Here is a 72,089-nt window from a genome sequence, read left to right on the forward strand (position 1 = left end):
GCTCTTTCAAGTTTCCCTCGCCCATTACTATGAAGGTGTACATTAAATTTATTTTCTTCCCTTGACTGAGATTTATTTATGTTTATTACGGAAATCGATCCCACTGTACTAATTACATAGGTTAAATACAGTTATATAATGTCAATACAGAGTGAGAAGTGAGAACAAAGAATTGATGGACCCGGTACTCATTTTCTAATAGCGTGGGAACTTCTGTAGGTTGTAGCGTACATGTGGTATATTCTACTTTATATTTGCTGATGACCATATAGAAAGAATATGTATTCTTATAGGCTTACCATGAAATTTTGCTTATAGATTTCCTCATGGTATGATTTTTCTGCAAGTGTTCAACCAATTTCTGACAATATGGTTTAAGGTCATCTGCGATTTATTTTTATATGCAAAAGCACTGTAAGTTTCGTATTTATGTGGAGCATGAATCTGCTAGAGCCAAAAATTCCTCCATAAATAAACTAGTATTTGTGTTGGAAAAATGGAATTTTTTATCTACACTTGCTTGCTTTTTCCTTCCTTTTTCATTTTTGATTCTTGTTTTGGTTAGGAAATTTTGAATGCGTCTTTCGTGTTTATGTCATTTTTCTATTTTGTTATTACTGAAAATGCAAAGCTCTCTCTGTTTGTGCAGATAGCATATGGCCTTCTATTCTCTCTTGTCATCACTTTCATATCAGATGCTTTGGGCACAGTACCGAACAAAGCGTCTGTCTTGTCGCAGGATGCTTCTTTTAGGCGTGAATTTCATGAGATTGTAAGATAAAACCTTACCTATTTGTTTGACACTGTACCTCTGTCTATGACATTTTGAACCTTAGTGGATCCTATGCTTCTTCCAGGTGATGGTTGCTGGAAATGATACTGTAGTTGAAGGCTTTGTTGATTGTGTAAGGCTTGCATGGGTTGTACAATTGATTATGGTACAGGATGGAAATGACGCAAACGAGGCACTGACAAGTACTTTGTCTAATGATATGAAAAGTGTTTGCTCATGTTTGGACATCATTTTTGCCAATAATGTTTTCCAGTTTTGGCTGGATTAGATCTTTCATACAGCAGCATATCAGGTTGGTGATTAAACTTTCTGCAAGCTAATTTGACACCAGCCGTGGTATTGCAAGCTCCTTTATTTAATTTTAATCAGGCTCTTGACTGGAATGCAAACTTCCTGGTTTCCTGAATCATGACTAGTCCTAAACTGATGTTGTGTCAAAACCCCATTTGTTCTCTGTGGATGAATTCTTTATTTATTGAGTGATTATAAGATTGTGTCCTTCCTTAATGCTCTATCAAATCCGTGCAGTATGTAATATTGTTTTGGGCTTCTACTTCTTTTCTTTTGGGTTTAGCCATCTTTACTTCAGAGCATGTCATTTTCTGTTCTTGCTGCTTCACTAATTTCTTAAAGGAACTGAAAAGAAAGCATGCTTGCCTTGATATACCACCAAACAGAATCACCCGTACAGAGATAGTTATTGTGAAAATTTTAATCCAATCTAAATAAATACATTCGTCTTGGTTTGCTGCCTGTGATTTGTCATGAGCAGCTGGATGATTTCTCTCTCATGCTTGAATGTGATAAATGAAGTGATTCTAAAAGTGCTTGGATAGGAGGGGTGCTCAACGTATTTCTGGGCTTCTCTTTGTAGGAACTGACGTAAATGATCTGATAGCATTTGCTTCCTGCAGGCTCTAAAGACATCAAAGACATATTTTCTACTTTGAAACAGAGTGCTGCGGAACTCATTGGGGGTTTGGACTGCTTGATGCATCAGGTCCGTATCTTCTTATCTTGTTATGTATTTTATAGTGCACCTTAGTTGCACTAAGGCATTTCAGAGTTTGGTTATACATTAGGTGCATGCAGTTCAAATGTACTCACATAACATTTATTTCAGTTGTCTATGTATCTCGGAGAGATTATCCTTTTCTTAATCTATACTGATTTAGTGCTCTTTCAAGTTTTCCTCGCCCATTACTATGAAGGTGTACATTAAATTTATTTTCTTACCTTGACTGAGATTTATTTATGTTTATTACACAAATCGATCCCACTGTACTAATTACATAGGTTAAATACAGTTATATAATGTCAATACAGAGTGAGAAGTGAGAACAAAGAATTGATGGACCCGGTACTCATTTTCTAATAGCGTGGGAACTTCTGTAGGTTCTAGCGTACATGTGGTATATACTATTTTATATTTGCTGATGACCATATAGAAAGAATATGTATTCTTATAGGCTTACCATGAAATTTTGCTTATAGATTTCCTCATGGTATGATTTTTCTGCAAGTGTTCAACCAATTTCTGACAATATGGTTTAAGGTCATCTGCGATTTATTTTTATATGCAAAAGCACTGTAAGTTTCGTATTTACGTGGAGCATGAATCTGCTAGAGCCAAAAATTCCTCCATAAATAAACTAGTATCTGTGTTGGAAAAATGGAATTTTTTATCTACACTTGCTTGCTTTTTCCTTCCTTTTTCTTTTTTGATTCTTGTTTTGGTTAGGAAATTTTGAATGCGTCTTTCGTGTTTATGTCATTTTTCTATTTTGTTATTACTGAAAATGCAAAGCTCTCTCTGTTTGTGCAGATAGCATATGGCCTTCTATTCTCTCTTGTCATCACTTTCATATCAGATGCTTTGGGCACAGTACCGAACAAAGCGTTTGTCTTGTCGCAGGATGCTTCTTTTAGGCGTGAATTTCATGAGATTGTAAGATAAAACCTTACCTATTTGTTTGACACTGTACCTCTGTCTATGACATTTTGAACCTTACTGGATCCTGTGCTTCTTCCAGGTGATGGTTGCTGGAAATGATGCTGTAGTTGAAGGCTTTGTTGATTGTGTAAGCCTTGCATGGTTTGTACAATTGATTGTGGTACAAGACGGAAATGACGCAAATGAGGCACTGACAAGTACTTTGTCTAATGATATGAAAAGTGTTTGCTCATGTTTGGACATCGTTTTTGCCAATAACGTTTTCCAGTTTTGGCTGGATAAGATCTTTCATACAGCAGCATATCAGGTTGGTGATTAATCTTTGTGCAAGCTAATTTGACACCAGCGGTGGTATTGCAACCTCCTTTATTTAATTTTAATCAGGCTCTTGACTGGAATGCAAACTTCCTGGTTTCCTGAATCATGACTAGCCCTAAACTGATGTTGTGTCAAAACCCCATTTGTTCTCTGTGGCTGAATTCTTTAGTTATTGAGTGATTATAAGATTGTGTTCCTTCCTTAATGCTCTATCAAATCCGTGCAGTATGTAATATTGTTTTGGGCTTCTACGTCTTTTCTTTTGGGTTTAGCCATCTTTACTTAAGAACATGTCATTTTCTGTTCTTGCTGCTTCACTAATTTCTTAAAGGAACTGAACAGAAGGCATGCTTGCCTTGATATACCACCAAACAGAACCACCCGTACAGAGATAGTTATTGTGAAAATTTTAATCCAAACTAAATAAATACATTCGTCTTGGTTTGCTGATTGTGATTTGTGATGAACAGCTGGATGATTTCTCTCTCATGCTTGAATGTGATAAATGAAGTGATTCTAAAAGAGCTAGGATAGGAGGGGTGCTCAACGTATTTCTGGGCTTCTCTTTGTAGGAACTGACGTAAATGATCTGATAGTGAGTCGAGGATTATGTTGATGGATATGCGAGGGTGGGGTACAGCATTTCCGACTTCTGTTAAAAGAGTTCTAAATTTTGCTTGTACGTATATCTGGTACAAGTTGGTTCAAAAGAATTATGAAGGGCTGTTCATTTTGTTTTTCCCTTCCCTCAATCTTTACTCACTTCAACGAGCAGGCCATTCTTTCACGTACATAAAGCACTGGGCCCCTTTAAGTATTCCTTTGGTTATGAGCTTGGTTACATAAAAGATTGATGTGTGGCACATAGAGTAAAATAGGATCAGAGCTTTATCCTACAATAAACCGGTTGCCATGCAAGCCATTTAAAATGGGAGTTAGTTATCCGGTATTTGTGCTTATCATCACATGAGATGCACATTGGAGACTGATTGAGCAAACAACTGTAGAAGGGTCACTGGAACTATTGCACCTCCTTAAACTAAGATACAGTTTCCGTGTAATATGCACTTAGGATATCCACGTGTACTAGTATCCTTAAACTCCTGGTGTTTTAAAGATGCAACTTTTCATATTCTCTTGTGCCTTTTCATGGTAATTATATTATAACACTTTCACTTTGGAAGTGGGGTGTTCCTTTCTTTGCCTTCCAGAGAGGTTTGAGATGTTTTCGTTTTTTTTCTTTTGTTTTTAAGCTGAACTAGGCAGTGGCTGGATGGTGGCTCCATCAATATGCACATTGTTTCTTAATTTCAGAGCTTTGGTTAATGAACCAAACTCTTCCTCTATTTCTTATGTGCAGGGAATGCTTTCTGGTGAACCGACTATTGTTGATGCTGCTGCTGCTCTGCTGAAAGCTACAGTTACTAGGAACCCAAAAGCAATAATCCGATTCTACAGTACAGGCGCATTTTATTTTGCTCTGGCTTACCCTGGATCTAATTCTTTCAATTGCCCAACTCTTCTCAGTGACTCATGTTTATCAAGCTTTTCATGGTGGTGAGGACGCTGCAGTTTCCTCTTCTCTACCTTTGGCGAAACGAAGTGTTTTGGGCGGCCTCTTACCTGAGTCATTGCTTTATGTACTGGAACGTAGCAGCCCAGTTGCTTTTGCCGCAGCAATGGTTTCTGATTCTGACACTCCTGAGATTATTTGGACACACAAGATGCGAGCAGAAAATTTGATCCGTCAGGTAGCCCTGAATCTGCAACTGGAGTTTGCTACTTGTCTTTCATCCCAAGCATCTTTTGTTAACATTTAATATTTACATTCTAAAACATGGTGGTAGTTGAGTCATCCTCAATGCAAATAAGTGCTGCATTTAACTCTCATTTTTATTTGATTTGGTTCTTCAGCATCTTGGTGATTCCCCCAGAAATTGTCACAGCATTGTCATTCCTTATATGACTATGCTCCAATGCCACCAGTGACATATCCAGAGCTGAAAGATAAAATGTGGTGTCATCGTTATTATCTCGAAACTTATGTGATGAAATTAGATTTCCTAATTGGCCTATTGTTGAACATGTTGAGTTTTTGCAATCATTGCTAGTAATGTGGAGAGAAGAGTTAACTCGAAGGCCAATGGACCTTTCTGAAGACTTTGCTTGCAAGGTACTAGAGATTTCCATTGATGAAGTATCCAGAGATGACGCCCCTGAAAAACCAAGTTTTGAGTCAGTTGAGGAGATACCTAATATATCAAAGCAGATTGAGTATATTGAGGGAAAAGCTCAAGAGACAGTATAGGAAACTTGCAATGAAGTATCTCCAAACAAAAATCCTGAAGGGAGGGAGAATTTTCTGGCGGTGCAGAAAGCTTATGAGTGCTTGCAGGTATGCCTAATTCCTTGATCCTGTGTGAGGATCTGTCGTTACTCATAACAAACGGAGACTATATGATTAAGCTTGAGAAAAAAAAAAGATCATATAGACAAGGGATCTTATAAGCTGCCAGATCTTATTTCAAATGAATTAGTCGACTTGTTTAGACACCGTTTTCACAATTAAGCTGTTTATTTGACTGGTAGAAAATGCTCTAAAGGTATTTATGCTGTCAAGATGAGCCAAATGCTTTTTTACACATATAAATGGATATCAGTATTGGTTTTAAATATATCTTGGAACAAGGAAGGACACGGGACTATATATTTATTTAATTCTTAGATATGATACTACCTCATTTTAAGGTTTGGACCAAGAAATAAATTTAAATATATAAATTTAAGTGGCATTTGCGGCAGAGTGAAAATGTAAATCATAGGGCTTTCCTATGAGGTTTGGACTACTTACATATGTTTCCCTTTGGTTTTGTTGCCTCCATCTAATATTTCATTCTGCAATCAATAAACTTCTTGGAATATGATCAGCAAAGTTGGACAAAATTCCTAAGTTGAACCCTACATATGAGGGTTTTTATGAGGCATGTCTTTGGCCGGAATGCAATCCTCTTTAATTGGTTGTATTTCTTCATATTTGAGTTCCATGTTTCATATTTTCTTTTTAGTGATCTACTGCTTTCTTATTCCTCTTCCTTAGGTGACCATGCAAGGATTGCAAGGTCCCCAGACTTGGAGGTTGTTGCTTCTCTTATTGATGCCATTCAAATATGCTGGATATCCTATGCTCCTAAGTGCCATTACAGTGGACAAGGATGATAACAATTTTCTTTCCTCTGATCGAGCACATCTTCTAGTTGCATCCTCGGAGCTTGTTTGGTTGATGTAAATTCATCATCTGCCTTTAATTTCCATATCATTCTTCTTTAGATAAGTACTTGGTAAATGTACTTTTGCTTATGCTATTTCCACATATTTAACTTTCAGATGCGAGTCTTCACCATTCAATGGTGAAGAGCTTGTGAGAGATGGTGGAATACCTCTTCTTGCAACCCTCCTTTCCCATTGCATGTGTGTGGTCCAGCCAACAACTCCTGCCATTGAACCGTCCGCTACTATTGTTGCTAGCATAATGCGAACCTTTTCAGTTTTGAGTCAGTTTGAAAGTGCGAGAACGGAGATGCTCGAATTTTCAGGATTAGTTGATGACATTGTTCATTGCACTGAACTTGAGCTTGTTCCTGCTGCTATTGATGCTGCCCTGCAGACCATTGCTCACTTTTCTATCTCCTCTGAAATTCAAAATTCCCTTCTGAAGGCTGGTGTGCTGTGGTAAGATAGATCATTATATTGTTATGATTATGCTTTCATCAGTTTTCTAGCATGAGATTCTAGTTTCTGGAAGTTTGCAGAACACTACTGTTTCTGTTATGGATTTCTTGACCGTCCTTTATATTTATCGCTTAACCTGGCTCCAAGTGACATATTAATCAGTGACTTAGCTTCTATTCGTTCATTACTTTTCACTCTTTTGCCCATATAATTCTTCGCAGCTCATATATGGATGTTGAATAATGAAATTACCCATGTTGGTCTATTGATAATGCTCTTTGTGCTCATGTGGATGACTTTGTTGCTGGCATTTTCTCTGTGTCTGTCTGAGCTTGTATAGAAAATTTATTTGCTTGTGAAGGTGGTCATATTTTTATTTTTTTAAATTGAACAAAATGTTGGAACTCTAGTGTTGAAGATGCTTTGTGGTGACTATTCTTTGAATGGCAGTAATGTACTTTTTCTACGTGAAGTGTGAAAAATTAAGCTTTATGAACAATATGAATTTTGAAGCCACTGCATCAGCTGGTACATGACTGTTACATCTTACAAAAACCACTCCGATGTTTCTCAAAAAACTGTCGTACCTTGATGTTATTGTTTTCTCTTGTGGTCTGTTACTTGAATCGAGGTCCATTTACAAACTTGAGGGTTCATAGAGTAATGTTTATTTGTTTGGTACCTTTTGTTGAGTCAATTTGCTTGCGAAGAGAGTCGAACTTTTATTTTAAAATTGAACAAAATCTTGGAACTATTGTGTTGAAGGTACTTTATGGTGACTATTCTTTGAAAGACAAAATTTCTTTATTCTACGGCACAGTGGAAGTTTTATGGTTTATGAACATTGTGAACTTGAAGGCCTCTGCATCAGCTGCTATGTGCCTGTTATATCTTAAAAACCACTCCACTGTTGCAAACTGCTTTATCGTGATGTTATGGTCTTTCTCAGGTGGATTATTTTGTTTGAATTCAGGTCCATTTCAGAAACTTGTGGTTCTATAGTCACTTTTTGTTTGTTCAGGTACCTTATACCATTGTTGCTCCAATATGATTCGACGGCAGAGGAATCAGATAAGAGAGATGCACATGGTGTTGGAACTAGCGTTCAAATAGCAAAAAACATACATGCTGTAAAAGCATCTCATGCCTTGTCAAGGCTTAGTGGTTTGGTTAACGAGGCGATCCCGACACCCTACAATCAGGCTGCAGCTGATGCCCTTAGAGCTTTACTAACCCCTAAACTTGCAAGCATGCTGAAAAATAAATTTGCAAAAGACCTCCTATTCACATTAAACTCAAACTTGGAGTCCCCTGAGGTAAATGCTGCAGATTTTGCATTTTGACAAAGAAAAAACATATTGGGTGCTACTTGAGCATTGCCTCATATCTGCATATTTTCTTTGAATGTTGTGAAACTTAGAGCACTATAACAGGGCAGGCTTCTTAACATACCTTTTCTGATATGTAGGCAATACTTGCTTCTTCTTCTTTTGTAAATACTTTGTTGGTTCTATTAGAAGTAGATAACTGAGGAAAAAAAGAGAGGAAAGCAATATGCTCTACATGTTTGTTAAAAGGTTTCAAATTGGCTTTAACTACTTGGTATGTAGTTGTCATGAAGATTCTATAACTGATTCAAGTTTCTTTTTTTTTTTCTTTTCCCGATTTACTTTTTTACTAGCAAATTCGGGTATGGTGGTGGCATGGATGTTTTCTGGACGTTCTGCATTTAAATCTAGAGAACTCAATTTTCCTTTGAACTGTCTTTTGCACTGGACATAGTATTTAATTTAAAGAATCTCTTTCAGGTCAACTATTGGTTCTTTAAGGGAAGAGGTTATTTGTTTGCATCTTATAGAGTATCTTCTTCCGTATATCTATCTTGTCAGATCAAAGAAATTTGGTGTTGGGCCTTAAAATCTATGCCCTTCCTATCTATGACTAGTTGTGAAGTTTCCATACATTTCTTATGTTTGATATGCAAACCTATTTGCACATTTTCCTCTTCCCCACCCCATAAAAAAAAAAACAAAAACACAAAAAAAGAAGCTTTAGCACCAGAAGTTCTTTTCACGAGCCTGAAGGTTTTATTTTTTGCATAATGATTAAGAAAAGGGTATCTGTTATGTGCAAGCTATAATTCTAATCTATATATAGGTTGTCTTTCTGATAATAATTGGGGTGTGGGTGCTACTTTCCATAACTATCTAGATTGAAAATGTTTTAAACACATATACTGTAGTTCCAAGTGATGGCCATTTGTAGTGCTCTATGCCATAGTTGATGACCTTGTGGGACTATCAGATATCATGACATAGTTTCACTTGATCTTTCATTTACAGATAATCTGGAATTCCTCCACTCGAGTAGAACTTTTGAAATTTGTGGAAGAGCAGCATGCAAGCCTTAGTCATCATGGTTCATATGACCTTAAAGATTCGCATTCCTTTGTTTATGAAGCATTATCTAAGGAGCTCTATATTGGCAACGTATACTTGAGAGTCTATAATGATCAACCAGATTTTGAAATTACTAAGCCTGAGGACTTCTGTCTTGCCCTTGTTGATTTTATATCACATCTAGTCCATAATGCACCTGCTGCAAGCATGGATACTCATGTTAATAGTGATGTAACCACTGATGGATCTGCCGAGCAGCATTCTTCTGATGATTCTTCAGCATCACTTGATGGGAAAAGCCTGGAGAGGGAGGATTTGGAACTAGTTAAAAATCTTCAATACGGTCTGCTATCCCTTCAGGTAGAGTCTGGTTTTTCGTCTGACACTTTTTTTGTCACCCTTGACACCTTCTTTTCTGTAATTTCTGTAATTTCAGCTCTTGTTGACAAAGAATCTGAATTTAGCTTCAGTGCTCTCCACAAAGGAGAAGCTATTTCCCCTCTTTGAATGCTTTTCTCTTCCTGTTTCTTCATCAAGCAACATTCCTCAGCTATTTCTACTTGTTTTGTCACGGTTGACAACATATGCACCTTGTGTGGAAGCAATAGTCGCAGATAGCTCTGGTCTGCTTATTTTATTACAGTTGCTTCACTCATCTCCCAGCTGCCGTGAAGGAGCTTTGCATGTTCTCTATGCCTTGGCAAGCACGCCGGAGCTAGCTTGTGCAGCTGCAAAGCATGGAGGGGTGGTTTTCATTCTTGAAGTTCTCTTGCCAATACAAGGTTTTTCATTCATAGATAGCGGTTTCTTAAGAATTCTATCTTGCGCTCTAAAATGGAAATTTTGTGTAGAAGAAATTCCGTTGCAGCAAAGAGCCGCAGCAGCTTCGCTATTAGGGAAGCTTGTTGGCCAGACTATGCATGGGCCTAGAGTGGCGATAACTCTGGCAAGATTTCTGCCTGATGGCCTTGTCTTGGTAATCAGGGATGGTCCTGGTGAAGTAGTTGTGACTGCTCTTGAACAAACAACAGAAACTCCTGAACTTGTCTGGACTCCAGCAATGGCTGCATCGTTGTCTGCACAAATAGCAACTATGGCTTCGGATCTGTACCGTGAACAGGTGAAAGGACGTGTTGTTGATTGGGATGTACCTGAGGAGGCCTCTGGCCAACAGGAGATGAGAAATGAACCTCAGGTATAACTGCTGTGTGCTGCAGATGTACTCTTTTGTTTCTGATTGATTACATGGATGTTCTAAAGAACGCTAATTCTGTTTGATGACTTACATCATGTATTGCTGTCTAGGTTGGAGGGATCTATGTTAGGTTATTCCTGAAATATACCAAATTTCCAGAGATTTCTTGAAGGGCTGCTGGATCAGTACCTTACATCCGTTGCCGCCTCACAATATGATGGCCAAGCTGTTGACACTGAACTTCCTCTACTTCTTTCTGCTGCCCCGGTCTCTTTACTTAGGATGTACCCCGCTCTTGCAGATCATGTTGGATATCTTGGTTATGTGCCCAAACTTGTGTCTGCAGTAGCCCATGGAGCAAGCAGAGAAACAATGGCTTCAGAAACCTATGTATCTGAGGATGGTTCGTTGCATGCATTTGCAACAGAAGGGGCCTATTGTACCAAAGTACGCGACATACTGAGTGCCTCTGATGTAAGTCATGACTCCTTAATCTGTGTTGCATTTTATCTGACCTATTATTCTTGAGTGAGTTTTTCCTGAAATTTTTAGAACAACCAGTAGCTAAAACCCTTGAGTTGTGTTTTTTGCATGAATTGGTCAACGGCTGGCAGCTTTATGTGGTTGGTCAGCATGACCCATCCCCTGCTTAATCATGGTTTTGTTTTCCATCAGATTTAGTTGCATCAAATCTTGTTACTTTTAACCTTTCTTTTTTAAAAAATTATAAGCAGTCAGTCTTTCAACAAAGATAACTTCCAGCCGTGGGATCTTCCATGTTTCCTTTAAAAGGACAAGGAAAAACAATATGCACACCAAAATGAAAAGCTCTAAAAGGATTAGTAGTTTACAAGTCCTTGTTAAAAGCTTTTCTTGAGGTATTGTGATTGTTCCGTGAGTTTATTGATTAGCATGCGAGAATACTAAGTGAATAATGATTTATTTAGGCTTAAGAAAATTAAAGCTGCTGAGAAGATATCTTCGTTTCACATGTATCTTTGATCTGCTTTGCACTGTAGATGCAGGCTTATTAAGGAGTCTTCCATACTCTCGCATAGGATGGGCAGGATAAGGTCAGCTAATAGTGGGGTTTAGTTTGGATCTAGGTAATAGAACTGCCACGATAAATAGATCATATGCTCTGAATTTGTGGGTTGATGAGGCATAGTGCATGAGTTTTAATACATTTAGTGGGTAATGTTGTGACACTGCAGATTATCAGGAAACATGGAGTGTAAATGAATTTTTGAAAAGCATGAATTGTTCTGAAATAATTTACATGCCAAATGTATGTGATACATGAATTAAATATTGAAAAGCATATTTTTTTTTAGAAATAATTTGCACACCAAGTATATGTGAAACACAATTGACAGATATGATGGTTTTTAGAATTCAATGGATCTTTTAGTAATTTAATATTCAGAAAAAGATGTCTTATTTTGTTGTAACGAATCTTCCAATAGACGTTATTGGTGATATTCCTTTTTTTCAGTCAGTTTGGGTAAGATTGAAAGTGATGAGCTCCTGCTCAAGTATAGTTTCATTTGGTAATTTATTGTGAAGCTCTGTGAGATTATATGTATCATGAATGATTATGCTACTCAAGATTGGTTTATGATCAGCTACCCTCAAAACCCTTCTATTGTATTTGGTCTCTGAAATATGCGCATGTTAATAGATCTAGATCTGAAACTTTGAAATAATTAGGCAGGCTATTCAATTTGAGAATTGGAGTTCAATGGGTTTAGGTCTTGAATTGGTATCCTTTTGTCTATACCTGTGTATCATCCACGAATGGTACTGTGATGCCAATCAGGATCACCATGAACTCTGTGCTTCCTGTCCCCATCATGTCTTAATTCATATGTACTTTGTGCTGACTTGTATTGAAGTACTCTAGCTCTTTGCGGATATTGGGGATCTGAATTAAATACATTATTCAATTTCTATAGGCAGTTGCTCCTCATCTTGTAATAAAAATTGTTGGAGGTTTTCGCTGGTTTTACTCAATCCAGGCTTAGAACTCGGCTACATATTGCACAGTTGGTGAAGGTGAAGGATACATCAGCTAAACGTAAGCAATATAGTGAAACATAATATCAAGTTGAAGTTAGTGTCATTTTGTCTCTTTGCTTAACAGATGATCCGACAGTTGTGTTTTGTCATATTTCATCTATTCTGTCTATTTTAACAAATTTATGCATCATGATTGCCTGCAAATTGTGGTGTCCTAGAAATCTTGCAATCTCTTGAAACTCAAACAACGCAAATATACTTTGTTTGTAGTTTTTTTGTTTAAAATTATGGGGCAATAAAATGATGTTTGAACTTTTTTTTGCACCAATCTCTGATCCGTGCTAGATGGTCTAATTTCCATACTGTTTCCTGCAGGCAACGAAGAAAATTACACCGCTAAATTTGCGAAAGACTTTCAGGCAGATTTGAAAGTCTGCTTAGAGGGAGACAGCGAATACTCCTTTTGTTCCCCAAGCCATCTTCCTTCTAGGTAATATATTCTATGGGATAGGATGCTATCCAAATGAGTTCAACTCTGGAATTTTCTTCTGTTTGTGGTTTCGGTAATGGCAAAACTATGGACAATATTTTATAGTTTGTGAAATTTGCATTGACTGGTGGACCATTTACGTAACCTCATACCACTTTCTCTGTGAAACTATATTGTTGGGCTTTGGCTTAGATTTTGAAACTACTATTCCCTGCAGCTACTCGGCTGGCGATGCTGATATAAGTGCACATAAGAGTCCGAAACAGTTAGCTCGTCTTGTGAATCTAGGAGGTACACCAATTAAGGAATTTTAACGTTTGTGGTAAATATAATCTGAAAATGTCAAACATATAATACACCATCTTTTCATCAACAGGCTATTGTAAATTTGGTTTAGCATGAAATTGAAATGAGATTCACTATTTGCAGACTATACATAGTGTTTGTAACTTTGTAAAAGTATTCGCATTTGTGGTTTCTCATCCAACATAAGTTATGGTACCCGTCGCATGTGCAACTTCATCAAATTTGTCCTGTTACCCTCTAATTTATAGTTCTTTCTTTTTTGTCTTCATCTTTCTTTTAAATTCTTCCAATGAAGTTTATAACATAATTTTCTTTCAGTTACATTTGCTACACTTAGTGAATGATGTTTCCGGAAGTGCTTAAGTATTGGTGTTTCGTGGTGCAGGTGACTATTCATATGCTATCATATCATTTTTATCATTTGTCCCCCAATGTTTTGTGTTGCTGGATTCTCATTTTCTTGAATTTTTGATTAATTGGAGCATATTTTTTCATTGTTTTTGCTGCTCTGATTTAATTTATAGTAATAATAGTGTGTGTGTTCTACCACCTTGCATATTGGCTTCTTTGCTGCTGAAACTCTGTTCTCTATTTTCAACATTCTTGTTCATAGCATATATAGTCAACTAACATATTGTAGAACTCTCGTAAAGTTAATCTGCTCTTGTGGTAGAGATTGTGTTCTTGGTTGAGTGCTTGGACTCACGTTGAAGTAACTTCCTCCTCGCTTATAAACTCTTTGACAACATAAGAATTGGCGGGTGATTAATACAGTTGTTGAACAAAACCTTCCAGCCAACAAGGTGAGCATCCTCATACACTCTCATTTATTATTTGAACGGGTATCAATAATACATAAGTGGTGTTCACACTTTTATTATAGTATAATATAATAATATATATATATATAACTGTAAATGAAAAGCATACTAAGTTATTGTGTATATTATAAATTTGTGAATGATTTGCTATTTTATTTCTTCATTTATGACTGTCGTTAATATATTCTCATTTATATTGTAGGTATTAATTAATTTTGTCAATTTAATTATTTTATTAGTTAGTTTCTTTGACAACATAAGAATTGGCGAGTGATTAATACAGTTGTTGAACAAAACCTTCCAGCCAAAAAGGTGAGCATCCTCATACACTGTCATTTATTATTTGAACGGGTATAAATAATACATAAGTGGTGTTCACACTTTTATTATAGTATAACATAATAATATATATATATAACTGTAAATGAAAAGCATACTAAGTTATTCTGTATATTATAAATTTGTGAATGATTTGCTATTTTATTTCTTCATTTATGACTGTCGTTAATATATTCTTATTTATATTGTAGGTATTAATTAATTTTGTCAATTTAATTATTTTATTAGTTAGTTATTGTTGCACGTTTTTCTTATGTGCACATAACAAATAATATTTATAGTTCAACAAACGATTAAACTCATTGTTCTTTATCTTTTTTTAATATTTTTTTACTAATTATTTTTTAATATTTACTAAAAATGCCTCTATTAAATATGAAAAATCAGAGAATTTTAATTATATTTATTATTTCTCATCGCTCCTCCTACTATGATAAAAAACCATGGATATAATACTTTTGAATTTTTTACAACCTCAATATTAATAGTATTCTGAATGGGCATTTATGTAAGTCAATATTATTATTTTGGTTTCAAATTTTGATTATAATTTATTTTATTTTGTATTATGTCAAACAAAAATAATAATTTTAAAAATTAACTTATTATTTATATTAAATAAAGCTCTTAAGAAAGATCATTTTTAAAAACTAAAGTTATTTATTATAATTTTGGTCAAGTTTATTAAAAAAATAATGTTAAGTAGATTATATAATTTTATTTTAAAAAGTTACTTATTATTATTTGTTGTACATATCTATTAAATAATTTTATTATTTATGTTTAATAATAATTTATTAAGATATTTTCAAAATAAATAATAATTAAATTAAAAAAAATAATAAGAAGAAGTAATTATGTCTTTGTAGTTTATTGTTACTTTATTATTTATATTAATATTAATAATTTGAAAATGAGATAATTTTATATTGGATGTTTTGTTATTCAGGTAAGTCCTGCCATTAACTTTATTATAGATTTTTTTGTCCTTTTTGTTTTTTGTATAAATGTCTTGAACTCTAAAATAATATTTTGTTTGAATAACTACTAAAATTAAACATTATCTTCATAAATTAAAAAAATTATCTTTTTCACACTGTTAATATTAAATTTATAAATAGATGATTATAAAATATATAATTATATCCACAAATGTGAAATTTAAAATAATGCCTAGTTAACTACTAAACAAAAAATATAGCTTATGAAATTCTTTTGAAAACAAAGTATACCAACAAATGATTATTCAGGACTTTCATCGAGGTATTGATGAATATTATATGGATTTGTTTTAAAATTGATAGTATAGCCAAATTTGGAAGATTTTTCAAATATTTAGGAAAAAAAAAGTATAAAAAACCCATCGGTGGGACTGCATACCTAACTTAATTTCTTTTTTTTTTTCACTTTATGTACTTTAAAAAATAAAATTAATTATTAGAATTAAGAATAATTTGTGTATAAAATTAAACTTAAAATTAAATGATAAGGACTTTTAAAGAATCTACATGCATTTTATAATTATATTTGTTGTATTATTTATGAATTGTCATTATAATCATTTCATATTATTAGATATATATTTATTCGCTTTATTAGGCAATAAAAAAGAAGAAGAAAATTGAATTTATTGTACAAAAAAATAAATAGTCCATGTTTTAGTATTGTGTTTATATATTTTTGTGTAATGCATACCTAACTTAATTTCTTTTTTTTTCCACTTTATGTACTCTAAAAAATAAAATTAATTATTTAGAATTAAGAATAATTTGTGTACAAAATTAAACTGAAAATTAAATGATAATAGGACTTTTAAAGAATCTACATGCATTTTATAATTATACTTGTTGTATTATTTATGAATTGTCATCATAATCATTTCATATTATTAGATATATATTTATTCGCTTTATTAGGCAATAAAAAAGAAGAAGAAAATTGAATTTATTGTACAAAAAAATAAATAGTCCATGTTTTAGTATTGTGTTTATATATTTTTGTGTATATTTATAATTATCATGTAAAATTAGGAGTCTGGACATAAAATGCTGACTTTAGAGCTGATCTTAAAAATTATAATTACATCACTCAGTTGACATTTTTAGTCTTATATGTACTATATATTTTTATTTTTATAAGTGTAAAATTAAAATTTTGTCAATATTGTTGAACAATTCCTAATGGATTAAGTGTGAAATTTTGAATGGTGTGTGTAATTTTAAAATTTTTTGAAAGAAAGTGTAAATTTTAATTTTTAAGTTAATATTGCTTATTATTATGTGATTAATTACTATTTAATTTTTAAGAACTAGTCGTCGTGTACATAGTAAATATTATAAAATTGAATTATTTGAATATCTAAATGTGGTTCTAATAATTAAATATTATAATCATAAACACAGAAATGTAATAATTATTTTGATTATATAAACATAAATCTTCTAATAATTAAATATTATAATCATAAACACAGAAATGTAATAATTATTTTGATTATATAAACATAAATCTATCTGATAAAATTTAGTAATGTCAAAGTGTAAGTGTGAAAAAATATGACCATAAAAACAAATCAATTTATAGTTTATTTTGAATAGAAATAAAGATGAGGGATAGATTAGTTTTATAATTTTATTAATTTTAATTTTTATTATATTTAATGTTATTTGTATTTTATTAAAAGTTTATAAATTAATTTATTATTTATATTAAAAATTATAATATGGTCAAATATGTTAAAATATTTAATGAAAATTAATTTTGTTTTTGATTCATTTGAAGATAAAAGTTCTCTAATTTTTATTTTAGAAAATTGATTTTATTTAGTACTATTTGTGGTAAATATTATTAAAATAATTTCAAGTCAATTAATAATTAAATTTTAAATAGTTAAGATATGTGAATAATTAATTATAACTAAATTTATAAAAGTTCTCTAATTTTTTATTTTGAAAAATTATAATTTTTTAACTATTATATACGATAAAAAATTCATTGAAATATTTTCAAAGAAAATAATAACTCAATTTCAAGTAAAAATTTATCTTGAATTCTTGTAGTTTTTTTTTAAATTTAAAAGTTTCTAAAATAAATAATTTAAAGAATATTTGGTGCTATTTTTTTTTTCTTATGGGTGAAAAGAACATGTTCCTTGGTTAGTCGGTGATCTTATAAATTACATAAATTTTTAGTTTTGTCATTGATTTAATATTTTTATATACATTTTTGTACTTATAAAAATGAAATATAATCTGCATATGTGGAGTCAGATTAATATTATTATATTTTTTTTATAAATAAATTGGAATGATAAAAAAGTAATATCATCGTTGTTTTTTTTTCTAATAATTATTTTTTACATTCACTTGACATTAACTTTACTAAAAATAGCCTCTATCATGGAAGATGGAAAAACTAAAAAAAAAGTCAACGAAATTAAAAGCACTCACCAATTTTGCATTTATTATCTTCTCAACCCCCACTCCCCCATTTATTATAATTTTGGTCAAGTTTTTTTTTGAAAAAAAAAAACTACCTCAGCTAAATTATATGTAAAATTTAGTATTAATTTATATTTATATAAATTAAAATCACTATATCTTTATAAAAGATATAATTATATCTACAAAATACAAAATTTATTAATTCTAAGATTAACTACAAAAGAGAAAAAATCATGACTGAAATCCTTCTAAAAATAAAGTATAAAAGTAAAATAAGTTTATAATTAATATAAAAATAAAGATGAGATGTACAAATTAATTTTCTCTATTTCATATTTTAGTAATGAATTTCTTTATATATCTGTACTTAACTTGTAATTATGTTTTAGATTACAAGTAGCATATTTTAATTTTATATGTACCAACAATAATAATATTCAAAATAAAATTAATTAAGTCAATTATTGTTTTAAATTGAAATTTAATAATATTTTATATTATTTGTATTTGAAAATTTTGTATTACTTCAAATCTTATAAATTTTATATTCACCTCAAGATACTTGGTACTATAAAAATGTGGAAGATATATTTTATATTGCTTCTTTATAAATGTTTACGGATAAGTAATTTTGTAATTAATTTATTTACATATAAAATTGTAATAGAATAATTTATTATATTTCATGTTTTTTTTAACAATTATACCTTTTTTCGTATGATACTAAATTATTATATTATGTGTAGTAATTTAATTAATTTATGTTCAATTTATTAGTTGGATTTCAGCTAGATGTTTTATGAAAATAGGATTCTAACAGTTTATACTTATATTATAATGAAATCATTATTTATTATATTTCAAAAATCATTATTTGTAATGAAAAAGTTATAATTATTTCATTTATCTTATAATCTCATAAATTAAATAATTAAATTTCATTTATCTTGTAGCATCCAAAATATTCACTTTAATGATCCCAACGAGCACTGGCTACATAAGTGTATTGGTTCTAGTAGTTTAACCTCTTCCATCAAGTATTAGACATGTCAAATTATGTTCCTTGTTATTGATCTCCATCAATCAATTCTTCATTTGTAAACAGGTATTGCTCGAGGACAACGTCAAATCATGCACCAAAGATAATCTGAGCAACCTCCTCCATGGGTGTCAAATTATGGGGAAAAAGGTCTCATCAAGGACGAACACATAGCTCAGGACTCTTTGGCTGTCTCCAGTGTTTGAATCCTATTGCTCAGAACTATGCCGTCACAGAAATAAATATGGTTGCTGCTCTATTGTGCTTACTCTTCAAATTAATTAAAAAATACATGTTTTCTTCCGAAACAAGTATTTTATTTTAAATGGTCAAATTATATTAAATTATCACAATTTGCTTTCTAAAATTTTGGAATTTCTCACTTTGTCATTCAACTTAGGGCCGTTTGCTTGGGGTTAGGATAAATAGTCTAATTCAATAAAAATTTGTTTCTTGTTTATTTGAGTGTTGGGGCTTGGGCTTGTGGCCCAAGCGTGGCCACTATTATTATTACTTAAGTCTAGTACGTAAATCTATCAATATGTGGGTATTATCTTATTTGAATTTAGACTCCTTAAATGTTCATTGATATATTTATATGTTTTACTCAAACTCCACCCTTAAAATATTTATTGCATTTTAAGTCATTTTATACCTAAAATAATTGGATCTGATATGACTCTTATGTTACATAGTAGATTTTTCAAAATAAAAAATGAGAATTTTTACAAATTTAGTTATAATTAATTATTAATATATCAGTAACTATTTGAAATTGAATTATTAATTAGCTTGAAATTACTTTAATAAATATTTACCACATTCTACTAAATAAAATCAATTTTTAAAAAATAAAATTAGAGAACTATTATCTTCGATGAATCAAAAATCAAAATTAATTTTCATTAAATATTTCAATATAAATGTAAAAAATATATTTTAATATAAATAATAAATTAATTTATAAATTTTTAATATAATACAAATAACATTAAATATAATAAAAACTAAAATTTATAAAATTAGAAAACTAATCATCCCTTTCTTCTTTATTTCTATTCAAACTAAACTATAAATTTGTTTGTTTTATGGTCATACTTTTTCACACTTACGCTTTGACGTTACTAAAGTTTATCAGATAGAACTATGTTTATATAATCCAAATAATTATTACATTTTTGTGTTTATGATTATAATGTTTAATTATCAGGACCACTATGAATTGTCATCCTTTTCTTAAAAAAATATTAGCAATTTTTATAAATTTTAAGTGACGGATGGGTAAATTTATTAGACAGAAGCAAACCTCATGAGTAGTAAATGTAAATTATCAAACCGCATGAGATCTACGTGTAATTATACCAGATCTCAAAGAAAGAGAGTGTAATTATTTGAGCCAAATTGCATAAAACCTCCATGTAATTTAAAAACTCAGCAAAAGCCCCCCTTCTGATTTGAAAATAGGCAAAACACTCTCTTTTTCTAATAAATTACATAGTAATATAATAATAAGCAATATTAACTTAAAAAGACTTTTTCCAAAAGTTCTAAAATTACACACACCATTCAAACTTTCACACTTAATCCATTAAGAATTGTCCAAAAATATTGATAAAATTTTAATTTTCACTTATAAAATAAAAATATAGCGTTAAATTCATTTTGATCCCTGTGATATAACAAAATATCAAAAAATCCACCCCCCCCCCCCCAATGAAATTTTTAATATAAAAAATTACCTCTATGTTACGAATAAATAATCAGACCCCCCCATGATCAATTTGAGTCTATTTTTTTAGAAATAATAACTAAAACACCCCTTCTAGTCAACTGGTCAAACTAGGCTTATTAATATATAATTATTTTAATTCATAATATATATAATTTATAATTATTAAAATATATTTATAATATATATAATTATAATTTATAAAAAAATTTAAAATAACAATTAACCCCCCCCCCTTCCTCCCGGTGAGACAGTGTAATTATTTGAGCCAAATTACATAAAATCCCCATGTGATTTAAAAACTCAGCAAAAGCCCCCTCTTCTGATTTGAAGTAGGCAAAACACTCCCTATGTCTAATAAATTACATAGTAATATAATAATAAGCAACATTAACTTAAAAATGAGAAATTACACTTTCTTCAGGAAGTCCTAAAATTACACACACCATTCAAACTTTCACACTTAATCCATTAAGAATTGTCCAAAAATATTGATAAAATTTTAATTTTACATTATAAAAATAAAAATATAGTGTTAAATTCATTTTGATCCCTATGATATAACAAAATATCAAAAATCCTCCCCCATGAATTTTTAATATAAAAAATTACCCCTATGTTACGAATAAATAATCAGACCACCCCCCATACCGCCCCCTGATCAATTTGAGTCTATTTTTTTAAAATAATGGCTAAAACACCCCTTCTAGTCAACTGGTCAAATTAGGCTTATTAATATAGAATTATTTTAATTCATAAGATATATAATTTATAATTAATAAAATATATTTATAATATATATATATATTTTATAAAAATTAAAATAACAATTAAACCCCGCCCCCCTCCTCCCGGTGACCTTTCCTCCCCCAACCGTCCATTTGGGCATCATCGGCTGCCCAGATCTGGCCGACCGGCATCATCCTCTTGGGCGACAACTACTGCTTTTTTTTTTAATTATATATATAATTAATTTTAATTTAATCAAAATAATATTTTATTATATAAATATTAACTAATTTTTATATAAAAGAATATTTTATTATTATTAAAAATGAATTAAATAATTATTATATAAATAATTTAATTATTAAATTCATATATATATAATATTATATATATTACAATTGAGAGAATGGAAAAAATATTAAAAAAAAAGATACTTTCACAGAAAAATTGCAGTCTAAGCGCGTGTGACCCAATTTTTGTACGGAGGGATTTTTTTTAACTTTTTATAGCATAGGGGGAGTATTTGATGCTTTAATTTTCATAAGGAGTTCTTTTAACATTCCTATTACAGGGGTGTCTCTGGATTTTTTCCTAAAATTATATAATATAAACCTCATTCTATATATTAGACTAAAAATATTAATTGAGTGATGTAATTCTAATTTTTAAGATCACTTCTAAGGTCAAAATTTTATGTCCAAACTCTTAATTTTACATGAAAATTATAAATATACATAAAAATATATAAACACAAATATGATATATAATTACAGATATACTAAAACATGGACTATTTTTACACAATAAATTCAATTTTGTTCCTTTTTTTATTGCCTAATAAAGCAAATAAATATATATCTAATAATATGAAATGATTATAATGGTAATTCATAAATAATACGACAAATATAATTATAAAATGCATGTAGATTCTTTATAAGTCCTATTATCATTTATTTTTAAGTTTAATTTATTTTATTTTTTAGAGTACATAAAGTGAAAAAAGAAAAGAAAAATTAAGTTAGGTATGTAGTCCCATGGTTGGATTAATAATATGATTATAATTATAAATTTAACAAAATTAATTAATACCTACAATACAAATAGGAATATATAAGCATAATATTAAAGAAATTATGAATAATTAGACTACATTCAAATCTAGTCATGAAAACAACAAATCACCATTAAATCTAAATATAATACAAAATAAGGAACAAATAACTTATCCACCTCAATATTTCAAATAATATAATATAATATGATTCAAGAAGACAATTGAGAAATGATTAATTTAAAGTTCATTATACTTATATCACTTTTAAAAATGAGAATTACACTTGTTTTCAAAAAAAAAAAAATTCTAATTTGACCATCTTTGTTAAGGATTGGATGAAAAATATTGACGATAGCAAAAATGTTACACAAATTTTTAATTTTACCCCCTCAATCACATTTACATGTAATAATGTTTGTACTTATAAAAGAATATATGATAATATTACCTCCATTTCATATACATAATCTATATTCATCCTAAGTACAAAAATATACATAGAAATATTCAATGACTGACGAAATTCAAAATTTATATAATTCTTATTTGCCTTAATAATGTACAAATAAAATTATGTTTTATAAAGTTTAATTTTTAAGACCACTGCGCGACCAGGTAAATATTCTTTTCGCCCATAATTTAATAAAAAACTGAAAACATGGAATATTCTTTCTCCTATTTTCAAATTATTTATTTTAATATGAAATAAATAAACTTTTAAATAGAACTTGAGATAAAACTTTTACTTGAACTAAATTATTATTGAAAATATTTTAATGAACTTTGACAATTAAGAAATAAAAAATTAGAGAACTTGTAATTTTAATAAGTATTTACCGTAAATTCTAATAAATAAAATAATAATTTTGTCTTCAAATAAATTAAAAATTAATTTATTTACTAATTGTATTGTGAAAAATTCAAAGTAAGGATATGTTCGTAATGTTTGGTTATATACATTAATAAGCTGACCATATATTATAATTTTTTAATAAATTGAAGTTTTATTTTAATATAAATAATAAATTAGTTTTTTTTTTGATGTTATTCAAAATCAAAATTTAAAGTAATAGGGGGAGTATTTAAATCAATAAATAATAAATTTAAATCAATATTAGCTTACATATAAAATTAGAAAACTGACATATCCATCTAACTTTTTTTCTATTAAAAATTAACACAAAGATATCATTTAATTATTAAAACCACTACCTAGCAAATTATTATTTTTTAAATTATAAAATTTATTTATTATATACACGTAGAAATACCACAACAACAAGTACAAAAAAATAACTACCCACATAATAAGTTAACAAAATCAATTAAAAGAAAAATAACAAAACAAGGAACAACCCTTAAACAATTTATTTAATTTTGTTTAGCAAATTCGATCTTCATCTAATAAAGTGAATAAATATATAATAATATGAACAGTATGATTATAATAGTAATTCATAAACAATATTAAAATATATAATTATATAATATGTATGTAGACAACTTTAGTATTATTCTTAGTCTAACTAATTACTTTTTTTAGTACAGAAAGTGCATTAAAAAAAAAAAGAAAAAAGTTATTTTGTTATTTCGTTATTTTAGCCTTTAATATAATATGCATGTAAATAATTTTTTTAAAAATCCTATCTTAAATTTAATTTTTTTTAGAGTACAAGAAGTAAAAATAAGTGTCATGGTCACGTGATCCAAATATTTACATATAGAATTATTTTTTACTTTTTTTATTATATATTTTCCACAAGCTACTGTGTTTTATCTAATATGATTTTTTATCTCTAATGTTTACAAATTCTTACGGATTTGGTCAAATTTCAAACCAAATCTATAAAAATTTATAAACATTAATGTTAATGTTAATTATGTACATGAAGACTAGTCCATAAAAATTAACTAGTTATTATTATGAATTAACAAAATTAATTAAAAAAATAGCTAAGTTGCCATTAAAACTTTATTAACAAAATAAGCAACTAACTTGACATAATTAATGAATAAATTTAGGATTAACTTCAAATAAAAAATTACATTTTCCTCCAAAAAGTTCTAAATTACACACTGAAACTTTCATTGTTTTAGGCTTAACTCTTTTTCGTTAGGAATTGGTCCAAAAATATTGATAAAAAATTTTATGCTTATAAAAAATAAAAATATAATATATTAACATCATCCTATATATATATATATGACATATCCCCAAAAATTTAATTAAAAATATAATTAAATGACGTAATTTTAATTTTCTACTATCAGTTATAAGACTATCATTTTATATCCCAACTCCTAACCCTACATGAGAACTATAAATACAATATATTCAATTATAATTACAAATATAATAACCATATGGACTATTTATTTATTTTGTACAATAAATTCAATTTTCTTCTTTTTTTTATTGCCTAATAAAGCGGATAAATATCTATCTAATATAAAGTAATTCATAAATGATATGACAAATATAATTATATAAGGCATGTAGATTTTTTTAAAAGTCCTATTATACGACAACATTAAGAAACCAAAATTATGTAATTTGCCCTATTATAACATTGGTACACAGAAAATAAAACAAAAAGAGACCATAAATATAATGTATCCTATGTATAACAATATAATAATATGAAAATATTATTAATAATATATAATAAATCACAAAATACTAACATAATTATAAATATTTTATGTACAATTAATTCAATTTTCTTATTCTAAGTACGCAAATAAATATTTTTTTTATTTTTATAGTAAATTATACATAATATAAAAAAATATAATTGTATAATATAATATGCGTGTAGACAATTTCTTTAAAAATAATTATTTTAGATCAAAAAGTACAAATAAGTGTCTTGATCACGTGATTCCAAATATTTACATATAAAATTAATTTTGACTTATTTAGCAATTGGTGTCATTTTTAATCTTTAACGTTTACAAATTCTTACGAATTTGGTCAAATTTCAAACCAAACTTGTAAAAATTTATAAACATTAAAATTCAAAATCATTAAACCATAAAAAATGACAACAAATATAATTGTATATGTACATATATATGTGTGTGTGTGTAACAAGCCTATAAATAATTGATGTCTTACTACTTAACATATATACTGCATTAAAATATTTGGTCCACTTAATATCTAAATCATTAAATTCTTAATTAATCTTTAAATTAAATAATTAATTAAAATTTTAATTTATAGCACTCCAATTCGTTCCATCAATTTTAAAACATTTTTTTTCCACAACACACAAATAAAATAAAAAATTTAATTAATAAATGAAACAAATATAAAATAAATAAAATAATGGTGACTTTCTCATTACATATAATTTTTAATATATAATAAATCATAAATAATTCTTATTATGCAATATAATTTGCATATAAACCATTTCCGTTGGAATCCAATTATCATATAACATCCAAGTTAGAATTTAACTATTAACTTGATTTTACATAAATTAACTAATTACAAAGTTACTATACATAATTTAACAATCTATTATTATAAGAAAGAGATATAATTGTCATCACAAAAAAAGAAGAAATATAAAAAATGAGAAATACTATCTCCATTATCCTATGCAAATAAATTAAAAACTAAAAAAAATAATTATAAAATTATTTAACAACAGTCATAAGTGAAGAAATATAATAGCTAATCATTTACAAATTTATAATACACACAATAACTTGATATGCTTTTCATTTACAGTTATATATATTATTATATTATACTATAATAAAAGTGTGAACACCATTTATGTATTATTTCAATTATATACCTTTTTAAATAATAAATGAGAGTGTATGAGGATGGATCTATTCTTACCCTTTTGGTTGGAAGGTTTTGTTCAACAACTGTATTCATCACCCGCCAATTCTTATGCTGTCAAAAAGTTGTACAAGCGAGAAAAAAGTTACTACAACGTGAGTCCAAGCACTCAAGCAAGAACACAATCTCTACCACAGGGGCAGATTAACTTTACAAGAGTTCTACAATATGTTAGTTGACTATATATGCTGTGAAAAAAGAAAATTGAAAATGGAGAACAACAGAGTTTCAACAGCAAAGAAGCAAATAAGCAAGGTGGTAGAACACAAATGCTATTATTACTAAATAAATTAAATCAGAGCAGCAAAAACAATGAAGAAATACGCTCCAATTAGTCAAAAATCCAAGAAAATGAGAACCCAGCAACACAAAACATTGGGGGACAAATAATAAAAATGATATGATAGCATATGAATAGCTACCTGCACCACGGAACACCAATACTAAAGCACTTCCGGGAACATCACTGTGGTCTTCTCACCATGTATAGCAAATGTAACTGAAAGAAAATTATGTGATGAACTTCGTTAGAAGAGTTTAAAAGAAAGATGGAAGACCAAAAAAGAAAGAAAAAGAAAGAAAAAGTAAGAACTATAAATTAGAGGGCTACACGACAAATTTGAAGAAGTTGCACATGCGACGGGTACCATAACATATGTTAGATGAGAAACCACAAGAGATTCTTTGAATTAAATACTATGTCCAGTGCAAAAGACAGTTCAAAGTATAATTAAGTTCTCTAAATTTAAATGCAGAATGTCCAGAAAACATCCATGCTCCACCACCACACCAGGATTTGCTAGTAAAAAAGTAAATCGGGAAAAGAAAAAGAAATGAAACTTGAATCAGTTATAGAATCTTCATGACAACTACATACCAAGTAGTTAAAGCCAAGAAGATCCAAGGACGTAAATTTGAAACCTTTTAATAACAAAAACATGAACATATTGTTTTCCTCTCTTTTTTCCCTCAGTTATCTACATCTAATAGAACCAACAAAGTACTTACAAAAGAAGAAGAAGCAAGTATTGCCTACATATCAGAAAAGGTATGCTAAGAAGCCTGCCCTGTTATAGTGCTCTAGAGTTTCATAACATTCAAAGAAAATATGCAGATACTGATGCAAGAAGATGAGGCAATGCTCAAGTAGCACCCAATATGTTTTTTCTTTGTTAAAATGCAAAATCTGCAGCATTTACCTCAGGGGACTCCAAGTTTGAGTTTAATGTGAATAGGAGGTCTTTTGCTAATTTATTTTTCAGCATGCTTGCAAGTTTATTGGTTAGTAAAGCTCTAAGGGCATCAACTGCAGCCTGAATGTAGGGTGTCGGGATCTCCTCGTCAACCAAACCACTAAGCCTTGACAAGGCATGAGATGCTTTTACAGCATGTGTGTTTTTTGCTATTTGACCGCTAGTTCCAACACCATGTGCATCTGTCTTATCTGATTCCTCCGCCGTCGAATCATATTGGAGCAACAATGGTATAAGGTACCTGAACAAACAAAAAGTGACCCTATAAAACCACAAGTTTCTGAAATGGACCTGGATTCAAACAAAATAATCCACCTGAGAAAGACCATAAAGCAGTTTGCAACAGTGGAGAGTGGTTTTTAAGATATAACAGGCACATGGCAGCTGATGCAGAGGCCTTCAAGTTCACAATGTTCATAAACCATAAACTTCCACAGTGCCATAGAATAAAGAAATTTTGTCTTTCAAAGAATAGTCACCATAAAGTACCTTCAACACAATAGTTCCAAGATTTTGTTCAATTTTAAAATAGAAGTTGGACTCTCTTTGCAAGCAAATTGACTCGACAAAAGGTACCGAACAAATAAACATTAACTCTATGAACCCTCAAGTTTGTAAATGGACCTCGATTCAAGTAACAGACCACAAGAGAAAACTATAACATCAAGGTACGACAGCTTTTTGAGAAACATCGGAGTGGTTTTTGTAAGATGTAACAGTCATGTGCCAGATGATGCAGTGGCTTCAAAATTCATGTTGTTCATAAAGCTTAAGTTTTCACACTTCACGTAGAAAAAGTACATTACTGCCATTCAAAGAATAGTCACCACAAAGCATCTTCAACACTAGAGTTCCAACATTTTGTTCAATTTAAAAAAAGTAAAAATATGACCACCTTCACAAGCAAATAAATTTTCTATACAAGCTCAGACAGACATAGAGAAAATGCCAGCAACAAAGTCATCCACATGAGCACAAAGAGCATTATAAATAGACGAATATGGGTAATTTCATTATTCAATATCCATATATGAGCTACGAAGAATTATATGGGCAAAAGAGTGAAAAGTAATGAACGAATAAAAGCTAAGTCACTGAGCAATATGTCACTTGGAGCTAGGTTAAGCGATAAATATAAAAGGACAGTCAAGAAATCCATAACAGAAACAGTAGTGTTCTGCAAACTTCCAGAAACTAGAATCTCATGCTAGAAAACTGATGAAAGCATAATCATAACAATATAATGATCTATCTTACCACAGTACACCAGCCTTCAAAAGGGAATTTTGAATTTCAGAGGAGCTAGAAAGGTGAGCAATGGTCTGCTGGGCAGCATCAATAGCAGCAGGAACAAGCTCAAGTTCAGTGCAATGAACAATGTCATCAACTAATCCTGAAAATTCAAGCATCTCAGTTCTCGCACTTTCAAACTGACTCAAAACTGAAAAGGTTCGCATTATGCTAGCAACAATAGTAGCGGACGGTTCAGTGGCAGGAGTTGCTGGTTGGACCACACACATGCAACGGGAAAGGAGGGTTGCAAGAAGAGGTATTCCACCATCTCTCACAAGCTCTTCACCATTGAATGGTGAAGACTCGCACCTGAAAGTTAAATATGTGGAAATAGCATAAGCAAAAGTACATCTACAAAGTACTTATCTAAAGAAGAATGATATGGAAATTACAGATGACGAATTTACATCAACCAAACAAGCTCCGAGGATGCAACTAGAAGATGTGCTGATCAGAGGAAAGAAAATTGTTATCATCCTTGTCCATGTAATGGCACTTAAGAGCATAGGATATCCAGCATATTTGAATGGCATCAATAAGAGAAGCAACAACCTCCAAGTCTGGGGACCTTGCAATCCTTGCATGGTCACCTAAGGAAGAGGAATAAGAAAGCAGTAGATCACTAAAAAGAAAATATGAAACATGGAACTCAAATATGAAGAAATACAACCAATTAAAGAGGATTGCATTCCGGCCAAAGACATGCCTCATAAAAACCCTCATATATAGGGTTCAACTTAGGAATTTTGTCCAACTTTGCTGATCATATTCCAAGAAGTTTACTGATTGCAGAATGAAATATTAGATGGAGGCAACAAAACCAAAGGGAAACATATGTAAGTAGTCCAAACCTCATAGGAAAGCCCTATGATTTACATTTTCACTCTTCGGCAAAAGCCACTTAAATTTATATATTTAAATTTATTTCTTGGTCCACACCTTAAATTGAGGTAGTATCATATCTAAGAAGTAAAAATATATATATAGTCACGTGTCCTTCCTATTTCCAAGATATATTTAAAACCAATACTGATATCCATTTATATGTGTAGAAAAGCATTTGGCTCATCTTGACAGCATAAATACCTTTAGAGCACTCTCTACCAGTCAAATAAACAGCTTAATTGTGAAAACGGCGTCTAAACAAGTCGACTAATTCATTTGAAATAAGATCTGGCAGCTTATAAGATCCCTTGTCTATATGATCTTATTTTTTTCTCAAGCTTAATCATATAGTCTCCGTTTTCTATGAGTAACGACAGATCCTCACACAGGATCAAGGAATTTGGGATACCTGCAAGCACTCATAAGCTTTCTGCACTGCTAGAAACTTCTCCCTCCCTTCAGGATTTTTGTTTGGATGATACTTCATTGCAAGTTTCCTATACTGTCTCTTGAGCTTTTCCTCATCAATATACTCAATCTGCTTTAATATATTAGGTATCTCCTCAACTGACTCAAAACTTGGTTTCTTAGGGGCGTCGTCTCTGGATACTTCATCAATGGAAATCTCTAGTATCTTGCAAGCTTCTTCTTCATAAAGGTCCATTGGCCTTCGAGTTAACTCTTCTCTCCACATTACTAGCAATGATTGCAAAAACTCAACATGTTCAACAATAGGCCAATTAGGAAATCTAATTTCATCACATAAGTTTCGAGATAATAACAATGACACCACATTTCATCTTTCAGCTCTGGATATGTCACTGGTGGCATTGGAGCATAGTCATATAAGAAATGACAATGCTGTGACAATTTCTGAGGGAAATCACCAAGATGCTGAAGAACCTAATCAAATAAAACTGAGAGTTAAATGCAGCACTTATTTGCATTGAGGATGACTCAACTACCACCATGTTTTAGAATGTAAATACTAAATGTTAACAAAAGATGCTTGGGGTGAAAGAAAAGTAGCAAACTCCAGTTGCAGATTCAGGGCTACTTGACGGATCAAATTTTCTGCTCGCATCTTGTGTGTCCAAATAATCTCAGGAGTGTCAGAATCAGAAACCATTGCTGCGGCAAAAGCAACTGGGCCGCTACGTTCCAGTACATAAAGCAATGACTCAGGTAAGAGGCCGCCCAAAACACTTCGTTTCGCCAAAGGTAGAGAAGAGGAAACTGCAGCTTCCTCACCACCATGAAAAGCTTGATAAACATGAGTCACTGAGAAGAGTTGGGCAATTGAAAGAAGATTAGATCCAGGGTAAGCCAGAGCAAAATAAAATGCGCCTGTACTGTATAATCGGATCATTGATTTTGGGTTCCTAGTAACTGTAGCTTTCAGCAGAGCAGCAGCAGCATCAACAATAGTCGGTTCACCAGAAAGCATTGCCTGCACATAAGAAATAGAGGAAAGAGTTTGGTTCATTAAACAAAGCTCTGAAATTGAGAAACAATGTGCATATTGATGGAGCCACCATCCAGCCACTGCCTAGTTCAGCTTAAAAACAAAAGAAAAAATAACGAAAACATCTCAAACCTCTGTGGAAGGCAAAGAAAGGAACAAAAGTTACCCCACTTCCAAAGTGAAAGTGTGATAATATAATTACCATGAAAAGGCACAAGAGAATATGAAAAGTTGCATCTTTAAAACACCAGGAGTTTAAGGATACTAGTACACGTGGATATCCTAAGTGCATATTACACGGAAACTGTATCTTAGTTTAAGGAGGTGCAATAGTTCCAAAGACCTTTCTACAGTTGTTTGCTCAATCAGTCTCCAATGTGCATCTCATGTGATGATAAGCATAAATACCGGACAACTAACTCCCATTTTAAATGGCTTGCAAGGAAACCGGTTTATTGTAGGATAAAGCTCTGATCCTATTTTACTCTACGTGCCACACTTCAATCTTTTATGTAACCAAGCTCATAACCAAAGGAATGCTTTAAGGGGCCCAGTGCTTTATGTACGTGAAAGAATGGCCTTCTCGTTGAAGCGAGTAAAGATTGAGGGAAGGGAAAAACAAAATGAACAGCCCTTCATAATTCTTTTGAACCAACTTGTACCAGATCTACGTACAAGCAAAATTTAGAATCTTTTAACAGAAGTCGGAAATGCTGTACCCCACCCTCGCATATCCATCAACATAATCCTCGACATACTATCCCTAAGCAAATACAAATCATAAAACTGCCAGATTGAAATCTCAAATATTTGAGGAAAAAGGTTGATGGAACTTATTTGAAACCACATATCAACCTTTACATTTTTCAGGCTCTCCAGGTAAATAAACTAAAGATACAATAATAAGCATAACTTTCTGCGTTTTTAGCAATTTTTTATTCTAATAAGTCTGAGTAGATTTTTTAGTTGGCCAAATTGGGACAAGAGCACACACAACAATAGAAGGACAGGCACTTAAAAGTATTACTTGTGCAATAAGTGGAAGACAACATGAGCTTGACAAGATCCTCTTTACTCTGGGGGTTGGTGCAACAATCTCTCCAGCATCATCTATATCTGAATGAGCGGCTACCATACTTTGAAATATGGACAATGCTACATCTCCTACCTGAAAAAGAACACGCCCGTTCTGGGAACACTGTAAAACAAGCATACCCAACTATAGGTAGGTGTATCAGGTAAAGACTCCTTCCATGTCATCATTTGTCCCTTTGGAGCAGGAAAAACAGAAATTTCTCTACCATAGATATGCTATTTAAATAACAAAGTAAATAAGAAGAACCTCGTTCAGTAACTAATTTATAATATATTTAGTCTAAGAAATGTAGATGATCATAAGAGCGAAAAAATTGTTCGTTATCACAGTAGAAATTACTTTATTTCATATTCTGTCGCTAAAAACTGCAACAGAAAATCCCTAGCAGAATGCTAAGTCCTCAAAGGTACCTAAAAGATTTTTACAGTACTTATGTTCCATATATTCTTCAAGAGCATAAAAAGATAAATGCAGGAGAGCACTAACACACCTAGCCACTCAAAAGAATAGCTCGCACTACCAATGAACTAATGAATGGGTTTTGCATAAGAGTGTAGGGGACAAATGATAAACATGATATGATAGCATATAAATAGTCACCTGCACCACGGAACACCAGCACTAAGAAGCACATCCAGGGACATCATCTGGTGTTCTCACCAAGTGTAGCAAATGTAACTGAAAGATATTTGATGAACTTCATTAAAGAGTTTAACAGAAAGATGGAACACAAAAAAGGAATTTGATTTTATTTTCAATTATTAGTTAACAATGATTCCCAACCTCACATACCTGGATAAATTCACGGGCCAGTAAAGATTAGTAGTGAAAAATTTATAATACTTGTCTATATGCAGCATGGTAGACTTCTTTAACTCTTACATGTAAGCACATACATTTTCCATTTAAGGGGCGGTCATGTAAGATGCACTACTGCCTATATACTGAACTTGCACCCTCACCCTGCTGAGATGGCAATCTAAAGGGAATAATTCATAAGATTAAAGAAAACTATAATAATATAGAATTTAAATATTGTTACAATAAATACAAGACCAGAATCTATCTCCTCCTTCTCCCAACCAAAAATAGTAGTCACATAAGAAAAGGCATGCCAAAGTAGAGGATTTTACACACAAAAATTTTCAGCACCAAGAAATGTGACAATTTTTTAATAAATCAAGAAAGAAAAGAAAGGTCTGCCGCAATGTCTTTAAAGTTATTGCTTCCAACAGAATGAAATACTATGTGCACATAATCTCAAAACACAAATGCCGCAATACATTATGCAAATGCTAACTTATCATAACGAGGGTAAGAGGCCAATCACATCACAACACTTCGTTTTGCCAAGTATAGAGGAGGACAATCAAGCTTCCACAAAATCGATGGGTTTCAAAATGTTATCATCCTCGATGCTAACACAATACCCTTTTATCTCCTTACATCTACCTAGTCGGGACGGATTTCGCTTTTCTTTCTTTTCTTTGGCCACTAATGAATTTTTTTTCCTTTTTTCTTCCCCTTTTTCTTTAGTCACGGCTTTTATTTTCTTTTTTTTCCTTTTTTTTTGCCCGCGACTTGTGTTCTTTAGGCCGTTTTCCGGTCTTTTGACGCGAATGACAACACTTGTGGTGAAGGCACCCGGTTACTCAACCAAAAAACGTCGCATTCTGGCCTTTTGACGCGAATGACAACACTTGTGGTGAAGGCACCCGGTTACTCAACCAAAACACGTTTTACCTAAAGTGCTTTGCATACTCATAGCTCCGGCCACCGTTTTACGTGAATAACAACATTTGTGATGAAGTTACCCAGTTACTAAGTGACCTAAACCAGCGGAGTAGATGTAATTTCCTTTTCTTTCTTTCTTTTTTTCCGGAAGGGGAAGGGCCTTTGAATTTTTCAAAATGGATGCATGTCCCATGTTAGGGATATAAGGATCAATCGGGTAGAGTTTTAGCAAACAAATATGATCTCACAAGAATCCTAAGATTTAGTAGAAGCAAAGATATTCCAACTCAGTTTCAAAGCAATTCAAAATGCATGAAATTATGCCTCAACGACCCACAGTTAATCAAAGCAACAATCACATAACGCTAGTGCACATTCATGTCTCAATCTTATGACTTCCTATATCACATTTATTTGTCAAATTACTAAAAAATAATATAAACGGAAGTAGCTTGATAGTAACTGGCAAAAGAAAACAAAACAAAAGTAGTTTGATAGGATAACAAAAGATAAATGAAAACTTAAAAGGAAGTTACCCTCTGGTTCCTATGTGTTAATTAACACTACATATATGTCATGGAATTCTTTACTTTCGAAATGGTTTTATCTCAAATCAAAATTAGAATATGAGAAGTTTCATGTAATTTCAATTGAACCAAGAGTCTAATCCTAAAATGCTAAACAATTACAGACATCCCAACAACGAAATATGTCTCACAGAGCTTCATATACCACAAAGAACAATACACATCGTTTACTTGAATGAGATAACATAAAAGCACAACCAAATAAAACAAGATGAGAAACACCCACACCACAGTAGTAAAGTAATTGAAAACCACTAAAAAAGCATCCAACACTATTTATCAAAGGAACAAACTTGCCATAGATAAAAAGAAAATCACAACCCCATAATGTAGATGATAAATATCAAGAACTCAAGATAACAATGCAAACATATAAAGGAATGCTTGATGGATGAAATGAAGAGTGAAAGCCAAGAAAATGATCGACTTTTTACCACCATTATCACTTTGCAAAGACTTTCTAGTTTCTGAGTCATTGTTTTCAAAGACCGTCTTTGCCACCTCATACACCTTCCATTTGCGTCCAGCATGCATTAAGACATAAGACAAACAGATATTTGAAATTCCACAACCAAACTGCATGTTCACAAGAGGAATTAGTGTACTGTGCATCATTCGCCATTGTTGGATAAATAAATTACAAATAGAACTTACTTCTAAAGTCTTCATGACTCCTCAAGCTCTACCGCCTTCTTGGACCATTCCTCCGAACCTTCCTTAAACGAGTGTACAAGCTTGGTTACCTATGTGGTCCAGAAACATTGAAACACAAAGACGTTGACAAATGCATTAGATGTGGCAAATGTCTACACACACACACATATATATATATGAACAACCAATGCATTGCTTAAAAAGATAAGCAGTTGTTAAGACGAAGCCTTAACCAACCATCAATCATGGACTTATAAGGGCATCATACAACTAAGAACAACATGAATCATTACATACACATAAACACAGAAAAAAATGACACTCTTATATACAAGACCGTCGTGCTTTGTTATGTTGATCGCCAGCATGGTAAGTCCTCAAAGGTATCTAAAAGATTTTGACAATACTATGTTCCATTTATTCTCCTCCCAATGTCATTGTGCTACTAGTGCTTAACTTAATACCACCCAATCTCCATGCCCAAATATTGTACTCCTTCAACCCTTGAACAACATTAAAAAGATAAACGTAGGACGAGGACCAGCCCACCCATCCACTCAAAAGAATAGCTAGCACTACCAATGAACTAATGAATTGGTTCGCATAAGTTTCAGATCTATTAACAAGTTCCATATTTTCGAGAACAAATACAATAAAAGTGCTTTGGGGGTAGCTGATCATAAATCAATCTTGAGTAGCATAATCATTCATGATACATGTACTCACAAAGCTCCACAACTCAGTAAATTACCAAATGAGACAATATTTGAGCAAAAGCTCATCAGCTTCAATATTACCCAAACTGACTAAATACAGGAATATCACAAATAAAGTCTACATCAGACCAAACTGTACAGAAAATCCTAATTTGGGATTGTTCAAACAGCAGAAACACCCTCTCACTCACAATATGGTATTAGATGATGAATGTATTCAACTTGGAAAGGAGACTGAACTGATCGTGGTAATAACCAACAATGATCAACTGTAAAGGCCCTTAAAACCATCAGAAATTGAAGCTGGTTCTTGAATTAGAAGATAAAGAGGGATGAAAATTGGATTTGGACAGGTCAAGGGGACCAAACATCATAAAAGAAAAAGTGGCTTCCATTAAAACTTCATGTAATATTGGGCTTCTGCATTCATATTACCTAAGAAAGTAATCAGTGAAATTGAGAAGAGGTTGAGGACTTTCCTATGGAAGGGTACGACGTCCAGTGGGTACGCTAAGGTAGCCTGGAAAGATGTGTGTCGACCGATGGATGAGGGGGGACTTGGGTTCAAGGATATCTCCACCTTGAATCGCGCATTAATGAGCAAGAAACTATGTGATGTTATCCAGTGTGACAGGACATCCATATGGGTTCAGTGGCTCTACCAAGACCGATTACATGAGAGATCGATTTGGACTATCCGTGAACATGGAGGTTCTTGGGGATGGCGGAAAATACTCAGGCTACGTCCTTTCCTTCGCGCTATCGTGGATTACCAGATTGGAAATGGAGACAGATTCTTTGTTTGGCAGGACCCGTGGCATCACTTGGGTCCACTTATCGAGCGATTCCCTCAAGGTCCCCGCCATCTTAGACTTGAAGAATCAGCAAAACTCAGCTTAGTGATTTCAGCAGGAGAATGGCAATGGCCTACCACACTGACTTTGAATGTTTGGAAATCACACATAACCTACCGCTTATTTTCGGAGGAGAGGATCGGGTGGTGTGGAGATGTGACGAAGGGCAACCTACTACTCAGGCCCTCTACCGATTATTCACTCACCCCGAGCCGAAAGTAGGATGGTCTTCACTACTTTTGGGCTCCTTGAAGATTCCTCGCCATTCGTTCATCTTATGGCTAGCAATCCTTGGCAAACTTCCTACCACAGACAAATCATGGCTATCCCACCTGGGGGTGTGCATACTGTGCGATGAGGGAGCTACGGAATCTCATCCACATTTATTCTTCCAATGCAGATTTAGTCGTCAGTGCCTTTATGAGATTCGCAGAAGGATTCGCTTTCACTGGCCCAATAGAGATTGGGCAACAGATATTGAATGGGCGTCATGGAAATGGAGAGGGGAGCACATTATTAATAGAGCTTACCGTACACTACTGGCGGCGTGCGTCTACCACATATGGAAGGAGAGGAACTTGAGGAGATTTGATCATACTGAGCGGACACCGGCCACATTGAGCATACTAATCATCAATGATGTCAGACAGAGGATTCTTAGCGTTGACTTAGCATCGTCAGTCAGTACACGAGCATTGTATAGATTATGGCGTATCCCTTGGGTAGAGGGAGAAACCAGTTGATAATCCCATGTTGTACCATGTTGTACTGTACCATTACTCTTTATTAATGAAATTTACATTTACCGAAAAAAAAAATAAATAAAAAAAAAAAATAAAACTTCATGTAATAGAATTCATCATTCACAAAAAGAACTAGCATGGTTCTGAAAATTAACTGTTACAAGTCATAAGAAAAGCGGAAATCTCTGCTCACCAGATGCATACGAGATTATTTGCCTTTTCAATGGTGAAATATAATGAGCCCCTTGGAATGCAGCAGCGGGCAGTACATTGAGTGGTCTGAAATCAATGGAATATGCCTTCTGAAAGCCATCATTGTCAAGTTTGCAGGTCTCCTGTCTGATTCATATCCTCTTAGCAATGACAGCTGAGCAACCATGGAACACTCATCATTTAGATAAATGTTGACGTCCTACAAATTGTCAAATCTTAAGAGCTGGAATAACAATGGAAGATTACGGGATTATTATACAGACATGTACCCTCAGGTTTGGGTATTACGGATTAAATGAAAAAAAGAAAAAAAAAAAAAAAGAGGGAAAGGCCTGCGTATTGAAAAATTATGTTTCCACTCTTGCTCATATTTTACATTACAGTGAGAGCAAACTTAGGACATCAACAGAGAGTATTCCAGTATTCCTTCTTTATCTATCAATATATGAACAATGAGAAAATATTGGGCCAAGAAGATTGTTCAAACAGCAGTAACATTTCGCAATACCATAATTTGAGGCCTCCTTCGCGCTCTGTCTCTCCCCCCTGCTTTTCTTGGTTTTCTTTACTCTGTCTTTTGGGTGAGAAATGAACGCAAGAAAAAAGAAATGACTCCACCTGCTTTCTTTAACTTTTTTCCTCGGAGAAGTGACCAGAGGAGAAGGGAAATGGTTTGATGGTGGGGTTGGGTGAGGGTATTTTGGCGGTGGGAGGACGGAACTGCGGCGTCTCTCCTTCGCCGGCTTTGGATTTCTTGGAGGGAGAAAATGAGGGGTATTGTTTGAGGTGTGAGAAGAAGAATTGCAAGAGGTGTGACAGCCTTCCTCGTACCTGCAACATCACCCACTTGCCTCATCTGTTTCTCCACATTCAGCAACATCTCAATTTTCGCCTCCAAATCTCCGCCTCCATTTTCCCACAAAATTAAACCAAACCATTCGATAAATCACAGCACGAGATACAAAATGGGGAAGCCAACAATAGCGTATAAGCTAATTGGAAATCAGGAACGCGCATTTGCTTACCATTTCGATCGAATAGATATGAACAATTAGGGAATTTTTCATGCAATCGATGAAAAACAAAACCCTAGAGAGAGAGAAAGAGGATAGAGTTGAAATACGTTTTACCATGCGACTTTACAGCTAATAAACATATTACAAAACTATAAAATTTTTATTATACATTTTGACCCCTAAATTATGTTTATTATAACAAAAGTCCCCCTAAAAAATAATTTAGTGTTGGCTGAGCAAAAACACCCTTTCAACTTACTTTTATATTCTTTGTTTCACTTCCTAAGTATATTTAATTAAAAAATCTCTCTCAAAACTACTTTTAGTAATTTTAAAATTTTTACTCAAAATTTTTATTTAAACAATAATGTTCAAAATGTATAGCTTTATATAAACTGTGTAATACATAAAAAAAAATTTACAAGTTCAATATGAAAATATGTTTTGCAAAGAAAATTATGTACAAGCTCAATTTAATTTTATAAAAAAATATGTTATATAACTTATATATTTTTATATTAAATTACATGCACAAATATTTAAAATATAGCATATCATCACTCATAAAATAATATAATGTTATATAATTTATATATTTTTATATTAAATTACATGCACAAATATTAAAATATAGCATATCATCACTCGTAAAATAATAAAATATTATAGATTAATTATATCAACAGATTTGCATATTTTATAGTACGTATATATAAATGTTCAAAATATTATATATGTGTTCCTGATTGTGCATGTAATAATATTTTATAGTACGTATATATAAATGTTCAGAATATGTATGGTAAATTTGCTAAGAGTAATAATAACTACAAGTTTATATAAAAGGGAAACAAACTTGCTTTAATAAAACCATGCAAAACAGCTAAATTTTGAACGTTCTCAGAATTTGACGAAACTTGACCCAAACGTTGGTCTATACCAAAGAATTTGTATGGTAAATTTGCTAAGCGTAATAATGACTACAAGTTTGTATAAAAGAGAAACAAACGTGCTTTAGTAAAATGGTGCAACACAGCTAAATTTTGAACATTCTCAGAATTCGACAAAGCTAGACCCAAATATTTGTCTAGACCCAAGAATTTGTATGGTAAATTTGCTAAGCGTAATAATAACTACAAGTTTGTATAAAAGGAAAACAAACTCGCTTTAATAAAATCATGCAAAACAGCTAAAATTTGAACGTTTTCAGAATTCGACGAAACTTGACCAAAACGTTGGTCTAGACCCAAGAATTTGTGTGGTAAATTTTCTAAGCGTAATAATAGCTACAAGATTGTATAAAAGGGAAACAAACTTGCTCTAATAAAACCGTACAAAACAGCTAAATTTTGAACGTTCTCAGAATTCGACGAAACTTACCCAAACGTTGGACTAGACCCAAGAATTTGTGTGGTAAATTTGCTAAGCATAATAATAACTACAAGTTTGTATAAAAGGGAAACAAAGTTGCTTTAATAAAACCGTGCAAAACAGCTATATTTTGAACGTTTTCAGAATTCGACAATACATGACCCAAATGTTGGTCTAGAGAAAAGAATTTGTGAGGTAAATTTGCTAAGCGTAATAATAACTACAAGTTTGTAGTTATTATTTTGACCCAAAGGTAAATTTTGAACGTTCTCAAAATTCGACGAAACTTGACCCAAATGTTGGTCTAGAACCAAGAATTTGTGTAGTAAATTTGCTAAGCATAGTAATAACTACAAGTTTGTACAAAAGGGAAACAAACTTCCTTTAATTAAACGGTGCAAAACAGCTAAAATTTGAACGTTCTTAGAATTCGACGAAACTTGACCAAACAATGGTCTAGACGAAAGAATTTGTGAGGTAAATTTGATAAGCGTAATAATAACTACAAGTTTGTATAAAAGAGTAAAAAACTTTTTTTTGAGTAAATGTAATTTTCATTAAGTAAAAAATGGTACAGTATAACAAAGTGATCATCAGGTGGTTTCTCCCTCGACAGGCCAAGGGATACGCCATAGTCCATACAAAGCTCGTGTACTGACAGAACTAGCTAATGAAATACTAATGATCCGCTGTCTGACATCATCAACTATCAATAACTCCATGGTGCTCGGAGTCCTCTCAACATGCTCAAAACGTCTCAAGTTTCTCTCCCTCCAAATGTGGTAAACAGATTCAAAACTCGAAATTCGTGATAAGCGGCCACTGGCATTCTCCTCCACTAATCACCGTGCTGGGTTTTGCTGACTCCTCAAGTCCAAGGAGCCTCGGTCCACGTGGAAATGTCTCAATAAGAGGTCCGAGGTAATGCCACGGGTCCTGCTAAAGGTGAAACTTCCACCCATCTCCAATTTGGTAGTCCACCATAGGATGGAGAAAGATCCGTAGAGGTAGGAGTTTCCTCCAACTCCATGAACCTCCATGCTCTCAGATCGTCCATATGGAAGTGTCTCGTAACCGGTCATGGTATAGCCATTCAACCCAAATAGAGGTTCGATCACACTGAATGATATCACAGAGTTTCTTAGTCATTAAGGCTCAATTCATATTAGTAATGTCCTTGAACCCAAGACCTCCCTCGTCCACCGGTCGGCACAATTCTCTCCATGCTACCTTAGCATAGCCAACTATTTGTTGAGCCCTTCCATAAGAAATTTCGCAGCCTCTTCTCAATTTCGTTCGTAACTCTCTTTGGTAAAATGAACGTTGAAGCCCAATATAAGCTCAATGACATGAGTACAGATTTAATAATTTGTACCCTACAGGCATATGAAAGCGCCATACCCTCCCAACCAGCAATACGTTTATCGATTTTCACCAATAATGGTTGACAATCAGCAATAGTTAATTTGGAGGATAATAGAGATAGACCTAAATACCTCAGTGGCAGGAGTCCCTCCTGGAATCCAAGTGCTTCCAGCATCTCCTCACGTAAACCCTGTGCTGACCGCGAAATAATAAGATGACTTTTCTGTACGTTCAATCGGAGGCCCGACCAAACGGCAAATCGATCCAGCCCTCTCTTAAGGACCCCAATAGAGTCCATATCAGCACGACAGAATAACAACAAGTCATCAGCAAATCCCAGCTGAAAAATCCGAGCTAAATCACACTTCCAACGAAAAGAAAAGAGCCCATCCTGGTCAATCATCTATAGGTATCCCAAGTGTAACACCTCCATGACGAGGACAAAAAGGTACGACGATAGAGGATCCCCCTGTCGAAGTCCTCTTGCACCCGAAAAGAATCCATGTGGCTTTCCATTCAATCCCACTGAGAAGGATGGTGCAGTGACACATTCCTCAATCCACCTGATGAATGTGGGTGGAAACCCAAAAAGTTCCAAAACCGCAACTAGGAAGTCACATTCAACTGAGTCATACGCCTTTCTAATGTCAACTTTTAACGCGCATCTGGGAGGTAGGCGTGACTGATTGTATCCCGAGAAAAGTTCTTGAGCTAGCATGATATTGTCTCCGATACTTCTGCCAGGAATGAATGCTGCTTGGCAGGGGCTAATGACTTTGTCCAATACCACACTCAATCTTTTGACAATAAGTTTGGCAATAATCTTGTAGAGGACATTGCAACAAGAAATAGGTTGAATATCACCAACAGACATAGGGGAGTGTACCTTCGGGATAAGCGCTGATAATGTGGTATTGATTTGTTTCAAGAGCCTCCCCGTAGTGAAGAAATCCAACACTGCCCTCGTAACCTCTCCTCCCACAATCGGCTAGGCAGCTTTGAAGAAGCCTGACAAGTACCCATCAGGACCCGGTGCCTTATCTTCTGCAATATCGAACACTGCCTCTTTGACATCCAAGGGGGTGAATGGTGATAAAAGAGAATTGGTTTCATCTTCAGTCACCAGATGCCTAGCCCACGGTCTAAGGAACTAAATATCAATCACGTCCCGTCGTCTTTGTCCTCCCAAAAGGACACGATAATAAGATACAAATTCATTGACAACAGCCCCTTGGCTCAATTCCTGACATCATTTTATACTAGTCTCAACCCACGAACTTCAGATCACTCACCGCTGGTGCTTAACGGGGATAGTCAACAACAATATGGAGGTATGTTTCGATTCAATAATTACCTCACTCTATCACCAGAGTTTATTCGCAGTGTGCAACAGATCTGGCAGCATAACATCATAGGAGTGCCGATGTACGCGGTAACAAGAAAACTCAAAGCTCTTAAACTGGTGTTCAGAGAGTAGAGGAGGAACAAAGGAGACTTATCACACAATGTCCAGCTGGCTAAAGGGTTTGTTGAGATGGCGCAATTGCTTGTAAGCTCAAACAGGCGGGATGAACTATACTTACAGCTGGAACACTGCTGCAGATTAGTACTAGCTAAAGCAGCCAAACTTGAACAGATGATGCTTCAACAGCGAGCAAAAATGCAGTGGATGAAGGGGGAGACCAGTGCTCCCGGGTGTTTTTCCGTAAGATTGCTCAAAGGAGATCGGTGAGGAGAATCTTACAAATCAATGATGATCATGGAGCCACTCACACAGAACCAGGAGCAGTAATCAATGAGTTTGTCACGTATTACCAAAACCTTCTTGGTGGGGAACGACGACGAGATGTGATAGATCTCCGATTCCTTAAACCTTGGGCTAGACAACTTTTGAGTGAAGAGGATGCTAGCTTTTTACTTGAGCCATTCACACCAGCTGATGTCAAGTAGGCGATTTTTGACATTGCTGAGGATAAGGCTCCGGGGCCAGACGGGTATTCATCGGGCTTTTTCAAAGCTGCATGGCCTATAGTGGGGCAGGAGGTGTCATCAGCAGTGTTAGATTTCTTTAGTACAGGCCGACTTCTGAAGTGGATAAATACTACGCTTTTGGCGCTCATACTAAAGGTACATTCCCCTGTGACTGTTGGTGAATTTCGGCCTATATGTTGCTGTAAGGTGTTGTACAAGATTATTGCTAAGCTCATTATCCAACGGTTGAGTGTGATACTGGACAAACTAATTAGTCCGTGCCAAGCGGCTTTTGTGCCTGGACGAAGCATTGGAGACAATATTATGATGGCGCAGGAACTTTTTACCGGATATAACCAAGCTCGTCTACCACCCCGGTGTGCTTTAAAAGTGGATATTCGAAAGGCATATGACACGGTAGAATGGGATTTCATGATTGCTGTGATGGAGCTATTTGGGTTCCCTTCTACTTTCCTGAAGTGGATTGAAGCGTGTGTTACTACACCCTCATTTTCTGTTGTGCTGAATGGGAAACCTCATGGTTTCTTCAAGGGAGCCAGAGGGCGTCGGTAGGGTGACCCTCTTTCACCATACCTGTTTGTGCTTGTGATGGAAGTCCTACATTTGGGTTTCCTACAGTTGATTGATCATAATGAAGTATTTTCTTTCCATTGGAAGTGTGACACAACCAGGGTTTTTCAGTTGGGATTTGCGGATGATTTGTTGCTATTATGTCGGGCTGATATGGATTCTATCAGAGTCTTTAAGACAGGATTAAATCGATTTGCTGATTGGTCGGGGCTCAGGCTTAACTTGCAGAAATGCCACCTTATTATCTCATATTCAGCACAAGGACTACGTGAGGAGATGCTGGCAGAGTTCGGATTTCAAGAGGGCGTCTTACCGATGAGGCATTTGGGGCTTCCTCTTTTATCTTCTCGATTAACAATTGCTGATTGTCGTCCATTATTGTTGAAGATTGATAAACGTATTGCTGGATGGGAGGGTATGGCCCTTTCATATGCTGGTAGGGTACAAATTATAAAATCTGTACTCATGTCGCTGAGTTTATATTGGGCTTCGGCATTCATCCTTCCAAAGAAAGTTACTACCGAGATTGAGAAGAGGTTGCGAGCTTTCTTGTGGAAGGGGACAACAACTAGTGGTTATGCCAAAGTAGCTTGGAAAGATCTATGCCGACCGAAGGAGGAGGGAGGACTAGGATTCAAGGATATTTCCATCTTGAATCGTGCACTAATGACTAAGAAACTTTGTGATATTACCAAGTGCGATAAGACATCGATTTGGGTTGAATGGGTTTACCAGGGTCGGTTACGAGACACCTCTATCTGCACGATTAGGGAGCATGGAGGCTCATGGGGATGGAGGAAAATTCTCCATCTATGGGTTTTCCTCCGCCCTATGATGGATTATCAGATCGGAGATGGAAGGAGATTCTACTTATGGCTGGACCCATGGCATTATCTTGGCCCTCTTAGTAACACATTTCCATGGGGACCGAGATTACTTGGATTGGAGGAGTCAGCTAAACTCAGTATGGTGATTAGTGGAGGAGAGTGGCAATGGCCTCCTATAAAAGATTTCGAGTACTTGGAGATCACACATACATTACCCACAATCCATGTAGGGGAGGACCGCATTGTGTGGAGATTTGAGCATGGACTACCTACAACTCAGGCTCTTTATAGACTATTTGATCCACCAGGACTGAAAGTAGGCTGGTCTTCGTTACTTTCGGGATCACTTAAGATTCCACGTCACCTATTCATCCTATGGCTTGCTATTCTTGGCAAATTGGCCACGACGGACAAACCATGGCTAGCCCACCTAGGCCCATGTATTCTGTGTAACGAGGGAGCGACAGAGACTCATACCCACTTATTCTTTCAGTGCAGATTTAGTCGACAGTGTCTCACAGCTATACGGAGAATGGTAATATTTTCTTGGCCCAATAGAGACTGGATAACGGACATCTCATGGGCCTCCCAGCGATGGAGGGGTAAACACATTGTTAACATGTCATACCGAGCACTATTAGCATCATGTGTTTACCACATTTGGAGGGAGAGAAACTTGAGACGATTCGAGCACACCGAGAGGACACCTAACACCATGGCTTTATTGATAGTTGAGGATATCAAGCAGCGGATCCATAGCATTACTTTACCTAGATCAGTCAGTACACGAGCTCTATTTAGAACGTTTTCAGAATTCGACGATACATGACCCAAATGTTGGTCTAGACAAAAGAATTTGTGAGGTAAATTTGCTAAGCGTAATAATAACTACAAATTTGTATAAAAGAGTAAAAAACTTGCTTTAATAAAACCATGCAAAAGAGCTAAATATTGAACGTTATCAGAATTCGACGAAACTTGACCCAAATATTGGTCTAGAACCAAGAATTTGTGTCGTAAATTTGCTAAATATAATAATAACTACAAGTTTGTACAAAAGGGAAACAAACTTCCTTTAATAAACGGTGCAAAACAGCTAAAATTTGAACGTTCTTAGAATTCGACGAAATTTGCTAAGCGTAATAATAACTACAAGTTTGTAGTTATTATTTTGACCCAAAGGTAAATTTTGAACGTTCTCAAAATTCGACGAAACTTGACCCAAATGTTGGTCTAGAACCAAGAATTTGTGTAGTAAATTTGCTAAGCATAGTAATAACTACAAGTTTGTACAAAAGGGAAACAAACTTCCTTTAATTAAACGGTGCAAAACAGCTAAAATTTGAACGTTCTTAGAATTCGACGAAACTTGACCAAACAATGGTCTAGACGAAAGAATTTGTGAGGTAAATTTGATAAGCGTAATAATAACTACAAGTTTGTATAAAAGAGTAAAAAACTTTTTTTTGAGTAAATGTAATTTTCATTAAGTAAAAAATGGTACAGTATAACAAAGTGATCATCAGGTGGTTTCTCCCTCGACAGGCCAAGGGATACGCCATAGTCCATACAAAGCTCGTGTACTGACAGAACTAGCTAATGAAATACTAATGATCCGCTGTCTGACATCATCAACTATCAATAACTCCATGGTGCTCGGAGTCCTCTCAACATGCTCAAAACGTCTCAAGTTTCTCTCCCTCCAAATGTAGTAAACAGATTCAAAACTCGAAATTCGTGATAAGCGGCCACTGCCATTCTCCTCCACTAATCACCGTGCTGAGTTTTGCTGACTCCTCAAGTCCAAGGAGCCTCGGTCCACGTGGAAATGTCTCAATAAGAGGTCCGAGGTAATGCCACGGGTCCTGCTAAAGGTGAAACTTCCACCCATCTCCAATTTGGTAGTCCACCATAGGATGGAGAAAGATCCGTAGAGGTAGGAGTTTCCTCCAACTCCATGAACCTCCATGCTCTCAGATCGTCCATATGGAAGTGTCTCGTAACCGGTCATGGTATAGCCATTCAACCCAAATAGAGGTTCGATCACACTGAATGATATCACAGAGTTTCTTAGTCATTAAGGCTCAATTCATATTAGTAATGTCCTTGAACCCAAGACCTCCCTCGTCCACCGGTCGGCACAATTCTCTCCATGCTACCTTAGCATAGCCAACTATTTGTTGAGCCCTTCCATAAGAAATTTCGCAGCCTCTTCTCAATTTCGTTCGTAACTCTCTTTGGTAAAATGAACGTTGAAGCCCAATATAAGCTCAATGACATGAGTACAGATTTAATAATTTGTACCCTACAGGCATATGAAAGCGCCATACCCTCCCAACCAGCAATACGTTTATCGATTTTCACCAATAATGGTTGACAATCAGCAATAGTTAATTTGGAGGATAATAGAGATAGACCTAAATACCTCAGTGGCAGGAGTCCCTCCTGGAATCCAAGTGCTTCCAGCATCTCCTCACGTAAACCCTGTGCTGACCGCGAAATAATAAGATGACTTTTCTGTACGTTCAATCGGAGGCCCGACCAAACGGCAAATCGATCCAGCCCTCTCTTAAGGACCCCAATAGAGTCCATATCAGCACGACAGAATAACAACAAGTCATCAGCAAATCCCAGCTGAAAAATCCGAGCTAAATCACACTTCCAACGAAAAGAAAAGAGCCCATCCTGGTCAATCATCTATAGGTATCCCAAGTGTAACACCTCCATGACGAGGACAAAAAGGTACGACGATAGAGGATCCCCCTGTCGAAGTCCTCTTGCACCCGAAAAGAATCCATGTGGCTTTCCATTCAATCCCACTGAGAAGGATGGTGCAGTGACACATTCCTCAATCCACCTGATGAATGTGGGTGGAAACCCAAAAAGTTCCAAAACCGCAACTAGGAAGTCACATTCAACTGAGTCATACGCCTTTCTAATGTCAACTTTTAACGCGCATCTGGGAGGTAGGCGTGACTGATTGTATCCCGAGAAAAGTTCTTGAGCTAGCATGATATTGTCTCCGATACTTCTGCCAGGAATGAATGCTGCTTGGCAGGGGCTAATGACTTTGTCCAATACCACACTCAATCTTTTGACAATAAGTTTGGCAATAATCTTGTAGAGGACATTGCAACAAGAAATAGGTTGAATATCACCAACAGACATAGGGGAGTGTACCTTCGGGATAAGCGCTGATAATGTGGTATTGATTTGTTTCAAGAGCCTCCCCGTAGTGAAGAAATCCAACACTGCCCTCGTAACCTCTCCTCCCACAATCGGCTAGGCAGCTTTGAAGAAGCCTGACAAGTACCCATCAGGACCCGGTGCCTTATCTTCTGCAATATCGAACACTGCCTCTTTGACATCCAAGGGGGTGAATGGTGATAAAAGAGAATTGGTTTCATCTTCAGTCACCAGATGCCTAGCCCACGGTCTAAGGAACTAAATATCAATCACGTCCCGTCGTCTTTGTCCTCCCAAAAGGACACGATAATAAGATACAAATTCATTGACAACAGCCCCTTGGCTCAATTCCTGACATCATTTTATACTAGTCTCAACCCACGAACTTCAGATCACTCACCGCTGGTGCTTAACGGGGATAGTCAACAACAATATGGAGGTATGTTTCGATTCAATAATTACCTCACTCTATCACCAGAGTTTATTCGCAGTGTGCAACAGATCTGGCAGCATAACATCATAGGAGTGCCGATGTACGCGGTAACAAGAAAACTCAAAGCTCTTAAACTGGTGTTCAGAGAGTAGAGGAGGAACAAAGGAGACTTATCACACAATGTCCAGCTGGCTAAAGGGTTTGTTGAGATGGCGCAATTGCTTGTAAGCTCAAACAGGCGGGATGAACTATACTTACAGCTGGAACACTGCTGCAGATTAGTACTAGCTAAAGCAGCCAAACTTGAACAGATGATGCTTCAACAGCGAGCAAAAATGCAGTGGATGAAGGGGGAGACCAGTGCTCCCGGGTGTTTTTCCGTAAGATTGCTCAAAGGAGATCGGTGAGGAGAATCTTACAAATCAATGATGATCATGGAGCCACTCACACAGAACCAGGAGCAGTAATCAATGAGTTTGTCACGTATTACCAAAACCTTCTTGGTGGGGAACGACGACGAGATGTGATAGATCTCCGATTCCTTAAACCTTGGGCTAGACAACTTTTGAGTGAAGAGGATGCTAGCTTTTTACTTGAGCCATTCACACCAGCTGATGTCAAGTAGGCGATTTTTGACATTGCTGAGGATAAGGCTCCGGGGCCAGACGGGTATTCATCGGGCTTTTTCAAAGCTGCATGGCCTATAGTGGGGCAGGAGGTGTCATCAGCAGTGTTAGATTTCTTTAGTACAGGCCGACTTCTGAAGTGGATAAATACTACGCTTTTGGCGCTCATACTAAAGGTACATTCCCCTGTGACTGTTGGTGAATTTCGGCCTATATGTTGCTGTAAGGTGTTGTACAAGATTATTGCTAAGCTCATTATCCAACGGTTGAGTGTGATACTGGACAAACTAATTAGTCCGTGCCAAGCGGCTTTTGTGCCTGGACGAAGCATTGGAGACAATATTATGATGGCGCAGGAACTTTTTACCAGATATAACCAAGCTCGTCTACCACCCCGGTGTGCTTTAAAAGTGGATATTCGAAAGGCATATGACACGGTAGAATGGGATTTCATGATTGCTGTGATGGAGCTATTTGGGTTCCCTTCTACTTTCCTGAAGTGGATTGAAGCGTGTGTTACTACACCCTCATTTTCTGTTGTGCTGAATGGGAAACCTCATGGTTTCTTCAAGGGAGCCAGAGGGCGTCGGTAGGGTGACCCTCTTTCACCATACCTGTTTGTGCTTGTGATGGAAGTCCTACATTTGGGTTTCCTACAGTTGATTGATCATAATGAAGTATTTTCTTTCCATTGGAAGTGTGACACAACCAGGGTTTTTCAGTTGGGATTTGCGGATGATTTGTTGCTATTATGTCGGGCTGATATGGATTCTATCAGAGTCTTTAAGACAGGATTAAATCGATTTGCTGATTGGTCGGGGCTCAGGCTTAACTTGCAGAAATGCCACCTTATTATCTCATATTCAGCACAAGGACTACGTGAGGAGATGCTGGCAGAGTTCGGACTTCAAGAGGGCGTCTTACCGATGAGGCATTTGGGGCTTCCTCTTTTATCTTCTCGATTAACAATTGCTGATTGTCGTCCATTATTGTTGAAGATTGATAAACGTATTGCTGGATGGGAGGGTATGGCCCTTTCATATGCTGGTAGGGTACAAATTATAAAATCTGTACTCATGTCGCTGAGTTTATATTGGGCTTCGGCATTCATCCTTCCAAAGAAAGTTACTACCGAGATTGAGAAGAGGTTGCGAGCTTTCTTGTGGAAGGGGACAACAACTAGTGGTTATGCCAAAGTAGCTTGGTAAGATCTATGCCGACCGAAGGAGGAGGGAGGACTAGGATTCAAGGATATTTCCATCTTGAATCGTGCACTAATGACTAAGAAACTTTGTGATATTACCAGGTGCGATAAGACATCGATTTGGGTTGAATGGCTTTACCAGGGTCGGTTACGAGACACCTCTATCTGCACGATTAGGGAGCATGGAGGCTCATGGGGATGGAGGAAAATTCTCCATCTATGGGTTTTCCTCCGCCCTATGATGGATTATCAGATCGGAGATGGAAGGAGATTCTACTTATGGCTGGACCCGTGGCATTATCTTGGCCCTCTTAGTAACACATTTCCATGGGGACCGAGATTACTTGGATTGGAGGAGTCAGCTAAACTCAGTATGGTGATTAGTGGAGGAGAGTGGCAATGGCCTCCTATAAAAGATTTCGAGTACTTGGAGATCACACATACATTACCCACAATCCATGTAGGGGAGGACCGCATTGTGTGGAGATTTGAGCATGGACTACCTACAACTCAGGCTCTTTATAGACTATTTGATCCACCAGGACTGAAAGTAGGCTGGTCTTCGTTACTTTCGGGATCACTTAAGATTCCACGTCACCTATTCATCCTATGGCTTGCTATTCTTGGCAAATTGGCCACGACGGACAAACCATGGCTAGCCCACCTAGGCCCATGTATTCTGTGTAACGAGGGAGCGACAGAGACTCATACCCACTTATTCTTTCAGTGCAGATTTAGTCGACAGTGTCTCACAGCTATACGGAGAATGGTAATATTTTCTTGGCCCAATAGAGACTGGATAACGGACATCTCATGGGCCTCCCAGCGATGGAGGGGTAAACACATTGTTAACATGTCATACCGAGCACTATTAGCATCATGTGTTTACCACATTTGGAGGGAGAGAAACTTGAGACGATTCGAGCACACCGAGAGGACACCTAACACCATGGCTTTATTGATAGTTGAGGATATCAAGCAGCGGATCCATAGCATTACTTTACCTAGATCAGTCAGTACACGAGCTCTATTTAGAACGTTTTCAGAATTCGACGATACATGACCCAAATGTTGGTCTAGACAAAAGAATTTGTGAGGTAAATTTGCTAAGCGTAATAATAACTACAAATTTGTATAAAAGAGTAAAAAACTTGCTTTAATAAAACCATGCAAAAGAGCTAAATATTGAACGTTATCAGAATTCGACGAAACTTGACCCAAATATTGGTCTAGAACCAAGAATTTGTGTCGTAAATTTGCTAAATATAATAATAACTACAAGTTTGTACAAAAGGGAAACAAACTTCCTTTAATAAACGGTGCAAAACAGCTAAAATTTGAACGTTCTTAGAATTCGACGAAATTTGCTAAGCGTAATAATAACTACAAGTTTGTAGTTATTATTTTGACCCAAAGGTAAATTTTGAACGTTCTCAAAATTCGACGAAACTTGACCCAAATGTTGGTCTAGAACCAAGAATTTGTGTAGTAAATTTGCTAAGCATAGTAATAACTACAAGTTTGTACAAAAGGGAAACAAACTTCCTTTAATTAAACGGTGCAAAACAGCTAAAATTTGAACGTTCTTAGAATTCGACGAAACTTGACCAAACAATGGTCTAGACGAAAGAATTTGTGAGGTAAATTTGATAAGCGTAATAATAACTACAAGTTTGTATAAAAGAGTAAAAAACTTTTTTTTGAGTAAATGTAATTTTCATTAAGTAAAAAATGGTACAGTATAACAAAGTGATCATCAGGTGGTTTCTCCCTCGACAGGCCAAGGGATACGCCATAGTCCATACAAAGCTCGTGTACTGACAGAACTAGCTAATGAAATACTAATGATCCGCTGTCTGACATCATCAACTATCAATAACTCCATGGTGCTCGGAGTCCTCTCAACATGCTCAAAACGTCTCAAGTTTCTCTCCCTCCAAATGTAGTAAACAGATTCAAAACTCGAAATTCGTGATAAGCGGCCACTGCCATTCTCCTCCACTAATCACCGTGCTGAGTTTTGCTGACTCCTCAAGTCCAAGGAGCCTCGGTCCACGTGGAAATGTCTCAATAAGAGGTCCGAGGTAATGCCACGGGTCCTGCTAAAGGTGAAACTTCCACCCATCTCCAATTTGGTAGTCCACCATAGGATGGAGAAAGATCCGTAGAGGTAGGAGTTTCCTCCAACTCCATGAACCTCCATGCTCTCAGATCGTCCATATGGAAGTGTCTCGTAACCGGTCATGGTATAGCCATTCAACCCAAATAGAGGTTCGATCACACTGAATGATATCACAGAGTTTCTTAGTCATTAAGGCTCAATTCATATTAGTAATGTCCTTGAACCCAAGACCTCCCTCGTCCACCGGTCGGCACAATTCTCTCCATGCTACCTTAGCATAGCCAACTATTTGTTGAGCCCTTCCATAAGAAATTTCGCAGCCTCTTCTCAATTTCGTTCGTAACTCTCTTTGGTAAAATGAACGTTGAAGCCCAATATAAGCTCAATGACATGAGTACAGATTTAATAATTTGTACCCTACAGGCATATGAAAGCGCCATACCCTCCCAACCAGCAATACGTTTATCGATTTTCACCAATAATGGTTGACAATCAGCAATAGTTAATTTGGAGGATAATAGAGATAGACCTAAATACCTCAGTGGCAGGAGTCCCTCCTGGAATCCAAGTGCTTCCAGCATCTCCTCACGTAAACCCTGTGCTGACCGCGAAATAATAAGATGACTTTTCTGTACGTTCAATCGGAGGCCCGACCAAACGGCAAATCGATCCAGCCCTCTCTTAAGGACCCCAATAGAGTCCATATCAGCACGACAGAATAACAACAAGTCATCAGCAAATCCCAGCTGAAAAATCCGAGCTAAATCACACTTCCAACGAAAAGAAAAGAGCCCATCCTGGTCAATCATCTATAGGTATCCCAAGTGTAACACCTCCATGACGAGGACAAAAAGGTACGACGATAGAGGATCCCCCTGTCGAAGTCCTCTTGCACCCGAAAAGAATCCATGTGGCTTTCCATTCAATCCCACTGAGAAGGATGGTGCAGTGACACATTCCTCAATCCACCTGATGAATGTGGGTGGAAACCCAAAAAGTTCCAAAACCGCAACTAGGAAGTCACATTCAACTGAGTCATACGCCTTTCTAATGTCAACTTTTAACGCGCATCTGGGAGGTAGGCGTGACTGATTGTATCCCGAGAAAAGTTCTTGAGCTAGCATGATATTGTCTCCGATACTTCTGCCAGGAATGAATGCTGCTTGGCAGGGGCTAATGACTTTGTCCAATACCACACTCAATCTTTTGACAATAAGTTTGGCAATAATCTTGTAGAGGACATTGCAACAAGAAATAGGTTGAATATCACCAACAGACATAGGGGAGTGTACCTTCGGGATAAGCGCTGATAATGTGGTATTGATTTGTTTCAAGAGCCTCCCCGTAGTGAAGAAATCCAACACTGCCCTCGTAACCTCTCCTCCCACAATCGGCTAGGCAGCTTTGAAGAAGCCTGACAAGTACCCATCAGGACCCGGTGCCTTATCTTCTGCAATATCGAACACTGCCTCTTTGACATCCAAGGGGGTGAATGGTGATAAAAGAGAATTGGTTTCATCTTCAGTCACCAGATGCCTAGCCCACGGTCTAAGGAACTAAATATCAATCACGTCCCGTCGTCTTTGTCCTCCCAAAAGGACACGATAATAAGATACAAATTCATTGACAACAGCCCCTTGGCTCAATTCCTGACATCATTTTATACTAGTCTCAACCCACGAACTTCAGATCACTCACCGCTGGTGCTTAACGGGGATAGTCAACAACAATATGGAGGTATGTTTCGATTCAATAATTACCTCACTCTATCACCAGAGTTTATTCGCAGTGTGCAACAGATCTGGCAGCATAACATCATAGGAGTGCCGATGTACGCGGTAACAAGAAAACTCAAAGCTCTTAAACTGGTGTTCAGAGAGTAGAGGAGGAACAAAGGAGACTTATCACACAATGTCCAGCTGGCTAAAGGGTTTGTTGAGATGGCGCAATTGCTTGTAAGCTCAAACAGGCGGGATGAACTATACTTACAGCTGGAACACTGCTGCAGATTAGTACTAGCTAAAGCAGCCAAACTTGAACAGATGATGCTTCAACAGCGAGCAAAAATGCAGTGGATGAAGGGGGAGACCAGTGCTCCCGGGTGTTTTTCCGTAAGATTGCTCAAAGGAGATCGGTGAGGAGAATCTTACAAATCAATGATGATCATGGAGCCACTCACACAGAACCAGGAGCAGTAATCAATGAGTTTGTCACGTATTACCAAAACCTTCTTGGTGGGGAACGACGACGAGATGTGATAGATCTCCGATTCCTTAAACCTTGGGCTAGACAACTTTTGAGTGAAGAGGATGCTAGCTTTTTACTTGAGCCATTCACACCAGCTGATGTCAAGTAGGCGATTTTTGACATTGCTGAGGATAAGGCTCCGGGGCCAGACGGGTATTCATCGGGCTTTTTCAAAGCTGCATGGCCTATAGTGGGGCAGGAGGTGTCATCAGCAGTGTTAGATTTCTTTAGTACAGGCCGACTTCTGAAGTGGATAAATACTACGCTTTTGGCGCTCATACTAAAGGTACATTCCCCTGTGACTGTTGGTGAATTTCGGCCTATATGTTGCTGTAAGGTGTTGTACAAGATTATTGCTAAGCTCATTATCCAACGGTTGAGTGTGATACTGGACAAACTAATTAGTCCGTGCCAAGCGGCTTTTGTGCCTGGACGAAGCATTGGAGACAATATTATGATGGCGCAGGAACTTTTTACCAGATATAACCAAGCTCGTCTACCACCCCGGTGTGCTTTAAAAGTGGATATTCGAAAGGCATATGACACGGTAGAATGGGATTTCATGATTGCTGTGATGGAGCTATTTGGGTTCCCTTCTACTTTCCTGAAGTGGATTGAAGCGTGTGTTACTACACCCTCATTTTCTATTGTGCTGAATGGGAAACCTCATGGTTTCTTCAAGGGAGCCAGAGGGCGTCGGTAGGGTGACCCTCTTTCACCATACCTGTTTGTGCTTGTGATGGAAGTCCTACATTTGGGTTTCCTACAGTTGATTGATCATAATGAAGTATTTTCTTTCCATTGGAAGTGTGACACAACCAGGGTTTTTCAGTTGGGATTTGCGGATGATTTGTTGCTATTATGTCGGGCTGATATGGATTCTATCAGAGTCTTTAAGACAGGATTAAATCGATTTGCTGATTGGTCGGGGCTCAGGCTTAACTTGCAGAAATGCCACCTTATTATCTCATATTCAGCACAAGGACTACGTGAGGAGATGCTGGCAGAGTTCGGACTTCAAGAGGGCGTCTTACCGATGAGGCATTTGGGGCTTCCTCTTTTATCTTCTCGATTAACAATTGCTGATTGTCGTCCATTATTGTTGAAGATTGATAAACGTATTGCTGGATGGGAGGGTATGGCCCTTTCATATGCTGGTAGGGTACAAATTATAAAATCTGTACTCATGTCGCTGAGTTTATATTGGGCTTCGGCATTCATCCTTCCAAAGAAAGTTACTACCGAGATTGAGAAGAGGTTGCGAGCTTTCTTGTGGAAGGGGACAACAACTAGTGGTTATGCCAAAGTAGCTTGGAAAGATCTATGCCGACCGAAGGAGGAGGGAGGACTAGGATTCAAGGATATTTCCATCTTGAATCGTGCACTAATGACTAAGAAACTTTGTGATATTACCAGGTGCGATAAGACATCGATTTGGGTTGAATGGCTTTACCAGGGTCGGTTACGAGACACCTCTATCTGCACGATTAGGGAGCATGGAGGCTCATGGGGATGGAGGAAAATTCTCCATCTATGGGTTTTCCTCCGCCCTATGATGGATTATCAGATCGGAGATGGAAGGAGATTCTACTTATGGCTGGACCCGTGGCATTATCTTGGCCCTCTTAGTAACACATTTCCATGGGGACCGAGATTACTTGGATTGGAGGAGTCAGCTAAACTCAGTATGGTGATTAGTGGAGGAGAGTGGCAATGGCCTCCTATAAAAGATTTCGAGTACTTGGAGATCACACATACATTACCCACAATCCATGTAGGGGAGGACCGCATTGTGTGGAGATTTGAGCATGGACTACCTACAACTCAGGCTCTTTATAGACTATTTGATCCACCAGGACTGAAAGTAGGCTGGTCTTCGTTACTTTCGGGATCACTTAAGATTCCACGTCACCTATTCATCCTATGGCTTGCTATTCTTGGCAAATTGGCCACGACGGACAAACCATGGCTAGCCCACCTAGGCCCATGTATTCTGTGTAACGAGGGAGCGACAGAGACTCATACCCACTTATTCTTTCAGTGCAGATTTAGTCGACAGTGTCTCACAGCTATACGGAGAATGGTAATATTTTCTTGGCCCAATAGAGACTGGATAACGGACATCTCATGGGCCTCCCAGCGATGGAGGGGTAAACACATTGTTAACATGTCATACCGAGCACTATTAGCATCATGTGTTTACCACATTTGGAGGGAGAGAAACTTGAGACGATTCGAGCACACCGAGAGGACACCTAACACCATGGCTTTATTGATAGTTGAGGATATCAAGCAGCGGATCCATAGCATTACTTTACCTAGATCAGTCAGTACACGAGCTCTATTTAGAACGTTTTCAGAATTCGACGATACATGACCCAAATGTTGGTCTAGACAAAAGAATTTGTGAGGTAAATTTGCTAAGCGTAATAATAACTACAAATTTGTATAAAAGAGTAAAAAACTTGCTTTAATAAAACCATGCAAAAGAGCTAAATATTGAACGTTATCAGAATTCGACGAAACTTGACCCAAATATTGGTCTAGAACCAAGAATTTGTGTCGTAAATTTGCTAAATATAATAATAACTACAAGTTTGTACAAAAGGGAAACAAACTTCCTTTAATAAACGGTGCAAAACAGCTAAAATTTGAACGTTCTTAGAATTCGACGAAATTTGCTAAGCGTAATAATAACTACAAGTTTGTAGTTATTATTTTGACCCAAAGGTAAATTTTGAACGTTCTCAAAATTCGACGAAACTTGACCCAAATGTTGGTCTAGAACCAAGAATTTGTGTAGTAAATTTGCTAAGCATAGTAATAACTACAAGTTTGTACAAAAGGGAAACAAACTTCCTTTAATTAAACGGTGCAAAACAGCTAAAATTTGAACGTTCTTAGAATTCGACGAAACTTGACCAAACAATGGTCTAGACGAAAGAATTTGTGAGGTAAATTTGATAAGCGTAATAATAACTACAAGTTTGTATAAAAGAGTAAAAAACTTTTTTTTGAGTAAATGTAATTTTCATTAAGTAAAAAATGGTACAGTATAACAAAGTGATCATCAGGTGGTTTCTCCCTCGACAGGCCAAGGGATACGCCATAGTCCATACAAAGCTCGTGTACTGACAGAACTAGCTAATGAAATACTAATGATCCGCTGTCTGACATCATCAACTATCAATAACTCCATGGTGCTCGGAGTCCTCTCAACATGCTCAAAACGTCTCAAGTTTCTCTCCCTCCAAATGTAGTAAACAGATTCAAAACTCGAAATTCGTGATAAGCGGCCACTGCCATTCTCCTCCACTAATCACCGTGCTGAGTTTTGCTGACTCCTCAAGTCCAAGGAGCTGTATAAAAGCGAAACAAACTTGCACTAATAAAAACGTGCAAAACAGCTGAATTTTAAATGTTCTCAGAATTCGACAAAACTTGACCGAAACGTTGCTCTAGACCCAAGATTTTGTGTGGTAAATTTGCTAAGCGTAATAATAACTAATTGTTTGTAATAAAGAAAAACAAACTTGCTCTAATAAAATCGTGCAAAACAGCTAAATTTTGAACGTTCTTATAATTCGACGAAACTTGACCCAAACGTTGGTCTAGACCCGAGAACATGTATGGTAAATTTGCTAAGAGTAATAATAACTACAAGTTTGTATAAAAGGGAAACAAACTTGCTTTTATAAAACCATGCAAGACAGCTAAATTTTGAACGTTCTCAGAATTTGACGAAACTTGACCCAAACGTTGGTCTAGACCAAAGAATGGTAAATTTGCTAAGCGTAATAATGACTACAAGTTTGTATAAAAGAGAAACAAACGTGCTTTAGTAAAACGGTGTAACACAGCTAAATTTTGAACATTCTCAGAATTCGACAAAGCTAGACCCGAATGTTTGTCTAGACCCAAAAATTTGTATGGTAAATTTGCTAAGCGTAATAATAACTACAAGTTTGTATAAAAGGGAAACAAACTTGCTTTAATAAAACCATGCAAAACAGCTAAATTTTGAACGTTTTCAGAATTCGACGAAACTTGACCAAAACGTTGGTCTAGACCCAAGAATTTGTGTGGTAAATTTTCTTAGTGTAATAATAGCTACAAGATTGTATAAAAGGGAAACAAACTTGCTTTAATAAAACTGTGCAAAACAGCTATATTTTGAACGTTTTCAAAATTCGACGATACATGACCCAAATGTTGGTCTAGAGAAAAGAATTTGTGAGGTAAATTTGCTAAGCGTAATAATAACTACAAGTTTGTAGTTATTATTTTGACCCAAAGGTAAATTTTGAACGTTCTCGAAATTCGACGAAACTTGACCCAAATGTTGGTCTAGAACTAAGAATTTGTGTAATAAATTTGCTAAGCATAATAATAACTACAAGTTTGTACAAAAGGAAAACAAACTTCCTTTAATTAAACGGTGCAAAACAGCTAAATTTGAACGTTCTTAGAATTCGACGAAACTTGACCCAAACAATGGTCTAGACGAAAGAATTTGTGAGGTAAATTTGATAAGCGTAATAATAACTATAAGTTTGTATAAAAGAGTAAAAAACTTTTTTTTGGGTAAATGTAATTTTCTTTTTTTTTTGGGTAAATGTAAGTTTCATTAATAAAATAAGATCGTACAGTACAACAGTGCTCAACTGGTGGTTTCTCCCTCGACAGGCCAAGGGATACTCCATAATCTATATAACGCACATGAACTAACAGAACGAGATAAATTAACATTGATAATCCTCTGTCTAATATCTTCCACGATAATGGTGGCTATTATATTCGGTGGTCGCTCCGTATGCTCAAAGCGTCTCAAATTTCGTTCCCTCCAAATGTGGTAAATGCAAGCAGCCAGGAGTGCACGATAAGCCAAGTTAATCATATATTTTTTCCTCTCCATTTCCTTGCAGCCCACTCAACATCCCGTGACCACTCTCTATTAGGCCATCAAACCGAACAATCTGCCGAATCGCTGTCAGACAACTTTTGGCATAACGACATCGAAAGAATAAATGAGTATGTGTCTCCATTGCGCCCTCATCACATAATATACAAGCGCCTAGATATGATAGCCATGGTTTATCAGCTGTGGATAGTTTTCCCAAAATCGCAAGTCATAAGATGAAATTATGCCTGGGGATCTTCAGAGAACCCGAGAGTACTGAAGACCAACCTACTTTAGGTCCCGGTGGGTCCAATAGCCTGTAAAGAGATGCAATTGTAGGTCGTCCAGTCTCAAATCGCCAAATAATACGATCTGTCTCGCCATGAATTATTGGCAATGCATGCAAAATCTCCAAGCACTCAATGTCCATAACGAGAGGCCAATGCCATTGCCCCTCTATAATAACACTGTTGAGCTTGTCCGTCGTCTGAAGCCCAAGCATGCGTGGACCCTATGGGAATCTCTCAATAAGGGGACCAAGGTGATGCCATGGATCATGCCACAGATAAAATGAATTCCTATACCAATCTGATAGTCTACCATCGATCGAAGCAAGGGGCGTAGACGAAGGAGTTTCCTCCAGCCACGAACCACCATTGTCAGTGACCGTCCATACAGATTTATACGTAGCCGCCCATTATATAACCATTCTACGCAGATTGATGTTCTATCACATCGAATAACATCACACAGCTTCTTGCTCATCAAGGCACAATTTAAATTAGCGATGTCCCGTAGGCCCTGACCCCCCTCCGACACCGGCCTGCAGACATCCCTCCATGCTACTTTGGCATATCCACTGGTTCCTGTGCCCTTCCACAAAAAAGCTCTCAGACGCTTCTCAATCTCCCTTATAACACCTTTAGGTAGGATGAATGCAGAAGCCCAATATATACTTAACGCCATAAGGACAGATTTAATAATCTGTACCCTCCCAGCATACGATAATCTCATTCCTTCCCAACCTTTAATGCGTCGATCAATTTTCAATAATAAAGGTTGGCAGTCTGTTAACTATAATCTAGAGGAAAGTAGAGGAAGTCCCAAGTACCTCATCGGAAGATGCCCTTCCTGGAAGCCGAGCATCTCTAACAGCTGCTCCCGTATCTCTTGTGCAAATCGAGAGATGATAAGATGACTCTTATGCACATTAAGTCGGAGACCTGACCAGGAAGCGAATAGGTCCAACCCCTGCTTAAAAACCCCTATAGATTCCATATGAGCTTTGCAGAACAGCAACAAATCATCCGCAAATCCAAGCTGAAATAATCGAGAAGGCTCACATTTCCAATGAAAAGAAAAATTCATATCCTGATCAATCATCTGAAGAAGAATCAAATGCAGAACCTCCATTACGAGAACGAACAGATATGGCGATAAAGGATCCCCCTGCCGTAGCCCTCTCGATCCAGTAAAGAAATCATGAGGTTTCCCATTCAGTCCGACGGAAAATGAGGGTGTCGTGACACACTCCTCTATCCACCTAATAAACGTAGTCGGGAATCCAAATAGGTGTAACACTGCAAGTAGAAAATCCCATTCTACCGTGTCGTAAGCTTTTGGAATATCTACTTTTAGTGCACATCTACGAGGTAGGCACGCCTGGTTGTAGCCTGTAAATAGTTCTTGTGCTAGCAGTATATTGTCTCCAATACTACGACCAGGAATAAACGCAGCCTGACAAGGGCTTATCAACTTATCCAACACCCTACTCAACTTTTGCACGATAAGTTTGGTAATAATCTTATATAAAACATTACAACACGAAATAGAGCGAAAATCTGTGACCATCATAGGGGCATGTACCTTAGGGATAAGTGCCAGAAGTGTGGTGTTAATTTGCTTCAGCAGTTTTCTTGTGGTAAAGAACTCCAAGATTGCCTTTGTAATCTCTGGACCCACGATTGGCCAGACAGCTTTATAAAACCCCGATGAGAACCCATCCGGTCCAGGTGCTTTATCTTCAGCAATGTCAAACACTGCCTGTTTGATGTCAACTGCAGTGATGGGTGTAAGGAGCTGAAGCCTTTCCTCCTCATTGAGGACATGTCTAGCCCATGGCCTCAGATATTGGATATCTATCACCTGCCTCCGTCTTTCTTCGCCTAACAGAGCCTGATAGAAGGAGACAAACTCATGAGTAACCGCTCCTGACTCTGAGTAGGTGGTCCCGTGTTCATCATTTATTTGCAAGATTCTCCGAGTGGCACGTCGCTGAGCTATCTTGCAAAAGAAAACTCGTGAGCATTGATCCCCATCCTTCATCCATTGCATCTTTGCTCGCTGTTATAACATGATCTGCTCCATTTTTACCGCCTTTGCGTATACCAAACGACAACAGTGTTCCAAGAGTAGAAAGAGGTCGTTTTGTCTATCCGAGCTAACCAAGATCTGTGCTTCCTCAAGGAATCCTTTAGCCAGTCGTACATTCTCCGAAAGATCTCCTTTATTGCATCTTTGCTGTCGGAATACTGGCTTTAAAGCTTTTAGTTTCCGCGTAATCGCGTACATAGGCACTCCAATAATGTCGTGTTTCCATACATTCTGCACACTAGGAATAAAATCTGGTGAAAGAGTAAGATAATTATCAAATCTGAACATACCACCCAACTGTTGTTGTCGATCCCCACAAAGCACCAGTGGTGAATGATTCGAGGTGCGTGGGGTGAGGCTTGAATAGTATGAGTTAGGAAAACGCTCAAGCCATATGTCATTAATGAGTATTCGATCCAAACGCTTCCATAAACTTCACGAATTCGAACTTCGTTTATGCCACGTGTGCCATTCACCCTGCATTGGCATTTGTAGCAATCCCGTATCCTGTATGCATGCATTAAATTCATCCATCGCCAATCGGATATCACCAAAATTACCACACACCTCACTGAGGTCACGAACAACATTAAAATCTCCTCCTACAATCCACGGGTCATCCACACATTGACCCGCAAGCACCCCTAATGATCGCCACAATTCACGCCGCTCAGCAATTTCAGTGGCACCATACACAACAGTAATAATCACATTCGTATGCAGTGCTCTAACAGTTACACGACAGTGTACAAATTGATCACCTAACTCAATAACTTTAACATCAAGAATAGTGTCATCCCATGCAATCCATATACGATTCCCAACCGACAGAGGATCAACAAACCACTTCCATTGAGGTAGTAAGAAAGATTGTATACGAGCAATATTAGTAATTCGTACACGCATTTCAAGAAGGCTAATAAATTGTAACCTGAACTCAGTTACTACGTCTTTTAGTGCCAGCTGATGGTCCCGTTTGTTCAGGCCACGCACGTTCCACACAACAGCGTTTAACATGGATCACCCGTGGCGGGGCTGCTTATGTTAGGACCGCGAATGGTATCTTCTGCATCATCAAGGGAGTTAAGTGCATCAAAAGTGTTAAAGATGACTAACTGCTGACCCTTGTACCTTCTTTTTTTTTTGGGTAAGTGTAATTTTCATTAAGAAGAAAGTATAGTACAACAGTGTCCCTCATTAGGCGCTTCCCTCGACAGGCCAAGGGATACGCCACAGTCTATACAAGGCACATGTGCTAATAGAGCTAGGAAGCTTAATACTAAGTATACGTTGCCGAACATCTTCTACTATTAAGTTGGCCACTACACTCGGGGGCCTCTCCTCGTGCTCAAAACGTCTCAGATTTCTCTCCCTCCAAATATGGTATACACACGATCCAAGCAGGCATCGGTAGGATATATTGATGATGTGCTTCCCACGCCATTTTCTTGCACCCCATTCAACATCACTGACCCAATCCCGATTAGGCCACTGGAATCGTACAATGCGCCGAATACTATTGAGGCATCTTCTACTAAATCTGCAGTGGAAAAACAGGTGGTTATGTGACTCCACCATGTCTTCATTGCACAGCACGCAACACCCAAGATGGGAAAGCCATGGTTTATCCGTCGTTGCGAGCTTCTCCATGATAGCTAGCCAAAGGATAAACCACGCGGGATCTTTAAAGAACCCGAAAGTAGTGAACTCCAACCTACTTTTGGTCCTGCTGGTATCATAGCCCGATAGAACTCCTGGGTGGTGGGTTTCCCACTCGAGCCTTTCCATATAATACGATCTGTACCCCCATGGATCCGAGGCAGCACGTGTGTAATCTCCACGCATTCCATGTCCGTGATCAATGGCCAGAGCCAATGACCCTCACAGATAACCGAGCTTAGCATGGTAGACTCATGCAATCCCAGACTGTTGGGTCCCCATGGAAATCTGTCAAGGAGGGGCCCAAGGTGATGCCAGGGATCCTTCCATAACCAATGTGATATTCCACCACTGAGCGTAACCAGCCTCTCAACCTCAACATTTTTCTCCATCCCCATGGTCCACGATTCTCCGGGATAGTCCATATCGAATCATCTCGTAGTCTGCCATGCCGCAGCCACTCGACCCAAATAGAAGTCCTATCACATCGGATGACTTCACAGAGTTTTTTTCACATCAGTGCTCGATTAAGAGTTCCCATATCCTTAAGGCCAAGGCCTCCCTCCTCCTTCGGTTTGCAAATCTCCTTCCATGCAACTTTAGGGTATCCACTATTTCCCGTACCTCTCCATAAGAAGGCTCGCAATCGCTTCTCAATGTTTTTAATGACCCCTTTTGGCAAAATAAATGCTGAAGCCCAATAGACACTCATAGCCACAAGAACAGACTTAATGATTTGTACCCTGCTGGAATATGACAGTGCCAATCCCTCCCAACCATTGATCCGTGTATCGATCTTACTCAGTAATGGTTGGCAGTCGGCGATAGATAATCGAGAAGAGATCAATGGTAGACCAAGATACCTCATCGGTAAGTGGCCTTCCTGAAACCCCAACACCGCAAGTAGCTCCTCTCGTATGTTCTGGGCTGATCGGGATATGATGATGTGGCTTTTTTCAACATTGAGGCGTAACCCCGACCAATCAGCAAATCTATCTAATCCGGATTTGAAGACCCGAACAGATGCAGTATTGGCCCGGCAGAATAGGAGTAAGTCATCAGCAAACCCCAGTTGGAAGATTCTAAGATCATCACACTTCCAATGGAATGCGAAGTTCATGTCCTGCTCGATCAGCTGTAGTATTCCCATATGTAGAACCTCCATCACAAGGACGAAGAGATATGGTGATAAGAGGTCGCCCTGTCGAAGCCCTCTGGCACTCGCAAAATATCCATGTGGCTTTCCGTTCATCCCCACCGAAAAGGAAGGTGAACTGATACACTCCTCAACCCATCGACTGAAAGTCTCTGGGAAACCGAAAAGCTGAAGCACCGATAGCAGGAAATCCCATTCGACAGTGTCATACGCCTTCCGAATGTCAACTTTCAAAGCACATCTCGGTGGGAGTCGGGCCTGATTGTAACCAGTGAAGAGTTCCTGTGCTAACATAACATTATCCCCTATGCTCCGGCCAGGGACAAACGCTGCCTGGCAGGGGCTGATAATCTTGTCCAATATCACACTCAATTTTTGGACAATAAGTTTAGCAATGATTTTATAAAGTACGTTACAGTAGGAGATAGGGCGAAAATCTGCAACAGATGTGGGAGAGTGTACCTTGGGGATAACCTTCAATATTGTGCTATTAATCTGGTTAAGAAGCTTCCCCGTAGAAAAGAAATCCAGTACTGCCTTCGTTATCTCCTGTCCCACCACCGGCCATGCTTTTTTATAGAATCTTGATGAATACCCATCAGGTCCAGGTGCTCTATCCTCGCCGATGTCAAAAACAGCTTTTTTTATATCCTCTACACTGAACGGTTCAAGTAGGTGGCCTGCCTCCTCAATTGTTATGATATGCTTCGCCCAAAGTCGAAGAAACCGAAGTTCCATCACCCTCTGACCCCTGTCTCCCCCTAGTAAGGATTGATAATAGGAGATAAATTCATGTATGACTGCATTTGGTTTCGTAATTGTAATTCCTTGGGCATCATTAATTTGCATGATCCGTCTAGCAGTCCTTCTTTGGGCAATTTTATGAAAGAACACTCTGGAGCACTGGTCACCACCCTTCATCCATTCCATTTTTGCCCTCTGCTGCAGCATGATCCTCTCCAATTCGGCCGCCTTAGCATACACAAGCCGACTGCAGTGCTCCAACAGAAGAATAAGCTCATCCTGTCTGTTCGAGCTTACCAGCACTTGGGCCTGCTCCAGTTCTCAAAAATAGGTTTGAGTGCCTTGAGTTTGCGGGTGACTGAGAACATAGGCACTCCCACTATTTGTTGCTGCCATATACTCTGCACGCTAGGAATAAAATCTGGTGATAGAGTAAGGAAGTTGTCAAACCGAAACATACCTCCAAATCGCTGCTGATTATCCCCATTAACCACCATCGGCGAGTGATTCGATGTCCGTGGAGTGAGGCATTGGTAGAATACTGATGGAAACCGCAAAGTCCATGTATCATTGGTTAGCATACGATCAAGTCGCTTCCACAGGTTGCGAGGGCTAGCACTACGATTATGCCATGTGTACCATTCATCCTGCATCGGTAGTGGCAAAAGCGCAGTATTCTATAGGCACGTATTAAATTCCTCGATCGCCACTCTTATATCTCCCGATGTACCACATACCTCACTGAGATCCTTGGCTGTATTGAAGTCACCTCCAACCAGCCAGGGAATATTAATGCATTGGACAGCTAAGGATTCTAGAGAGGCCCATAATTCTCGCCTATCAGAGACCTTAGTAGCACCATACACAATAGTAATATCAACATACTCTTGTAATGCTCTAATAGTGACACGGCAGTGTATAAACTGGTTTCCCACCTCAATAATATCCACATCAGTATAGTTATAATCCCAAGCAATCCATATCCGATTTCCAATATTGTCATAATCCATAAACCACTTCCAATGAGGTATCAAAAATGATTGTATACTAGCACAGTTATTAATGCGAACACGTGTTTCTAGGAGACCAAAAAAGTGTAACCTGAACTCAGCAATGATATCCTTGACCGCTAGCTGATGATCCCTCTTGTTCAGGCCACGTACGTCCCATATGGCAAGGTTTAACATGGGTCCCCAGGTACGGGGTTGCTTCGCTTAGGACCCCTTGATGAACCTTCTGCACTATCAAGTAATTGTAGCGCATCGAAAGAGTTATACGTAACAATCTCTTTACCTCTCTCTTCCCGACTGGGTCCCACTGCAGTTGGACGGGTACCACGGTCTTCTGTCTGCTTCGCCATAGTGTGAGGTGTTGGGTGGTCTCTTGTTCTTTCAGTCACCATTGGGCCTCGCAGTGCTCCCACTTTGGGTACATACACATTAACCGGTGGTTTGATAGTTTTGGGTTTGTTGACAGTGCACTCCTTGGCTGAGTGTCCCAATGTCATACAGCTGGTGCATCTCAGGGGTAGCCATTCATACTCCACATCAACTTTGCACGGTACTTCTCCTCCTTCCTCATTAGGTGTCATAATAATAATGTGTACATTGTGCCAATGGATATAAAAAATTCTCTCTCTAAACACTCTCTCTCTAGCCTAACACACACTTACACACATCCAAAAACACACACAAAAGCCGTTTCAAATCCTCCAACCGCCGGCGACGATGATGGGACTCCGACCGACGAAGAAGCAGTAGATAGTGAAGATGACCGGCGAAAGGCAGCAGATCTAGATCAGTTCTCCGGCGAAAATCGCGACTCTCACATGGAAATCGAAAAGTTGCCAATGAACGAGAATGGATTGGAGAAGATGACCGACGAGTATACATACTGGAATCGTACTGGAGATGATAAGGAGAATAACCTGATTGGGAAAACAGCAGATCTAGCTGCTTGTTCGTCAACTTCAAAACTAGGGCTTCGCGCAGACGGGGAAGAAGAAAAGACGCCCATGGAAGACGAATCGATTCCAAACAGATTAGGCATGGCTGATGATGGTATTGAGAGATCTGAGGACGGAGAAACCATGCCAACCGAGAAAGATTCAAACTTGGCTGTTAACGATGGCGAACTGATGCGCCGCCCAAAACTAGGGTTTGGCGGCGCACCCTTGATGAACAACAATGGCGGACGACAACCAGGTACGTTTAATATGGGTGAGTTCATTCGGTTAGCACGCACTGTTATGGATACTGGTGATATTGAATCGCTAAAAGCACTAGAAGATTTGCAAACAAAATGGAAGACGCGATTTGGAAAGGAGAATGATACGAACAGATTTCCGGCACCGGAGCCGATAACAGAACCTCCTCTGGTTCGAGGGATACGCAAAGCCATTAGGAACATCCGTCCTCCGGCGACAAGGATCCAAACTCAAGAAACAACTACTACGATCATGGATGGAGTTTCTTCTGAGGAGTGTGTAACGACGGCATCATTCTCAATTGGGCTTAATGGAAACCCGCACGATTTCTTCGCAGGAGCACGTGGACTAAGACAAGGAGACCCTCTATCTCCCTATCTTTTTGTCCTTATTATGGAAGTTTTCCACATGGGATTGCAGCAAACTATCGAGCAGGATATGCAATTCTCTTATCACTGGAAATGTGAGCCGACCAGTATATTCCAGTTGGGATTTGCAGATGATCTCTTACTCTTCTGTACAGTTGACTTAGATTCTCTCAGGGTTCTCAAGATGGGGTTGGATCGATTTGCAGACTGGTCAGGACTTCGTCTGAATATACACAAAAGCCATGTCATTATATCCCGATCAGCACAAGGTTGGAAGGATCAGATCTTAGCAGTTATGGGATTCCAGGAGGGCCAGTTACCAATGAGGTATTTGGGTCTCCCTCTTCTATCTTCTAGATTGACTATAAATGACTGTCAACCACTTGTTTTGAAAATTGATGCTCGCATTAATGGTTAGGAGGGTATCTCATTATCATATGCTGGACGCATACAAATCATTAAATCTGTTCTATCAGCAATGAGCATATACTGGGCATCTGCTTTCATTCTACTGAAGACTGTTATTAAACAAATAGAGAAACGCCTCAGAAATTTTTTGTGGAAAGGCAATTATACATCGGGCTACGCTAAAGTAGCATGGAAGGATGTGTGTAAACCGCATATGGAAGGAGGCCAAGGGATCAAGGATATAGGTATCCTTACCCGTGCATTAATGGCAAAAAAGTTATGTGACGTTATCAGATGTGACCGAACATCTATTTGGGTTGAGTGGCTGAAGCATGGACGACTAAGTGATAATTCTATATGGACGATTAATGAGAAGGGAGGATCATGGGGATGGCAAAAGATACTACGACTTCGAAGATCCATCCTGCCCATGACGGAGTTTATTATTGAGAGGGGAACTCATTCTTCTTATGGAAGGACCCGTGGCACCACTTGGGCCCTCTTATTACTAGATTCCCACGTGGACCGAGACTCTTGGGACTTGATAAATCAGCCAAACTTCAAGTAGTTATTGATGAGGGGCAATGGCAGTGGCCTCTTATTATTGATTTGGAATTCATGGAGATCATTTATACACTACCTCCGATTCACGGAGGAGATGACAGGATCAACTGGAGATTCTCAGAGGGACGACCCACCACACAATCCCTATACAGGCTTTTCAGTCCACCTGGACCAAAAGTAGGTTGGTATTCACTACTCTCGGGTTCATTGAAGATTCTGCGGCATAACTTTATTCTCTGGTTAGCCATTCAGGAGAAGTTACCTACGACAGACCAACCTTGGATGAATCATCTTGGCGGATGTATCCTTTGTGATGAGGGGAATGCGGAGACACACACACATATGTTTTTCCGATGCCGATTTAGCAGACGATGCCTTGCATCTATATGACAACAAGTTCGATTTTCTTGGCCCAACCGTGAGTGGGCAAGAGATGTAGAATGGGCATCAAGGAAATGGAGGGGGAAGCATATTGTTAATATAGCTTATCGAGCCTTACTTGGTGCATGCATATACCATATTTGGCGAGAGAGAAACTTGAGGCGATTTGAACACACCGAAAGGACACCGACCACCTTGAGTATCTTGATAACTGAAGACGTCAGACAGAGGATCCTAAGTGTTAATTTAGCTAAATCAATCAGTACACGTGCATTATATAGACTATGGCGTATCCCTTGGCCTGTTAAGGGAGAAACCGATTGACATTGAGTACTGTATTACCTTTTACATAATGAAACTTACATTTACCCAAAAAAAAAATAATGTGCTTTGGCATTTTCGAATTCACATCCAGCATAACGCATACACGAGCGAAATCCAGTCTCGTGCATGCTCTCGTGATCGCATCCGGGTATAAAGGTTTACCCACTCCACTAGCCACTATGCTGAGTCCCTCCTCCGTCCACAACTCCACCGGAAGGTGGCGCAATTTGACCCAGACAAGAACCTGTGTATGTTTAAGTTTCCTCAGTACCATTCCCGACTCCCATTTTTGAAGAACAATAGGCTGCCCCTGAAATAGCCACGACCCTCCTTCAATAATATCTTCCATATCTGCAACTAACTTAAACTGGAAGAAAAAGAAACCGTTAGTAGTACCAGTTACCTCTCTTAACCCCGGCCAAACTGATAACGCATATTCCTTCAAATGGTGAAAGTACGGGCGTTTCCCCAAAAAGTATCCGACCACGGTAGTTTTCCAACGCTTAGACCCATTTCTGATAGTGTCTAACGTCGGTCTCACAATCACCTCTCCATTTTGTAGTGTTGGAGCAATGAACTTGAGGGTCTTCTGCGATGAGTGGTTAAATGCATGCGCAATTTTATCGTCAATAATTGTTGACTCCTTGTGCGACAAGGGTACTCGGAGTCTCAGATACGATAGGCTGCTAGTTAATATCTCCACATGAGTTATTCTTGTCTTCCTCCACAGCCTTACCCGATTCAGCTATCGGCGGCTGTACTCGTGCCTTTTGCACATAAACATTGACTGGTGGTTTTGGTACTTTCATGGAAGGGCAATCCTTCGTGGCATGTCCGAGGCTCATGCAAGTGGTGCATTTAGGAGGCAGCCACTCGTATTCTACGTCAACCTTGCATGCAATTTCTCCACCTTCCTCTGTTGGCGACATAATAACCAAATGCTTCGGGAGTTCGGCATTAATGTCAAGCATGACACATACATGAGCGAAATCCAGTCTCGTGCATGCGCGTGTGATTGCATCCGGATAAAGAGGTCGTTCAATGCCACTTGCCACCGTACTCAAGCCATCATTAGTCCACAATTCAACTGGCAAGTGTCGAAGTTTAACCCAAACTGGGACTTGGGTATGTTTCAGCTTACGTAGGACCATTCCCGGCTCCCATTTTTGCAACATAATTGGTTGTCCTTGGAACAACCATGGTCCGCCCTCTATAACTTCTTCCATTGCCACTATAGTTTTGAATCGAAAGAAGAAAAATCCATTTGTCGTGGCTGTGACTTCTGCTAACAATGGCCAAATAGATTTGACGTAGTCCTTTACGTGATGAAAATATGGTCTTTTGCCCAAAAAATAACCCACTGGTGTCGCATTCCAACGACGGGAACCATCTCGAACCATATCCAACGTGGGTCGTACAATAATTTCACCAGTTTGCATCATAGGTGGCACATAAGTCAATATTTTTCGAGACGAATTATGGAAAATATTGGCAATCTTATCGTGATAATTCATGAAGTTCAAACAAGGCTGTAGTGGCACATTACCAACAAAGATTCCAGTGGGTGAAGATGTCGGTAATGATGTGACATCTGCAGTCACGTGCACTGGCGCAGCATCAACAGAAACAACGTCGGCAGTAGGCAGTTCCGGCAACATCATCGGCGGGTGATCAGATGAAACCTGCAACAAAGGTTGCTGATTTTCTATCATCAATGGAGTGGTAGCTTCATCTCGCGCCTCTAGCGGTGCCATAGAAACCCTAAGATTCAAATCTGCAGCAGCCTTATTTTCAGAGATCTGCAGCGATGGCGCCAAGCAAGGAGGATGCTCTGCTGCCTGTTCAGCTGTCAAGCGCACCAAACGGCGAAACAACAGCTCCTGCGAATTCCTGTCGCCTTCTCCATATTTCGCTGTCCAACGAGTGTAGATCGTTCAGTGCGCGAACAGATTCGTCATCCCCTTTGTCAATTACTCTATTGGCCAAAACAATAAAATCTGCAAATTGAAACTCCATGGGAGACAGATTAATCGCTGGCGCATCTTCCCCATCCAAACTGTCATCGGTCGTTGCTGCGTTGTTGTTGTTCGCCTGCCCCATCGTCAACAACATTCCCCAACTCACCGCCATCTATCCCCGACACCATATCGTCTTCATCCTCGTCGGCCGCGACGTCAACGTGAATTCCGTGTGAAGTGTGTGTATTTTTAGGTGTAGTAGTGTGTGAGAGAGAACAAAGAGGAGAGTCCATATTTCTCTAACTTCTAATTATTCCAAGCATTATTGGTAAATGTAATTTTCATTAAGTAAAAAATGGTACAGTATAACAAAG

General features: G+C 36.9%; 2 protein-coding genes, 2 long non-coding RNA genes and 1 pseudogene across 5 annotated transcripts; 3 read left to right on the top strand and 2 right to left on the bottom strand.

Moving 5' to 3' along the window:
* The first annotated feature begins 646 nt into the window (after positions 1 to 646).
* On the top strand, positions 647 to 5,113 carry LOC148787778 (nuclear pore complex protein NUP205-like). Its single transcript, XM_088882245.1, has 7 exons — positions 647 to 772; positions 858 to 1,085; positions 1,708 to 1,793; positions 2,619 to 2,741; positions 2,827 to 3,054; positions 4,426 to 4,816; positions 4,980 to 5,113. The coding sequence occupies exons 3-6, from the start codon at positions 1,785 to 1,787 to the stop codon at positions 4,624 to 4,626; spliced, it is 561 nt and encodes a 186-aa protein (XP_088738371.1). The 5' UTR covers positions 647 to 772; positions 858 to 1,085; positions 1,708 to 1,784; the 3' UTR covers positions 4,627 to 4,816; positions 4,980 to 5,113.
* Positions 4,745 to 13,041, top strand: LOC105180068 (dnaJ homolog subfamily C GRV2-like; annotated as a pseudogene). The gene is made up of 10 exons (XR_016065861.1): positions 4,745 to 4,816; positions 4,991 to 5,460; positions 6,163 to 6,347; positions 6,450 to 6,794; positions 7,816 to 8,110; positions 9,137 to 9,553; positions 9,630 to 9,975; positions 10,045 to 10,388; positions 10,499 to 10,862; positions 12,783 to 13,041. The product of XR_016065861.1 is annotated as a dnaJ homolog subfamily C GRV2-like (transcript).
* A 997-nt stretch (positions 13,042 to 14,038) lies between these two features.
* On the top strand, positions 14,039 to 19,198 carry LOC148787779 (uncharacterized). Its single transcript, XR_016066232.1, has 2 exons — positions 14,039 to 14,336; positions 18,912 to 19,198. It is a non-coding gene; the product is annotated as an uncharacterized LOC148787779 (long non-coding RNA).
* A 9,852-nt stretch (positions 19,199 to 29,050) lies between these two features.
* Positions 29,051 to 31,544, bottom strand: LOC110011448 (dnaJ homolog subfamily C GRV2-like). The gene is made up of 6 exons (XM_088881363.1): positions 31,527 to 31,544; positions 30,711 to 31,103; positions 30,436 to 30,556; positions 30,063 to 30,349; positions 29,161 to 29,358; positions 29,051 to 29,077 (listed from the first exon to the last, which is right to left on the bottom strand). The coding sequence occupies exons 1-6, from the start codon at positions 31,542 to 31,544 to the stop codon at positions 29,051 to 29,053; spliced, it is 1,044 nt and encodes a 347-aa protein (XP_088737489.1).
* Positions 31,545 to 32,176: 632 nt separating this feature from the next.
* On the bottom strand, positions 32,177 to 37,860 carry LOC148787780 (uncharacterized). Its single transcript, XR_016066197.1, has 4 exons — positions 37,696 to 37,860; positions 35,190 to 35,278; positions 32,815 to 32,892; positions 32,177 to 32,286 (listed from the first exon to the last, which is right to left on the bottom strand). It is a non-coding gene; the product is annotated as an uncharacterized LOC148787780 (long non-coding RNA).
* Between the last annotated feature and the right edge of the window lie 34,229 nt (positions 37,861 to 72,089).

The sequence above is a fragment of the Sesamum indicum genome, linkage group LG6 (genome assembly GCF_026168435.1).
Source record: "Sesamum indicum cultivar Baizhima isolate 11 linkage group LG6, ASM2616843v1, whole genome shotgun sequence".
Taxonomy (NCBI): Eukaryota; Viridiplantae; Streptophyta; class Magnoliopsida; order Lamiales; family Pedaliaceae; genus Sesamum; species Sesamum indicum.

Excerpts from the sequence above, each read along its gene's own strand:
- LOC148787778 (XM_088882245.1), top strand. Across the intron at positions 2,742-2,826 it reads GGCGTGAATTTCATGAGATT|GTGATGGTTGCTGGAAATGA; the intron begins GTAAGATAAAAC and ends TGCTTCTTCCAG. Across the intron at positions 3,055-4,425 it reads TTCATACAGCAGCATATCAG|GGAATGCTTTCTGGTGAACC; the intron begins GTTGGTGATTAA and ends TCTTATGTGCAG.
- LOC110011448 (XM_088881363.1), bottom strand. Across the intron at positions 29,359-30,062 it reads AAGCTTATGAGTGCTTGCAG|GTGACCATGCAAGGATTGCA; the intron begins GTATCCCAAATT and ends CCTCTTCCTTAG. Across the intron at positions 29,078-29,160 it reads TTGATGTAAATTCGTCATCT|GTGCGAGTCTTCACCATTCA; the intron begins GTAATTTCCATA and ends TTTAACTTTCAG.